This window comes from Thalia democratica, chromosome 3, assembly GCF_965202585.1.
Source record: "Thalia democratica chromosome 3, ktThaDemo2.hap1.1, whole genome shotgun sequence".
Classification (NCBI taxonomy): Eukaryota; Metazoa; Chordata; class Thaliacea; order Salpida; family Salpidae; genus Thalia; species Thalia democratica.
The window spans coordinates 40,852,812-40,913,759 of NC_139167.1; the positions used below are offsets into that span (position 1 = coordinate 40,852,812).

Genomic DNA, 60,948 nt, shown 5'->3' on the forward strand with positions numbered 1-60,948 from the left:
TTTAAAGAAATTTTCAAATTTTTAATATACAGATATGAAATATTTTGTTTTAGTTTTGGTGCAATTGATTTTAAAAGGTAACTACATAATAACTTAATTTAAAAACAATACTTTTTTACAATTATAAATGTTTAAGCTTAGTAAATCTCTGTAATGTTTTAAACTTAATTTAAATATTTATTACAAGTTTTATTTAAGAATATCAGTTAAGTTTATTTTGCATTGTATTTTATTTTACGTTACACAAACATTTATTTATCAATTTTATACGAGTAGTTTCTTGTATAACCTACTCATAAAATGTTTATTTTGTAAATGAGTAATAGTAATGTTTTTTTATCAAACTAAAACAGCTTTTAATAAGTTTTAAGATTTTTTTTGCTGCCAATATTTTTATTTATTTATCTGATATTATAGTTTTTTGTTTTGTTTCAATAATAAACTTATTATTAATATAACAAAATTTGTTACTTTTTCTAATTTTTGTTATAAGATGTTTACTAGTTATTCTGATTCGTTTACAGAAGTTAAACAAGTCATGAATATGTTTTATGTAATGTACTAAACTAATAATGAAATTTACTTTGTGTTAGTTGAAAACTCATAAAATGAGTGTATTTTTTGAATACTATTTAACTATTTTTAATAGAACTACTTGCCCACAATAGCACATAAACAGTTGAAAATTATTTGTTATTAACTAAAAATATAACAGTTTTTAACTGAGAAGTTAAAAAGATTATATAATGCTTAAATAGTTACTGAACACTAAAATATTTGTTTTAAACAAAAGTTTTAAGTAGTGATGTACCGGACCCGGACTTTTTTTTCAAATTAGAATCGGCCGGAACCGGATCCGGACTTTTTTTTCAAACTAGAGTCCGGCCGGAACCGGATCCGGACTTTTTTTTCAAATTAGAATCCGGCCGGATCCGGATATTAGACAAAAATGGCAATATCCGGCCGGACCCGGATAGTGAGTCCGGTACATCACTAGTTTAAGTAACATCTGTTTAAACAATTTAAGGTTAAAAGTTTTAATACTTCAATAGTCAAGTTATAACAAATATATAGCTACATATATTCATTTAAAAATTGTAGCTAAAATATCAACTAGAAAATAACTTCATTTTAACATTGTATTTTTTTTAGAACTTGTAAATAAATACAATATCAGAAACTGTAGGTTTTCATATAAAGAAAAATTATTATCTGTAAATGGCCATTAGCTGTAAAAACAATAACGCAATTACTTTTCAATCTAAATTAACAGGAGCTTTATAATTAGGTAAAACATTTTGTAAGTCAACCATAACTACACTTAAAAATTATAAAAATCAAGTGTGAATTTTTTTGAACTATTTTTGTTTACATAAAATATTTACGATTTGCTACTTGATAGATTTTCAAGTCAAACTGTTTACTCAGCTTTAAATTAATAAATTTCGTTTAAGAGAATATATCTGTTAAGTGAATCATAAAACATACGTATATTTCAGCTTAAAACCTGATATTAACTTTTGATTATATTTCAAATTATATGCTTCTTTAAATAAACAATTTTTCTAAGTTTAAACAACGCTATAACCTTATTTATCAATAAAAAACTGAAATAAATGTTGTCAAATGGAAATTCTTTTACTAAAATTTTACCCGTCAACAATCAGTATGTTGAAAACTCGTAGTAATTTTATTCATAGCGTTAACTTTTCACAGAAAGCTACCGTATAGTTTTTTTACTAACAATTGATATAAACAAAAATGATTAAATTGTGTTTATAATTTTTGTCAAATAACTAATTTGAAGATAGTCAAGTCTTAATATTTTGGAAATTACATTAAATATTAATATACTCTTTTATCGTTTCCTTTCAAATTGTTTTTGTCGCTATTTTGTTTAAGAGAATAGCTAAATAAAGTCATAAAAATGACTTTTTCTATTATCATAATCTAAAAAACTATTTTTAAGGAAATTCATACACCATTAAAAATATTTATATTATCATAAATGTTTAATAATTGAGTTATACGCAAGTTTTTTACATAGATTTTTAAAGCTAGTCGTACTTACGGACAAAAAATTTCTTCTAAAAAATTTATTTCTTTAAGGTTCAATAAAACGATCAATTTTATCAAATATATAAAAACAGGTCTACTTTTTACAATTATTTCAAACCTAAACATTTATGAATAGTACGCTATATTGTGAACATTAAAATATTTTTGTTGATGTTCCAAAAACTTTAAGTACATTATGGGCGTCAATAATGTAACACTATATGAGGTACGCACAAAATCTGGAAAACTAAATTTAATTATAAAACTCCTGATATCTGTAAAAAGTTTTAAATGAACTGAAACATGATCTTATTAGATTATTACAAGTATAGGACACTCCTTAAAAAGGTATGCTTTATAACAAAATAGAAAAGACCATATTTTTACAGATTTTTTTTTCATATGATTAACCAATCTAACAATCATTAGACGTAAACAACTTAAAAAAAAGTTTTATCTAACATATAATAAACTAACCAATAATTTTTTTATTATTATAGTATTATCCAAGAATTTTGTATTAAACCTAAACCAGCGATTCTTAAACTGAGGTATGTTCACCCATGTGGTTAAATACCTTTGTTTTAGTGGGTAAACTTTCTTTATTACCAATTATGTAAATTAATGTTTACTAATTATATATATTTTTTAAGTTAGTATTTAACTTTGACTTTTTTAAAGTTAAATAAAACCTTTAAACATTACTACTTTTTATACTTAACGTAACGTTCAAAAATCTAGTTTTATTCCTCAAAATTAAACACTTTGTAGTATATTGGGGGTAAAACTGGTAACTACTTTCCAGAAAGGTGTAAATTTGGTAACAAAATTCCAAAAAGAGTAGAAAAATAAAATATGTTAAGAACCACTGGCCTAAACGAACAGTTTTGGTTTTGTATGGTATAAACTTACCAGGGACGTAGCCAGCTCGTAAAAGCTACGAAACTGCAAAAAAAAAACATGCATCAGGGATCAATAGTTCATAGCTGGAACAAAGCAATATAAACGTTGAGCCACTATCTTTGCTATTATATTCTAGAATACAAATTAATTTAAAATTACCTCAAATCTATTCCTTCCTGCACAGTATTTTTTGTATTGGATTTCTTTTTCTTATTCGGAATAAACTGTTTTCGAAGTTATATTCAAAAATTACAAAATAAATCTGCAATACTTTTATGTTGCTTATAACTCTACAACTAGTTTCGATTAAAGATAATCATTTTCAAGTAGATATTATAATTATGACTTAATATTCTAGAAATATATTCTAGAAAGATTAAAAATATTATTTAAAATAGTGATGTCCAGTTGTGTCGCGTGGTCTTTTGTTAGGGGGTGCTGCAGATTGACATTGTCAAATTAAAAAAATCCTCTAGTCTTCAAAAATTTGTATTAAATCATAAAGGTAATGTAAAGAAATAGCAACTTTTTTAGAAAAAAATTGAGCATATTTTTTTAATTTATTAATATATAAAACAATTAAAAACAAATATTAAAAAAAAACCTATCTTATACCTTTGTATATCATCACCCTTTCCTAACAACTACGGCTACTTTTATTTTTATTTATGTACATGTAAGTTTCTGTATTTGCACAGTAATAAATTTACTAACTTAGTTTTATGAATTGTCTAGCTAGTAATAAAAAAACAAAAAAAAATTAAAACATGCAAGTAACTTCAAAAAAACGAGGTTGCCCCTGCTCGAGTTGCTCCTGATCAAGTTTACCCTGCTCGAGTTTTCGCTGCTCGAGTTGTCCCTGCTCGAGTTGTTTCTGCTCGAGTTGTTTCTGCTCGAGTTTTTTCTTGCTCGGGTTTCCCTGTTCGAGTTTCCCTTGATTGAGTTGCTCCTGCTCGATTTTTTCCTGTTCGAGTTGTACCTGCTCGAGTTGCTTCTGCTCGAGTTTTCCATGCTCGATTAGTTCCTGCTCGAGTTTTTCCAGCTCGAGTTGCTCTTGCTCTAGTATTTCCTGCTCGAGTTTTTCCTGTCCGAGTTGCCTCTGCATGAGTTCAACTTGTCTAATTGTTCTCGCGTTGTTGTAAATTTTAAAAAACAGTCATCATTTAATTCACAGAATTCAACTTTTCAACATTTTTTGTATTGAAAACTTGTAAACATTTAAGATGTAGCTGACACAGATTGAGCTTGCAGCTCCAATTTGACGAACATTTTGAACATCCAATATCAAAACTTGAAAAAAAATAATTTAGCAGGGAATTAACGACGTTCATACACACATTTGGCTGCATTTTTTGTACAACTTTATGATAACATAACTTTCTTATTTTTTAAGATAATATAAAAAGTTTTATTTCATTTTAAAGCACAACTCCTTAACTTTAAAATTCCTTAACTTTGACGTAGTTTGGGGTTGTACAGCAGAAGCAGGGACTCATTTAAAGCAGCGTGTTTAAAGGCTTTAACTCTAAAATCAAAAAAATAATTAGCATAATTTTTCATTTTTAGGTGTAGCTACAGCTCCAGCGTTCCACCCCACGCGACGCCCCTGGTGGTGTCACAATAGTCTAAGGACCGAGTTGAAAACTTAACTGACGGGTACTGAAGTCGTGCAGAGGACGTATACGAATTTTTATCGCTGTTGAGCTAGTAACTTTACTTATGGACTTTAGAAAGGCTAAAAGTCTTATTTTCAATAGTGACGTCACAATAGTCTAACGACTGAGTTGAAAACTTAACTGAAGGGTATTGAGGTCGTGTAGAGGACGTATAAGAAATTATTGCTGTTTAGCTAGTAACTTCATTTGTAAACTTTTTATTTTTTTACACTTTACACTTCAAGAAGGTGTGGCGGGGCGTGTCATTTAAAAGTCACTAAAATTCAAATTTTACATAAGCCAATTAAAACTACACCATAAAGTTTGATTTTTCTAAATTAGCTCTGAGGTTTAAAACACAGTTGAAGCAATATAAATGCTTCAACTATAAAACTAAAAGCTGTAATTAAAACTTTATCTAAACAAATATAAAATTTTTGAAACAAATTTCAAATCAAAAATAGATTTTATAAGTACTAAACAAAAAACCTACAATTTATTTATCTTTTTTCAAAATAAAGTTTAATCATTGATTTTTTTGTTTTTTCTTTCCTGTTGCAAGCTTTTTGTTTTGTCGTGTAGCTTTTCCTGATATTACATATTCAAGTTTCCTTGATAGAACTTCAAAACATTAAATCATTACTATTTGGAGTATTTTTTTTTTGTTTATGTGTCAATCACTAACCTCCAGTTTTCAACATTCAAATTTATTTGACTTTAATAAAAAGTTTATGTTTTTTGTTAATTTTACTTTGAACCTCATGTATTGTAAACACCAAATTAGTGTGAAATTGTTTCTGTAAGTTTACTTTGTTGAGTTATTACAAAGTTTAAACTGCTTTTGTCTTTGTTTATATTTTTGTGACACAAAAAATGCGATGAAAATTTTCAAAAAACATTCATTTCTAAATGAGTCAATACTTTAGTTTTAAAACAACTTACTTAGTACTTTTTTGTTTTTTCACATATAAAGAATCTATAGATTCTATTCAGGTTTTTTTTACAATGCTTTACTTTTTGATAAGAAAAATCAGATATGAGTTAATGGTATAGAATCTAGATGTATTTACTTAGATTAAATTTAATGACTCTAAAAGTGCTAAAGAGTATGTCAAAGTTATCTCTCAGGAGTGAAAAACTAGGAATAGATAAATACTAAAAGTAAACCAGCAGAGTCTTTATAAGCTAAAGAATTGAAACAAAAGCGCGTTTTTTTTTTGCAAAAACGTTTTTGTTGCTGCAGATTTGCAGAAAAAACCTTTCGGTTATCGAGTAGCACACCACTAAAATTTTTTAACGTCTTGTCCAGGACAAAACTACAACTTATAAATACTACTATACATAATTATAAAGCTTTAGTTTTTTATTTTAAGATTAGTTTGTTATTTTCTGAAGGTACATCTTTTTCAAATGTTTTATGGAAGTTTTTTAAAAATCTGTAAATGTTAACAAGTATTTACGTTTTGTGAACACTCTTTTGTTATCATGTTTAAAATTAAATAGTTAAAAATAAATGTTGAAGCAATTAAAAATTTCTAATATAAATTTAAGTCTTAATCTAGACTGTTTCTCAAGTAAAATCTATTATTTTTATTTATTTATAAAAAAATAGTTTTATTTGTTATTCATTTCTTTGAACGTTTTACAGTCATTTAATTTTAAGTACAAAAATATTGAAAATACATGTTTGATTTCTTTTTACTTAATTTTGTTGTTTATTCGAAAGGTATTTTGTTCTTTGATACTTTACCTCATACAACCTGCTAAACTATTTTTTGTTTTATTATGCTTTCTTGATACTTTTTCTTACCAAAAAATAATGAATTTCTTTTTAACAATAAACTAAAAAACTATCATAATGTCTAAATTGAAAAACTTGTATATAATTTTTTTTTAGTGTTTGTTGAGATAATCTCGCATACACAGCACAGCCTTTTATCAAACATATTTATCGATTGTAATTAGTAAGAGCTTTGCTTATTTTTCTCGAACATTGTTCTTCTGATAAAAAATGATAGTTTTAACTAAAAAAGTAACTAAAAAACAAAAAAAGGCTACATTTATTTTACGGAAATTTTGTTAGGGGAGTAGGATAGTTTCATACAAACTTTGTGATTTTTACTATTAAGTTTAAATTTTCTATTTGGAATCACATGTTTGACAATGATAAATTGTAGAAAAGACGGCCTTTTATGCTTTTGGTTTTTACAAAATTATCATTAAGTACCACAATAAGAACTGCCGATGAAATGAGGTTTAGGTATACTTAAAAAACTAATCTGACTGTATTATTTAACGACAAGGGAGAAACTGTCTAAACAGATTGTTGTTAAAAATATAAATTTACTAAAAGTGGATGATTTGATTTTTTTTTTCAACCTTAAATTTTATATATCTAAAATTATTAAACAAACTAAATGTAAACATAATTAATTGTAGACCATAATAAATTAAACTTTTTTACCAGCTTAAAACTATTTTGCAAATTTATCAGATTTAAAAAAAAACTTAGTTCATTAAGTCAAGTATTTACATTTTTATTACTAACTTGTATTTTATGAAAATAGTTCACAAACAATTTTTCTAAATTTCGTTAAATTTTTTCAGGAATTTCAAAAAAAAAAAAAAACATACACACTCTTCTTAAATGTTTTGTTGATTTAGCAATAACAAGCTTTTAATTTGTTGTTGATAGTATATTATATAAAATTATTACTTTTTATTTTGCATTATAAAATAAGATCACTAAGTTTAGGTTTTAACAGACTATCAAAAAGATTTATAAGGTAAATAAACAGTTTGTGAAACTAACTGATAAATTTTAATTTTTCAAAAGTAACAAGAAAAAAGTTAGTACTACCGATCAAAAATATTTGTCTCTTTTAAGTAAAATCAAAATAAATAGACTTTGAAAGACAAATGTATACATTTTTAACTTTAAAACATGTTTACAATAGAAACACGCTGGGACTTAATTAATCTTTATATACATATATTATAACTTTAAAAACATTTTTTAATTATGTTAAAAAAGTTTAGTCAATCAAATCTTAGTAAAAAGGTTACTTTGATATAAAATTATTAGTTTTTGAAGAGTAAATTGTAGTATTGAGTTTTTAAAAACTAAAAAACTAATTTAGTCTAGAGATAAAATGATTACATTTATAAGTTTAAAAGCAATTTATATTTCAAGCAATAAATCGGAATCTTGCAGGAAAAAATTCTATTTGACCATTTAAATTAAAAAAAAAAAACATTAGTTGTTAGGTTGACTTTATTTTACTGTTTTTTTAAGTGGTTTACTTCTATCCCATTTAAGTTGTAGTTTTAAAATACTATATGTAATCAGTTATTTATTCGGTCTTGGACAAGACGTTAAAAGGCATCCGTGGTGTACGACTCGATAACCAAAAGGTTTTTTAGTGCACCAAGTCCTAGAAACAAATTTTTTGAGCACTTTTTATTGTCTTTCAATAAACAATATTATTCTAATCTGTTCCTCCTCGTATATTAAAGCTAAAATAACAATATAAAAATCTGTGTCGAAAAGTACTTCTGTTTAGTGTCTTTTTTATAATCAATCTTATCTAAACCACTCTTGTAAAACTAATGAAATTGATATATCATTATTTCTATATAATAGTTTTATATAAAATAGTGAGTAAAAACTTATCAACTATTGTCAAAATAAATTTAGGCAATTTTTAAAATTGTCTTTTTTCTAAAGATCAGGTATAATTGTAAAAACGGAGTTTACCAGAATTTAAAGTTTTATAAATTTTTAGGTGTTGCGTTGCAGTTTTTATAATTTTATCTTTTTTAAATTGAAATTTTCAAAACTATACGTATTACAAAAAAAAACCTACAGTTTAATATCACAGCTGTAGAATAGATCGTTATTTTTTAAAACATGTTTTAAAACTATTATTAGTTTAAACTGAGCTCTAAAAAAACTTATGATTAGGCATATGGCATAATGTCAGAAAGTTAAAGATTTTAAATGTGTAGTCTTAATCCTTGTACAACTGTTTATCATAGAGCCCTAGTAAACTATTGATACAGATTCCAAAATCGCCCTTTTTGAGGTTGAAAAACTATCTTTGCCCCTTTGTATGTAATCTGCGTATGCACCTACTATGTATTTAACTGTTTAATACTATTTTGGAAAAATATCTAAATGTGGCTACTTATTTTAAAATTATTTTGTTATAAATTTTAGAAGCAGTATTATATATAAATACTTATTTTCAATACATTGGTCATAGTTTTAACTACGTTAAAAATTTGATTATTTCACTTAAACTACGTAACAGTACTTTAGTAGTTTTCTTAAAACATATTAGAGTTATTGCTACTAAACTAGTTTGTTAAAGCCAAACGACTTTACTTTAAATGTCCTAAAATTACAGAGTTTATCTTAAATGGGAACGGGTCAAAATTGCACGGGAGTAAAAAAAAACGGAAAATAAAAACTAAAAGATAAATAAACAAGAAAAAAAAAGTTACTGACCGAGGGTAAGGGTTAGGGGTAACAATGATAGTAAAAAAAAAAAAGAATAAGTTATAAAAAAAAAAAAAAATTTTTTAAAAGCTACCGACCGAGGGTAAGGGGTAACAGTGACAGTAAAAAAAATTAAAAAAAAAATTTCAACCCGTGCAAAAGTTACCCTTCGTGCAATTTTGTACGCTCATGGAAATTTGACAGCTACCCATCTTAAATAGGCGTTTTAAGACCTAAACTAAATTCATTTAAACAAATAAAAAAACTATGTAATTGTTGCAGATGTGCAACATGGTTGTTTTTTTTTTTCGGTTACAACACGAACATATTTAAAAAATATAATTTAAAACTTGAGATTTTATCCACTCGATTTTGGAAATTTTGATCAGTTTTCTTAAGAAAAATATTAAATACAGTATTCTTATAAAGCTAATGCAAAAAAAAATTTAATTTAAAATTGCATACTCATTTGTCAATTTAATCCCCACTGGACATTTTGAATCGCAAAAAAAAAGGAATATATCGTCCATTTAGGAAATCCTGTTATAAATAAACTCATTTATCGGACTCGAAAGTTTATTGCAAAACAAACCATTACAAAAATGTATATCAGTACATTTATAACACGATAAAAAATTACAAGAAAATACACAATTTTCACAAACAATACATACTCATAGACAGAATGCAAAATATACTAACATTTTCAAAGAGAATTGAAAACAATCCAAAACAAATCTTTAAAAACTTTTACTTTATCTTCAATGAAAAAAAAAACCTTACACATCATAAACTGTAAATATCGACTTTAAAGATAAAAAAGTTATCAAAGGTTTTCAGTACTGCGACAAAATGCTAAGTTTTTAACAAAAGTGTATCTTTTAAAACTTAATATGATAGTATATAAAAATAAACTGGAATACTCGTGAAAAGATGTTTTTTGTACAAACAAGCAGATTTGAAAAATCACACATATGCAAGTTCTAGCTTATGCTTCCACAAATTCAAAAAACTTTGTAAAGTTCCATCACTGAAAAAAAAGTTTTCATCATTAAAAGTTAAATTTAATAATAGTATAGATTAAAAAGTAAACCCAGAAAATTGAACATTTCATAACTTATAAAATGTTTAGTGAGTATTTTGGTAAAATAAATAATAAGAAACTTAAAAGAGTCACTACTGCAAAGTAAAAAATACATCTTTAAAATACTTGGACAAAATTTGAAAATAAACACTTAATGTAAATAATCATTTAAATAGTTTTTAATACTTAGTTATACGTGAAATAAAAAAACAACTTGAGTTCTAAATTTTTATTAAATTGAATTAAATGTTTGTGTTTGCGTATGCTCGATTCTACTAGCAATAATTCGCGACCTAAAAAACATAAAAAGCTTTACGGATCCTGTAAAGATTAAAACTTGCATTAGAAAAAATGCATGCAAAAAATTTGTAAAGACAAATATGTTTTTAAGTAAACCACTTCATAATCTTTACTAACTCCGTAGAACTGTTTACATTTTACTATAATAGAAACAGGTTAGAAGAAAAAAGTAAGTAGATGTTGTTTTAATTTTCGGACGGACTTTGTTTTTCTTACATCTTTAGGGTTTAACGCCTTATTTAATTATCTTTGAATTCATTAAAATAAAAAATTGAAGGTTAAGACGGAAGAAATCAAATTTATATTCTATTAAAATTTAATTTTCATAAGCGAGTATAACTTAACTTAATAAATAGATTTAAATTATTTTTGTAAACTAAAAATTAAGTATATAATGTAATCCTGTTTTATTTTCAATACTTAAGGAGGTAAAAATATCTTCAGTTAAATCAAGCAAAATGAAACAAAACAAGTGTTGACCAATTATTATCAAACAATCTTCTTCTTAAAACGATAAACTTTAATCTTACATAGTATTCATACATAAAACGATTGTAATAACATTTCATCATATATTAAAACAATTAAATTCTTAAGTATCTTATTGAACAAACAATGACTACATATAATACTGTACAAACAGTCTGACACTAACTTTTATTTGCTGGTACGTGGAAACTTCTGAACTTCAGACGGATACTTCAACAGATTGTTTGACATGGTTGTAGCAGCAAAAATTTCAACATAAGGCTTCTCTTGCAGCTAGAATATGAAAAGAAGAAAGAGAGAAAAGTATGACATGACATAGGAAAAATATAATGATTGGAGACAAGAAATGAAAGAAAAATCATAATTGGGCGAAAAATGATGTTAGTTCTGAAAAAAAAAATATTATGAGTTAAAAAATTAAAGCGACAGATTAACATAAACTAAAAAACGTTATAGATTACTAGTCAACTGTTAAAATCAATACTAAATAATATTTTGCTTAAACGATCTACGAAATTTGGACTTGGTAAAACTTCGCCATTTTCCTCTTCGTAATAAAGGCTGTTGATTATGACGTTATATAATTTTTTTAAACAAAATAATGTTGTTACATGTTTGAAGGAGTGAAAGAGAAGAAGAAAGTAATAAAACGACCATTAATATTTGTTTTGTCATTTAAAAACATTATTTATAAACATTGGATTTTTAAAGGCATAAATGTCAAAAAGTATTTTGTTTATTAGTTTTATGATACTAAAATCTTAAAAATATATTCAACTTATAATCAAGTAAACTTATTACGTAATAGTATGAAATAGTTAGCAAAATAATAACAATTAATACTAAAGTTTAGCATACAATTTAGTTTAAGAATACGTAAGTTAAGTTTTAATTCTTGCAAAGGTTATACAGTATATAATAAGTGTAATTTGTAAGTCTGTACTTCTAACTTTTTGTTTTACATTTACAATTAATTTAAAAACATAATAGAATACTTTTATTTAATTACAAAGAAAACTACATAAAATACAAAGCTTAAGTTTAAATATTTATTTTATATCAAAAAAAAACAATAAGCATTTAATAAAAATCAATAGTTTAAATAGTTTAACTAGTTACAAAAAAAAAAGATTTTAAAGTTTGTTGCTGAAAACTACTATACTTTTAAAAATAAATTCTCTAAAAACCGTAACAAACAAATCAACTAAATGAGATCAAGTACAGACTTGCGAATCTTCAATAATATTTGCAGTGGAAGATGTATTGCTGCTGGTAGGGGCTAGTAATGAGCTTGTACTGGAATGTCGGGTGGCAACTGATGCTTCTAATTCGGACAAGTCTAGTTTGCTTCTAAAACTGCAAAACCAAAAAAAAAAGTGATCACTAGATTACACTATGTCAATTATAAAACTGATTGAAGAAAAGAAGACAAAAATAGCAGTCTAACACAGACTGCCGAACATTAATATAATACAATAACATTTATAACAATTTATAAATTTTTGTGAAAATTATAGCTCATTTTGGGTAAGTATAAATTTAAAAATTGTGTAAAAATACTTAATAGGACTCCCAACTTTTAATCAACGCCGCTTAGCTGTGCTAACTTAAGAACAAAGTTCTGTAGAGTTTAAAAATGGTCCTTATATCTTCAAATTAAAAAAATAATTAATATATTTAACCTGTGTTTCTTTGTAAGAACAGCTAAGTGATATTACTTAAAAAATTTAAGTACTTTAAACAGTTTGTTAATATATCCATATCAGGTTGTTTCGTTTGAACCTTTTTATTTCTTTTATATTTGAATAAATAAAAATATATTAAGCTTACTCTTTTGAAACTTTTTCGATGCTTTCTTTATCGTAATTCGTTGATGGAAATTCGTAAGTTTTGTGCTGCAAATTAGTATAAAGTTATTAGAAGTACTAAACTTACATTAATTTAATTAAACTAACAAGAATAAAGTTGCAAGTAACAACTGCATAAAATAAGGGATGATTACTAAAATAACATACAACTAAGTGATACAAAAATAAAATTTAAAAAAAAAACACAAAGTTTTGGTTTGTAATTATGTAAAAATCATCTTTTATTTGTACTACTACTTAAGTTTAAGTAATTATTTAAAAAGAAAACAAGCATGAAGGTATATATTTAAGCCTTCAAAAAACTTTTTTTTAAATATATATATTCTGTATTTATAAACCGTTTAAATAAAAAAGTAACTTATATAGCGGAACTGATAAAACGCGAGATAAAAGAAAATTTAACTATATTGTTAACTTCAATATAATTGAAATAAAGTTTTATTGTATGGGCTTCAACTACCAACTAGAAAATTAGAGAAGAAAGATCTAAATTGTTGAAAATATTTCAAGAGCAAACATGGCAAGAATGATCGTAAATTTTGAGTTTATTTTTGTAGAAAAAGCTTCACTTTTAGAGTCGTTTTCAATTTTACAGCAAACAAGTGTATGTTTTCAAACATGTGTTATTAAGTTACTTTGAAAAGTTCATCAGTTAGTATTCAGCAACTTGTGTGCCGTTGTTGAAGTATAATAACGTTATCGTAAATATTTATTTTTCGTCTGTTTGATGATCAACAACTGTTGTTCAATCCAGGTAGTCTTATGTCGTTTTACGTGAAGTGACTGTTTTCACGAATCTTAACCTTGACTTCAGAACGATTTATTGAGGTTGTTTTCTGTTTTTTTACACATACTAAAACAACCTAGCTTCAGGTGTTGAAAAACTACCGATGAAACTCAGTCTGTTTAGAGTACTAAAAACTCTTTCTCGTGTAATGAACACCTACTATTGTTTAACTAAGGCGGTCTTGAGTCGTATGATACAATTAAAGTGACGATTTCTTGTAACTAAACGCTGACTTCAGTACGAGTTACTGATAAATGAAAGCAGTATATATACATGCAGTTTATAAGTGCCCCTTCGTCCGACCAACAGGTTCTGACTTGTACAAAGTAGGAGTTTCTTTTTTATTGCTAGATATTTCAAAATGTAGGATAATAATAAATAGTACTGATTATCCTTAAGTATTTACTATACACAGGTTTAACTTAGATAAGTACACAATTATTTTCTTAATAGTATTCCATAGATTATTCTATACTAAGATTACTAAAGATTAAGTTTGAATATTTACTATCTAGTTTAAGCACTAGTGATATTTTTAGCTATCAACATAAATTTTGAGCTCTAATAACAAGAAACGTAAGTTTCAATCAGCCAATACCTCATCTAAGTGGGTACTAAGCAAGCTAAGCGTGCGCAAACAGCTGAAAAGACTTCAGGTTCTAGTAAACCTACTCGAATAAGTGCTCCCCAGCCAAACACATTATTTGACCAACACAATGTTTTATCAGAAGATTCAAATGTGTTAGTAGAAGCTTATACTATTCAAATTATGTGCCTACATAGCAATTGATGTTTATTAAGGTATTGTTTGATAAGTGTATAAATAATTGTCAAAAAATATAATTAAGTATTTATGACATTAACAATATCTTAAATTATCTTAATCACATTCAGATGCAGGTAGATTGCAGTTAAGTCACTTTTCCACGATTTAGATTATTGATTATTTAATCAATCATCAGGTTTAGAGGGCTAACGTTTAGGGGTGACTGACTAGAAGATATAAGTTAAAGAAAAGTGGTTGTATAGATATTAGGTAAGAATTAGGTTATAAATACAATTTCAAGTTGAGGCAAAGGCTAAAAGGGATATGAGTTTAAAAATTAGATTTAGATGTACAATTAGGTTAATAAAAAGTGTTATAAATAGGAGTTACGTATTAGCGTTCAAGTTTTAAATATAAAGACTAACATTTTTGCGATTAAGAACTAAGAATAGGGTCATTTATTATGACTGAGGTTTAAGAGCTAAAATAAAATATATGGATCTTTTATAAAAACAAGGGGTTTGAGCTTTAAGTACGATTAATCAGACAAACATTAACAATTTGCAAAAAACATGCTCAGCACGAATTTTAAACCTAGTTTAAACAAATTCACCTCTGGAAATTGTGGAAAGAAACAAATAAATAACATTTTTCACAATCACCAACTTCCGTACTAGTAGTAAGTCCAAGAAATAAATAAGACCAAAGACAAAAGTACGAGTTTATAAAAGCAGCCATATATTATTAATATAGCAATCTACACCTACGGTAATTGATTAAGTACAGTAGACTACCGCTTAAGTACGCACCTCGCCTTAAGTACGCACTTATCCAAAAAGACAAATTTTTTTTATATATTTTTTATAAATTTTTATGATGATCTCCAACCTTTCTAACTCAGTTAATCGTTTTTTAGCAGCTGACATAACTCAATGCTCTTAAAAATATCTGAAAAGTATTTATTATCATTTTAGATTTTTAATTTACTTTTTTCTTACTTAAAATTAAAATTAAAGAACTAGTTTTTAAAAATCTACCTTCTGGATAAATACATACAGCATTTAAAAGATTTAGTGTCACTGTGAGTTGCTTGATGTTGAACTAATGAACATTGTAGAGCAAATTTTAATAAATATGTTATCGAAACTAGAAAAATAAAAGTTTTAAAAATACAATCTAATCTACATTTTTAACTGTGCCGTTATATGTACAATTTATTTATAAAAATAAAGGATGTTATATTAGAATAGTTAAGTCATAATTTAATTTGAATGTACAAACATTGATGATTTGAAAATTTTTGGTAAACACAATGTAGTTTGGTACTTTCTCCCTAACAAAACAAAATACGGAAAATATGGCTTAATATTCTTTTTTATATCATTGACTGACATTGACTTTCTATATGAAATGTATGTATTGTGTAATCATGTAGAAACTTTTTATAAAAAAAATAAATCATTTTAAAATCTATTAAAAAATTTTGCAGATTAGATATATGTATTAAATGTTATTTAAAATAAAAAGACTTGTTTATTTGCCTTAATTATTTGGTAGCTAGTTGTAAGAAAGAATACAAACAACTAAAATTAATATTATATTATGTCGTCAAAAAGTACGCACTACCCGTGCTAAGTACGCACTTTTTGGTCGGGTTCAATTTGCGTACTTAAGCGGTAGTCTACTGTAGTATGTTTAATTTGTTCAGAAATATTATTACATGCTTAAAACAGTTTAAACTACAGTTGTACATTTGAGATTGTTTTTTTTAATAGTGCTTTATTTAAAAATTTATAGATGTTTTAGTAAATAAAAAGAATAAAATAGCTTTAACGTATGAATATTGACTATTTCAATAAATATTGTTATATTTCAATAAAGTCTCAACTACAATATTTTAAGCGAAATTGTTTTGTTTTTAAGCTTTAGGTGCACAATCAGTTCTAGTTTTTTGTTATAAATTTAACTTAAGAGTATTGTTAAACACAAGATTTCTACAATACACAGGGTTCGTGCGCGAAATTATTTTCATTTAGCTTGACTGAGACCATTTTAGCCTGACATATTTCAAAGTAAGGAAAATTCCCTTTAGAAGTCATTTTATTTATTGGGGGGTCTTGATAAGTACTGTTGTAGTCTCCGACTTCAACAAGCTTTATCTCAAAAATATTTTGAGCTTTAAAAATCTGTATAAAGCAACTTATAGCTTAATAACAACTCAATAAAATAAGACTAAATTGTGAAAAAGGTTATTGACCCCCCCCTATGCATAACAAATACAGTGATAAATTTTAAAATAAGTTATCTAATCTATTACTAGTTTAAAAATTTAATATATTAATAGCTAATTAAAAACATTATAACCAGAAGATTTATAACAAAACGACGTGCATTGTTGTGTTTTATTAAAATTTAAAATGAAATGCTTACACACCAGTATTAAAATAAGTAAAAAATGTTTATTATAGTATTTTGACTGATACTTAAAATTGATACATAATTATAAATCCTAAACTCTAAATAAATAAAGTCATTGTTGATGTCATATCAGATTTAAAAAGCTTGCACTTAAATTACTAAAAAAACCTTTAATATTTTGTTCTTGTAAAGAAAAATGAATTGTACCTAAAATTTGTACTCCCACAAAACTTGTACTTATATCTTAAAGCTAAGTTTTAGTGTTGTGAATATCTCCAATAACTTTAAACAAACAGTAAAATATATGAATAAACTGTAAAGAGTTTTAATCTAAAAAGTATTTGGTATAAAGCCTTTAAATTAGAAAACAGTTAAACCAATCAAGCTCTGAAATACATAGCTGATATAAACAAATTTAAACAAACAGCTAAGTTGTTGAACCAAACTGAAATGTTTAAACTGTAATTTTTTTATGATTTTTCATAATTATGACGTATATAATCTACTCAAAGCAAAATAATGAAGATTCTTAAAAAATTTTTAGAGATTCAACAAAAGGTTTTAAGTATTTATTTTTACAAATACTGACTGATTTTGTCTTTAATAATAAATCTTTATTTAGAAATAAATTCACATCCCAATTTGATCTTAAAAAGATTTCTCTATTTTTTTATCAATAATTTTCAAACATTTGAACTGAGAAAAACTGAGATTCTCAAGTTTTTAAATAAAAAAACTGATTTAGCCTGACGTTTTTCAACTTTTTTCAAAAAAACTGATTTAGCCTGACTTAGCCTGATTTAGCCTGACGCGCACGAACCCTGAATACAGTCACCTCTCGCGAATCTACGCACTCGTTTGGTTACGCACTCTCGTTTAGTTGAGCATTTAAAAATTCTAAAAAATTATAAAAGGAAATAAATTGATAACATTTAATATTGTAAATTGATTTTAGTATTAAGTTAACTTTTATATAAAATTTTTGCTAATTAAATGTTAACTCAACTCTTTATTTGTTAGAACTTTGTAAAATTCCTTGACAATTGGATAAACATTTAATTGTGTACCATAAATTGCAATGGCTAACTCTATGGGTTTGCTCTTTATATTTTAGGTGTTTTAGCCCCCTTTTACATCAAGAAAGGTACAATGTTCAACTCCTCACACAATGTTTATGGTATTAAAATTCATTTAAACTAAATAAAACTCTTGTTTTTCGTAAATTTACTTCTTGTCCCCCTAAGATTAAGCTTGTTTTGCATGTTTTTGCACTAAAACTTTTAACCAAGTTCTTACTATTATTTAACTAAGTTCTAACTAAAAACTTAAGCTTGTTTTGGCACTAGAAAAAGATCATTCTCTAATATCATGCAAGACAAGTTTAATATCAGGTGGGCAAGGCACAAAGTAGAAAAAAAAATTTGTAAACACATAAACATTTAAAAACATTTCATATATATGAACAACTTGAATGGAAACTATTTTTGTAAACAAAAAAAGTGGGAAAGTCCTCGAACTGTATTTGATCAAATGCATCATAAGAAAACAGCTAATATAGTAAGTATATTTGCTACCTCTCGTTTAGTTACGTTCTAAAGTTACGCACTTTTACTCTGAACACAATGTGAGTAGATTCGCGAGAGGTGACTGTATAGTTAAAAAAAAAAAACTGTATAGTAAAAACAAAAAACTTAGATACAAGATAGAAAATGTTAGCATACCTTGTATAACATTATTTGAGCAAGCCACTTGTACAAATCATCATTGCTTTCACAGCAGAAATGTTTTTCTGATTCATCTGAGGCACACAAAAGCATAAATCCTACAGATCTGTTTATAAATATTTAGATAATTAATTTTAGCAATCAATATATGTAGAGAGCTTGTAAGTTAAAACTGAAATGTGTTTTTAATTATTACAATAAACTTGTATAGAGTTACAATAACATTAAAATATACTTTATTAATATTAAGAAGTTTTTAGGAAGTATAACAGTTCAAATATAACACAGTACAAAAAACTTAGTAAACCTCTAAAAATCCGTAAAAAAAAAATATTTATTTAGGCTCTAAAGTAAATTATTTACTATAGCTTAGATCCTTTTTCAGTATGTTTTATAGTTTGAAAAAATATTTGTTTGTTAAATTAAACAACTCCTGAAAAATTGTTACCTTTTGTAACAAATCCTAATTCTAACTATAATCTTACATACCCTTCAAACTTAATTTTCTTATCATAGATAATTTGAAAAAAGTTTCACCGGAAGTTAAATCAATATTAACAACTTTGATCTTTAATATTCAACATTTGAAATTTATTCAACTATCTATTGAAGAAAGAAATGTTAAACTCGATATTTATTGATGGTAAAGAAAAACAAATTTACTTATTAGGCGGTTTTGTTTTCTTGTCAACTCCAAGATAGATGTTATACTTGTCTAAGTATATAGAGTTCAAAGGCGCTTTACCCTGTCATTAAATTTTTTTTATGACTATAAAAAAAAATATTGTTGGTTTAATTGTTAAATAAAAATGTATCATTAATAAAAAAAAGATCTCATAAAAATTATTAAACTAATCATGAGCTTGCCAATATTTTTTTATTTTTTAGCAAAGATTAGTTTCTTTTAAGTTAAAATTAAAGCAAAAAATAATTACACTTAAAAAACTTATTAATCATGTTATCATAATTAAAAAAACAAGCAGCTCCAGACTTAAACTTGTTTTTAATGTTTCAGCATATACAAAGTTTGATATATTTCAATCAATTAAGTTTGCACACGTAAATATTTAACAAAGAAGTTAAATATTATAAAAAGCATAATTAAGTTGGTAAAAAATAAAAGCTTAAATAAAAAATATAATAAAATATCTTAATTACTAAATATCTTACTAGACATATTTTTATGTGAAACTATTGAAGAACTAGGTTCACAATTCAATACACGGATATCATTACGCATTCTGATAGTAGTTTTGTTAACGACAATTGTCTAAAATATGTAAAACTTATTAGTCTAATCAGACTTTGCTTTTGAATACAACATAAATACACATTACTTATAGAAAGCTATTCTTACATATAATTTTACAATGAAAGGGTTGCCAAATGTTTTTGGCAAATTTTCTCCAGGTTTTCCATAATTTGCTCCAGGTTTTTAAAAGTACACACTCTTGGGTGTATTTTTAGTTTAAAGTTCAGTTTAAGGTAAAAAACTGTGTTAAAAACTATAAAAGCATTGAAAAGATTCTTTAAAGCTACTTTAAATGTGTTTGTTTGTTAATAAAAAAAAATTTTGATAATGACAAATATTTTTTATTAATATGATAAATTTTTTGTGTTAAATCGAAATTTTAATACTTAACATGTAAAAATTGTTTGAAATTCAAGTTTTTTTAGCGAGTTTTGTTCAAAATTACAAGTTTTTCTAGGTTTTATTTTCAAAACTTTTCAAATTCCAACCCTGAATAAGCTTTATTTTTGACAAATGGGTAAGATATAATTTCAAAAAGAGATAAAATAAATAATAGAAACAAATTTTAAACAGAGACGGATTCTTGCGTCAGTTTATAACCAAAATTTACAAATAATATTGATAAATTTGACTTTACTTCAATTAAATAAAACTTAACTTGACTTTAAAACTTAACCGGTCCAAAATCAAGAAAGTTTTATTGCTTGGTTATGTTAAAATTAGTAGGAAAAGAGAAATAAAACCTCCTGTGTCAAATAGAGATAAATTTTTGCACATAACTGTCTACATTTGTAAAAATTATTAAATTATAATTTATAAGCTACTTGTCAAAAACAAATATTTATTCTAGCTCTTAGTTATATCTTACAAAATCAAACCCTTAAAGTATTTGTATTTAAAGCTTTAACAAAACTTAAGCTGTCTTCTTTTAATTTCAAAGAAATATGTTTAGAATTATTAGAATATTAAAAAACTTTATTGCTTACTAATCTGAAATTTTTAAAAGTTCTAATAGCCTGTAAACGTGCAATTAGATATAGAAAACATGTTTAAAATAACACGTGTCATATCATCTATTAAAACAAATTCAAATCAAAAAACTATTTAAGTTAGTTAAAATATACTTCTGAAAATTAAAAAAGGTGGTTAAGTATCGAATCTATAAAAATATTATGTGGAAGTTCTACTTTATTTAACTCTAAGATATTTCTTATTGGATGTGAAAAAAGAATTGGATACATATGTGACGTTAAATTTTGCTTATAGTTTTTATTTATTTATATACTTTATACTATCTTTTCTGTTGAAACAGTAAAAGTTGATAATAAAATTTATTTCAAATTCAATAATACTTTAAACTTTTAACTAAATAAGATTTATTCAAAAGGTAAAGAACAAAATGACCAAAAACTTTATACTATTTTTTCTACTAAAACAGAATAAAATTTATAATAAAATTTATTTAAAACTTAATTATACTTAAATTAAGTTTAAAGGCATAAAAGAAAAATTTATTAAAAAGGTAAAGAAAAAATAACCAAAAACTGCTGTTTGAGATTTAAAAACTAAACATTGCTCTAATTTTAACTTACTTTGGCCAGTTTATAATTAAAACAACATTGAATAAAACCATAATAAATGTAAGTAGATGTTAGTAAACTGTTTTTACTTATGTTTTAACACTAATTCTCAAAAAAAAAAACAGGTAGAAACAAATAGTTTTTAAAATTGAAATTGTAAAAAACTTACATTTTAAAATAAAGTAAAGCATTTAGAAATAAAAACCCTTGAACCAAAAAAAAAGCTTGTAGATTTTAGTCAAACATTATCCGTATACTTTTTTATAACAAACTATTCATTATACTTATAATTTTAGCTTTCAATAAGTTTAAATGAAAAGCTCTATAGAAACTAAGTTTAGAAAAAACTTTAAAAAATTCTTATTAATGGACAGGTGTAGTAGATAAGTTTATTTTTCATAAACTAACAAATGGCAGTTGATCGTAGAACTCTTAGTGGATCATAATATTAAAATTTTACAGTTTAACAACAACAAAAATTTTTTTTGGCATGTGAAAATAGATCAGTACTTATTTAGCAATAAATGTTATGACAAACTATTTATAACCACACATTTATCATTTAAACTTTCATTACAACTCTAGTTATAGCTTTAGTATCTATTCATATTTTTCTAACCTAGTACTTATTTAGTTTTATTCAACAGAAGTTTTAAAAGTTATAACTTACTAAAAAGTACCAAAACTAGTTTAAAGTTGCACTTTAAAAGAGTTAAACAAATATACATATCACCATTAATTATCAACATCTAAATTAAAAACAACTAAGACATGCAAAGAAAACGTGTAACAAGTCAAAAAAAGTGAGTCATGCAATACAAGGGAAGAGCAGCCTAAATTATTAGAATTAACCACTATAAAGGCTATTTTTCTTTAAATTTGATGGTACAAGTCAGTTTGAAGTTTTAAGCTTGGCTGCTAGTATAACTCTTAATAAAACTCAACTGTGTAGCATGGATATAAAACAACGTTTATCTTAAATTTTTAGTAGCTTTTCTGGAAGTTTATAAATAATGTAAATAACTAACTTATTTCAAAATGTCGTAATATTTCAGAAAAACTGTTTTTAAAACTTCATTTTATACAATAATTACAACCTCATTTATAAAGCTTTTATACTACATTAACTATAAATTTATAATTTTAAAATATAGCTGTCACATCACGCCTTTAGCTATTTATTCAATGCAATTTTATTTAATTGCTACAAAACTTGTCTTACATTAAATAAAAAAAAGAGTAATCTAAAAAAAATTATTGAATTTTGTATGAAACCATATTCAACCAACTATAAAGTCACTTTCAGACTTATATGTAAAACAAGGTCATAATTGGAAAGCATAGAAATAATTATTATACCCTTTAAAATTATATCTTGTATTATATAAGAATCGGTTAATGAACTAATTAAAAAAAAGATATCAAAAGCATTGTGGAAGCTTAGGATTTAAAATTATAAACATTAACCATACCTTTAAGTCCTTAAAATGCAGTTTTCAAAACATACAAATTATTTTGTACTAAAAACTTTATTTAAAAATTAAAATTACTTATACTTATTCTTAACAAACAAATCAACCGTTTTCACTAATTGTTGCGTAAATACGCACACAGTTTTCTTTTAGAGATACCTTTTTATCCTAAAATCAACCAAGGACTTATTGCTAGGAGGAAAATATTAATAAATTTTACCTGCAGACACTTTTATCTTAAAAATATCATAGTGAAGTGATTATAGGGCAACCATGTTAAACCATCTAGCTGTGTTCACAGGTACAATAAAATTAGTTAATAGTTAGTTTACAATGAAAACATTTACCTCAAGCTTAACATTAAATACAAGTAAAACAACAAGCTTAGATCTTTTATCTTTTACTTTACAAGCACTGAAGCAACAACTAGTCCTGAAAAAAACCTTTCTTATATTGGCGTAAGGTAACTTTACATTGGATTTTTCTGGGGTGTTTTGGACGGACTTTGACTTTTTAGAAGGCACTGTGGTGATCATACGGTTGGCAGTGCTCTTCCCAGAAAATAACGATGAAGTAAGCAACCGTGCCGTCATGCCAGTCTGCTTAATTACGTTGTGCTTGAGACTGCTTAACAACGAGTTGGTCCGCGATCTCGGATGCTCGGGCGACATCTCGTGTGCAATTTCTACCACGCTGTGAATTACTCTTTTGCGCCATCTACCGTTGGACGTGTCACTGTTCTGTTGTTTCCAGGCAACGAATACAAAAATTGTGTGGTCAGTTTTCATAACAAAATCATAATCGATGCATTCAAAATGAATAATTAGTCAAATTAAATAGATTTAATTTTTTTTTAATTTACATAGATTATTAGAATAAATTGTGTCAATAGCTTTACTAAAAGACACTTTATAAAAAAATCATACTACAAGTTATCAAATTAAACTATTTTAATTTACAATTGATTTTATACATTAAACTTTTTTTAAGAAAGTTATTTCAATTTTAACAAATAAACCTAACCATTACGGTTATAAAGTGTTATAAAAACTACAAATAAATTAATTAAAAATTATATTATCAGTTTTAAAATAGTTTGTACAAATTTTTAACATTTGTATTTTGACATAAGCTAATACAAAATATATTTTATTACGTAAATAATTCCTCAAAGTAGAATTATTTGCATACTTGGGAAATTTAAACTTTAAGAAATCGAGAATTATTTTTCTCAACTTACTTCTTTAAACTATATCAATTTTTTTAATTGAAACTCATTTTCTTAAAAAATTATCTTACATGAAATTTTAAGAGACCATTATTTAAAATACTATTATTATGCTTAAGTTTTTTTTTAACATCGTTGTTAATGTAAATTAATTTTTAATAACTTAAATTTATCTTTAAAAAAAATGAATTGATAAAATAAAAAAGTTTTAAAATTTTAGTTTAAGATTATTTTGAAAAAAAGTTCTAAGTTGTGTTTTTAAAACCTTAACATAGTATTTCTAAAAATGATAGAATATTCTATCTTTAGTAAATTAAGTTAATAAAAAACTTTTATGAAAAATCAATAAAAATCAACCAATAAAAAATTTTGTTCACACTTTGATAAACTAATTTAGTTTGATTATGATCTACACTAAAAGCAAAATTATGTTTTCAAGTGTTGCATCTACAAAAAATGAGAGTAAGAAAAGTGATTTCAATAACTAATATATAAGAAATTACACCACTAGTCCTACTAAAGCAAATTAACGGAACAAAATTGCTTCTCATAACAAAGACTAACTTTTGTCAGTTCAAGATACAACCTGTCATCTTCATCTAGTTTTAAAAATCCTTGCAGTTTGATCCACTTTTTTTTGGAATCGTACATTTTTAACGCAGTCATCAAAATTTGATCGTTGACAGGGTTGTTAGGCTGGTATAAGTTTGTTGTTAGTGTTTAACATTATACGAGTTTTGATATTTACACAGTGACTTTAAAAAATTGATTCGTTATTAAATGTATATTCCTTTTCCCCGATGCACTTATTTTAAATTTAAACAACTTAGATATTATTTTTACAGAAATCTCTTAAATTTAAGTCTGAGCAATAAACATAACTTTGAACATTTTAGAATGCTTAAAACATACTTTTATAAATATCTAAAAAGAAGCTTTTGTACTTGAATATTGTTTCTAAACTTTAAAATATTTTTTATATTGTCAAGTCATATTTGTATTCAAAATTACTAGACAGCAATAATTTAACAAACTTAAGACATTATACACAAAATTGCTAGTTAAAATTTAGATTATTTGTCTATACTAATAAAATCAGTATATACAATCTTTTTATTCTTATGTTATCTGTATAACCTAAAACCTATATTAATATACAGAATTTGTTTGTATACGTTTTCTTTAAAACCAGTAAAAACTAATACTTATGGTTTTATTTTTACCTGTATAGGTAATTGTTACCATTAAAACAATTAGCCTACTGTTTTAAATTAGACTTTAATGTCCTGACTTTGAAAAAAACTATCTTACCTTACGTAATACTTTTACATTGTCATATTTTACAGTAGTAACTCTACATACCGAACACCAACGGAGCTTTTCGCGCATGTAGTCCTGCTTGAGCATGAGGTAGTTGGAGGAGGGGAGCTTCCACATTTTGATGACGTGCAGCACGTGCTCGTCGTGGTGCACCACTCGCTCACATGAGCCGTCATGCATGACCTCGTACAAGCTGTACTTGCTGGCGGACAAGTGGGGAAAGGAGGAACAGATTTGCCACACCAAGTCGCCAGCTATCATGTTCACCTGTGAGTTTGAATTTTATGTTTGTGTTTGAAAAACAACTTAACTTTGATTTTAAAAAAGACAAAATATGTTAATGTGTATCTAAATAAAATAAATAATTTAAATTTAACGGTTACTTTATTTAAACAAAAGCATAGCAATATTTAAAAAGTATGACTTATAAACAATGTTTAAAAATAAAAAATCTTTAACACTCAATATTTTTAGAGATTAGTATAAATTAACCTTCAAATTTTTTTTTGCTATGCACTTAAAAAGATCATGAGAGTTTTTATTTTAATAACTAACATAAACTAGCTTTTTGACTTAAATACAAGAGTCTTTTTCACCAAAAAAATGTTGTATAATTAATAACAACTTACCTTGTAATTAAAGCACTGAGACTTGTTTTCGATGTAGATTGGAACTAGCATCTCGTAATTGAGGTTGGTCAAGTTATTGAGCTGATCGTTGCTTGCCTGCTGCATTTTCATCTGTGCTTTCTGAAACTCCCTTTCTCGCTGCTTGTCCACCTCTGTTACCTGTCAAACGTATTATTTGTTATAATAAAGTATTTATGTTAGGCTTAAGTTAAACTTTAAAATAATTACAACCTTAGTTTCGTTGAAAAAATATTTTACTACTTATAAATTATATAAAAATCTTATTAACTCAAAAAAAAAAGTAGTACAAATAAATGTAGTGAACTTTAATTACATTATAATATCTTAAAAACTTTAATTAGAATATACAACTTTGTAAAAATAATCTTTTTAAATCTTTTCAAACACATACATAAAAAATCTTTAAGATTTTATTTCAAAAACAGTTTGTTTCGTAATTTTTACATTTACAGAACAATTTTCATACCAGTAGTTCGTATAAATATATCATAAAATTGTAAAACTAATAGACAATATTAACTTACTTCAAATGTATCTTCAAAATTAACAAGCAACTCTCTAATGCAGGCAATTTCCTCTTCAAGCTTCATACTAGACAAATTAACTGTTGACTGGTTGTTATGATCAATTGAAGCCATAAGAGTTGGACCAAAAACAATTGATAAGTTCCTATGAGACATTTCGTTGACACTTCCATGCTTAGCAACACTGAAATTTAATTTCTATTAATCAGGAGAGAAAAATTAACAAGTAATTTTAACATTTAGAAAGTACGAAAAACTAATATGATAGCATACTTGAATTGTATTTATAATTAAATTTCTAACTATCACAATTTCAGTTTTTATATACATTTGTTTATGTTTTTTAATATACATATTTTTATAAACATGAGTAACCAACAAATTCTAAATTTACGTCATATTGTTGTATAAAACAAGAGTTATGTGTACCTTTACAACTACGTAAATTTAATAAATATAAAACACTCTTTTGGAGAGTTTATGAGATTAAGAAAACTTAACTACAATAATGTTGTTGTTACAAACACAAGTAAACTTATACAAACTAGAATAGTAGATTTAAAATGAACTGACGTGTTTAAATGGTTCAGAAGTAGCTTGAGCGTAGTTCGATTTAACTCAGGTAACTGGCTAAGTAGTTGTTTATAAGATAATATTTTTTCAGCTTTATTCTCTTCAGGTAGTGCTGTAAGAAAAAAGTTAATAAAAAAAATTAACCTGCAGGGGTAACGCACAACAAAATTAAATAATAAACATATTGTGTTTCAAGTGTAAGTTCAAATACAGTTGCAAGCATATCATCTCTGAAAAGCAACGTAGATATGCTTACATTTTTACGTGGTAATTATATCGTTATCTCTTTTTAATTTTTTCTTCAAAACGTAGTATGTACTATATAACCATCATTTTGCATTTTAAAAGTTTTTTGGTATAGTATGTTACGATATGTAAAGTAAAGTTCTGCTGTGATGTAGAAGCATTTAATAACGGACTGTATAAATTATACTTTTATGGTATTATCACAATGTATAAAGAATCTCAATACAAAGTTGGATGTTTAAATTCACATGTAAATTTCAATAACTACCAATAGACCACTGTTTGTTAAACAGTTGTGTTATAATCGTGGCATCTCAAAATATAAAATACAAAATGGGATCAGAATGTTAAGGAATCTTGAAAACTTCTAAAACAAAACAAACCATGTAACTAGGGACCTCATATTTTCCTCTAGCTCAAGAGTTTCGATAATATGAAGATGTGCAATAAGAATTAGTAAATAGTTTTGTGTGTTAAATAAGAATGTCTTCCTTTAAACTCGTTTTGTTTTTTGTTTTTATAACAATTTACTAACGTTTAATGGCGTTAAGTGCCTGTTTACATGTATGTTTCTGCGTTTCAAATAAACGTTTTGTATTCACTTAAGTAAATAGAACGTCGTTCATTCACATACGCTAGTGTATTTTATGATCCGTGTTTTTAACATTGGAAAAAAGTTTACTGATTTTGAAGAAACAAGTAACGTATATAATTAGGTTTTGATTCGAGATTTCATTAGAACATCACTAAACCAACTAAAAACATTTTTTACCTCGATACAGCATTCCTGCAAACACAAGACAACTTTTAAATTGTGTTAAACAAAGTTTATGAAAAAGTAGTTATAATGGAACCTGATCATTGTTTTTTGTTATGTAAATGTTAGTCACTTTATGTTTGTTTACAGATCTTAATAATACATAAAACAGTGTTGTAGTTTGTTATAGTTTAGTAAAGTTAACTGTTCAACCAATGTATGCATCCAACACAATTACTTAAGACACTACAAGGTAATCTATAACAACAAAATCCATACCAGCTGTATCAACCCAGCTGCTGTAAAGCTTCGACGTCATCAGGCAACGATGGTGCGACTTGAACCACCTTTTGAGCGCATTAGTGACGTCATGAACGTTGACGTCAGCCACGCTCGTTTCCCTGGCGTTCTTGTTGAACTTTTCCAGCAAGCTCGTCGTCTTGCTGTGCTGGCCGGACAGCCGGTATATTCCTTTGACTTCGAGACCTACCATTTGAACTCGATTTATTAGTCTCATTTATTAAAGTTTTGAACAGTAGTATTAAAAAACCCACCGTATTGTTCGACATACGTGATGCACTTTTCAAGTACACGCGGCACTCCGGACGTGGACAGCTGGTGGTCCTCGATGTTCGGTCCGCATCGCGAGTCGGCCCTCTGCAAAGCCAGGAACCACGACTCGCCGTCGGAAGGCGTTTCCGACCAGAAGTAATATGTCCTGAAATTTATTGGTTTGTTGAATCCAGATAAATTTCTTAATCACCAAATTCATAAGGCTTCCGTTAATGTTGGTCGATATAAGAGACATTTAAAATATTTTTGCAAATTTTTTCTTTAATTAAAGTGAACTTTTTAAAATCATTGATAGTTTAAAGCAGTGGTCTTCAAGCTTATCAAAATATGTGCACCCAAAAATGCAAAATTAAAATTATGTTTACCCCAATGTGCGAATATCTAAGTTTCAAATTTCCCGTAATATCTAGTGCCGGATTTCCCAAACTATGTTTCACCCTCAGACAAGATTTCTCAAAGAAAATGCTTAAGACCTTTTTTTGCTGTTCATTATCAACTACAGAATGTCTAGTGTAAGTTTTCAAATTATAGCCTTGTGGCTTCCCCTTATACGACTTGTGGCCCCCTAAATGTCCTAATTTTCTCCTTAATACCTATTATAAGTTTCAAACCTACCATCAAAAACACCTAAGACCTTTTTTTGTTCTTCATCATCAACTCCAGAAAATCTAGTGTAAATTTTAAAATTTTGGATTATTTTTTAAAATTACGATTCATGCGCCCTAAAATAAATTTCGTACACCAAAAAATAGAATTCGTGTACACTGGTTTAGACCACTGGTTTAAACATTTACTACTATAAGCAGAGCATAAAACTTTATAACAATTTTTTTTTAAACACTTAAGCTTTATTTTTATGGGAATTGTTTATAAACGTATTAGTTAAGATATTTACAGCTGCATCAAACTAAAACGTTGTGCAGAGTTAATTAACGTTTTATAGAATAAGTAAACTATATATATATATAATATAATAAAATATTTATAGAGAATAGTAAACTAAAAGATTTCTTAGGTAAACATTATAAATTAAACATTCAAATGTTGTCTTTCCAAACATACAAAACTTACTTATCCTTGAAGACTATCATGATGGGTTTTGCATCATCTTTTTGACTTTTATACTTTCCAGGTAAATAATGTGAAGTGGCTTGAGACTTATCTAAAAGTAAATTGAAATTTAGGTATTTTTAATTTAAAATTTTAATAACAAACAAAACTGTTAGTTTCATAAATAACTAAACAAAAAACATAAAAATAAGTTCATGCAAATCTACGGATGCACGACTATTTAAACTCTGACAATTCAAATTTTGACATCTCAAGTTATAACGATACTGAGTGATGGTGAATTATCCCTTTTAACTAAAAAGATAACACCATAAATTTACTAAGTGTACTACTTGGTATATTTTTTCAATTTCAATTATTTTTTTTTAAATCTTTCACCTTAAAAATCTCTTAAGAATTTGAATTGTCAAAATTTCGGTTGTCGTAATTTAAATTGTCATTTAACCTAAAAATCATGGTTGCCACTGATCAAGCAGAGAAAAATTTCCTGACTTTTTACCAAAATTTTCCTGACTTTTTTAAATCAAACTCTTAAATTAAACTTATTCTTAAATACATAATCTAACACTTGAATCTATAAAAAGCTGTTCAATATGTTAATAGAAACTTTTGCAGTTTTATAAAGGATATTTTACTAATTTATACCAGATGAAGGCATTGGAAATAAAATTAAATATTTTTGTAAATTTCTAGGAAAATTTTGGAAATTTTTTCTGACTTTAAAGGACTTTTAATTAATTTTTACCATGTAAAGGCTTTGGAAAACAAGGAATTTTGTAAATTTAAACTGACAAAATCTGACTTTTTTTTTAATTTTATTAAAATTCCTGACTTTTCCTGACTTTTTTTCAAAACCCCCCATTTTTTCCTGACTTTTCCTGACCGAGTGGCAACCCTGAAAAATACAATACAAAATAAAGGTTTTAGGCTGTTGTAAAAAAAAATTTAACACTGTAAAATTTATACCATCTTCGAAGGAATTCATGCAAATTTCTATAGACGACAATTTCCTTCGAGCTGAAAACCAAAAAATAAAATTAAAAGTACATGCTTAAAAAAAACTTAAATGTGAAAAAAAAGTAGTGATCTTCGACTTAACTAATTGTTTTTAACTATATCAATGACGATACTTACAATAAATACTTTACAACAGAAAAAAAAAACTAAGTGATAAACTCATTATATCTTTATCACATTAAATGTTTTTAGTACAAGTAGATATCTAAATAAAAAACTTAAACACCTAGACAAAAAATATTCCAAAAATTACCAAGTTGAATTATTTTCCTAAGGTCTAAATGCTCCAACGTATTGTAGTCTTGGTGAAAGTAATAAAGTGTTTTATTTTTGAGAACACACCAAGTTGGTATCCAGTCCTGCCAAATTAAACATCTTATTTTTATTTCAGATTTTTTAATCAATGTATTCATACTTCATTAAAATACATCAAGTGCCAAAGTAGGCAAACTTAATTATTTTTAAACTTTACATTACAGTAAATTAAAAGACAAAGCATTACCTTACTAAATCATTTAGATGACATAACAATTATCATATAATTTTAAAATATTTTCTAATAAACATTTAGTACCGTACTAATAAACTTTTTAACAAATAAGTTTTAGTTAGAAATTTTTTAGTACTTGTTTTTATTGAATTCTATCTATTAATCAATTAAATAAATTTTAAAGAGACTTTTTTAGTTGATATAAAATGAATAATTTGTAAAATTTTATTAGCTATGTGCATTGTACATTACATGGTATAAAATAACTCTAGTTTCCAAAGTTTTTTGTGAATGTTCTACATATCTAAAGAGAGCTTATATTCTAAAAATCTTTAATCATTTACTCAAATCAAGTCTTCAAGTTAAAAAGTTATACATACATTTATTGTTTCAATTTCAATTTTTTTACAAGTTTAAAAATACTTTTGCATAAAGACTTTCATGTTTACATCAAAAAGTTTTTTATGTACATTGTTATATGTACGATTTGCACATATCTAAATTTTAATTCAGAGTTTCCCACACTTATTTTCATAATCGCCCCCTCTATAAAAACTAAAATCTAATCGCCTCTCTTCATTTCAAACCCCAGAATATTTAGTGTAAGTTTCATATCTCCCGTCAATTATGCCTGAGTCTTTTATTACCAACACAGTGCAAAGTTTAAACAACCCAAAAAAATATTTCCTGAATTAAAATTTAGATATGTGCAAACCGTAATAATTCGTTATGTATAATAACTTAGCTATAATGGGTAGGTAAAGAAGCATTTACCAAAATACATAATTTTACCAAAATAATAACAAACTTTACTAAGTGAGCCTTTTTTTGATACATTTTGAGTTCGCATAAGCAGTTTTCCAACTCTTTGAAATCCCTTATGGCTTTCATTGACGCAGTTTAGTACATAAGGTGGAAATATTTCTTCCATAAGTGCGCTCGTCCACTTTAATGCGGTGTCAGATTTGAGACAACTAAACAAATATGTCCGTCCAGTGTTACGAGAAACTTCGAAACAGTTGTTCATGCTGCAAAAAGAAAAAAATTATAGGTAGGTCTTAGATTTAAAAACTTGTCTGAAACTTTAAAATAATTCCCTTTTTTTCTACCGATTTTAGAAATGTTTTTTTATTCAAGGCTAAATTTATTTAATTAAGTATTACAAACATAGACTACAAAAAAATCAATAGCTATCCAATAGAAATAGTTTCAAAAGTTACTTGGATGACTTTTGTTCAAAACTTTTAATAAAAATCCTTGACTTTAAAAAGGCACTTCATTAAAATTATTAAAATATTGTATGTAACTTTAAGATTAAAGTGTTTGAATTTTAAGGGGACTGATCAAAAATTTATCACTTAAGTATTCAAAGACCAAAATAAATTAAATACCCTGCTTTTGTAGCCTGCTCCGGTTGACAAAGCCCAACACCCAAAAGCTCAGAGCCATCAACTTCATCTTTTGGTTTCACAGTTGCAGCTTGTTTTTCAGCATCGAAATACTTGAACTTGTTTTTTTCCAACACACACCATCTACGCTGAAAGTCTGTAGATAATTTTATTTGTTCACCATTTTTTTACAAAAAAATTTTTTTGTTAAAAAAATAATAACTTAAAAACAAAAAAATATATATCTTATTAAAGTAGTAAAAAAAACATTATTATAAACAATAAAAAATAATATTTAAATTGATTAACGTAACTAAAACTTAGAACAAACGATCTGTTTTGTGAAATTTCCTCAACTACAAATGAAAAAAAAAAGTTTTCCTACCTCCTTGTTGTAGAGCCGACTTTATGATGTTGAGTCCGCGCTTTCCACTCGACGTTTCACCGACGTGACGGAAATCACCGCCGTACTTGTACAAGTGGTCCTCCACTTTGTTTGACGGCTTCGGCCGGTGGTTGACGCTGTTGGTTCTTTTGAACCCGTTTGCAATCTGATTGATTGTTACACTGGTTTAATTTTGATCATGAAGTTTACATAACATCCATTTACGTTTGTTTTGATTTTACAATCAACTTTGAGAAAAATTAAAAAAAAAATTTTTTATAGAACTTAAATCATCTGAAATACTATTTAAAAAATACCTTTAAGCACAATTGTATAATTTTTTGAACAAATGACCAATCCAAAATTAAACGAAAATCTAATGCTTTTTTATTTTTTAACTGTTACTTACCCTTTCTGTTATATGACCTTCTGGATTTGCTTGACTAGTCGCCCCATTTTGTTCTAAAAATTCCTGTAAACAAAATGTTAGTTAATAAGGTTTAGTTTCTATAATGAGTACAAAATTTAAATTCAAACTAACGGCAATTTCATCGTACTTCAGGTGTTTCGCCAACATAAAAGCTGTTTAAAAAATTAATTAGTATAATTGATTTTTTTTTTAACTTAATACAAATAAATTTTTTAGCTCACGGGTAGTAGCATGAGCTTTGTTAGTTTGACAGTTGACGTCAGCCCCGCTGAAAACCACCGAATAAACTTTCAAATAGTCTTGATCACAAATACCGTCTATTAGAGCCTGCAAGACATAACAACTATACAATAAGTAAACCAAAATAATTAATAACAATTTTTACATTTTCTAAATTACTGAAATCACGAAAAGTTCATATACTGTTTTTTGTTGAAAACGTTTTTTTAAGTTTCAATAATGCTAGTTTTGTATCAAACTTAAAACTAACGCTATTTAGCTGTTGCTGATTACAGTTGATGTACAAAACTGAAATGTACCTTGATTCTATGTACTTGCTGCTTATGTGCCACGCTCTTTGCTTTCTGTATATTTTTTGAAATCAAAAGCAAAAAAATCAAACAGCTTAATTAATGTAAACGAATAGACAAAAAAGTAAAATAGGCTTCAATCACTTTTTTAAACACAAATTGTTTTGACTATTTATAAACTGAAGTAACTCAATGCAAAAAATTAAAAATAAGCTGAGTATCCGACAGATATTAATTATAAAAAATAAATTTTGTTTAGCTAAAAAACAGTTAGTTGAAAATAATTCTTATTCAATTTAAAAAATTTAAGTGCTTTTTTTAACTTAAAATCAATCTTGAAACAGTTTTTTGGCTTTTAATTACCTACTAAAAAGATAATAATATTCAGCATTTAAATAAATAGTTAATTATTTTTTAAGATACTCGAGTAAACTTTGTAAGTAAAAGTAAGGACTTAAACCATGTTAATTAATAGTTGAGAAATGAATCATAAAACGGAATACTTTATAAATTAGAATTTTCTTTTTTTAAGTTTCATTAATGGATTGTACAATAAATATTTAAGTAAATTTATACTTACAAAAAAAAATCTTTTTAACTTAAGTAGACATGAAGTACAACTTAATTAAAATTTGCTGGAGCTTTCCATATTTATCTATTAAGGGCATAGGGGGGTCCACCTTGATTTTTACAAATTGATCTTATTTTATAGAGTTTTATCTGAGCTATCAGACATTTTTAACCGCTTGAAAAAATTCAAAATATTTTTTGAGATATGAGCAGTCAAAGTCGATGACCTCAATAGGTTCCTAATGAAAAGCGCAAACTAAAAACGCGAAAAAAGACCATTTCACTAAAAATCTATCTCCTCCTTCATTTTTTAAGAAATCTTCTTCAAATTTTCACAGAAAGTGTGTTATTAAATTTAAAAAAACTGAATGCAAAAATTTTTTTTATCTTGAAAAATAAAAATTTTATTAAAAAAAACCACCAATTTTTTTTGTCTAAAATTTTTATTTAAAAATTTTTTTTTAATTTCAACATTCAAAGTCTTTTAAACTATAAAATGAAGGTTTCCTGAAAACTTGAGGTCTCTATCTCCAAAAATGAAAGAGAAGATAGGTTTTTAGTGATTTTTTAAATTTCCGAGAAAATTGACCCCAAAAAACTTGCGGTCGATACGTTTGTATCGGAAACTTTTTATAAAAATTACGATATCTAAAAAGTTAAATAATACTTTTTAATTCTATAAAAACTGGCTTGTAGTTTTTACTTTAAGCTTTTATATAAGATCCAATATTATTTTTAGTAAAAAAAAAATGTCGGACCCCCCTATCCCCTTAACTCCTATTGTAGTATAGATTTTTAATGAGAACACTTTAAGTCAGTTAAAAACTATATATTTAAAACACGTAAAAAACTGTATAGAAAAATCTATGAACTCCTTGAAATATTTTATAAAAACCTGATATAGAAAAAATAAATAAGCAAATACCCTAATTTATATGAAACACATTATAATAGTTAAATGATCAAAAACTGCAAAACTTTATTTAAATTCATAAAACTTAAAAATATTTAGTATTTTTAAGAAACCCAAATAATGCAGACATAAATATAATAAAAAGTAGTTTATTGTTTTTGTGTATAATTAACAGTTATAAAACTTTTGTTTACTACATAAATTTTCAAGATTTATTGATAACTAGTATTTTTTATTTGAACTCAATATATTTAACCGTGTAGAAATAATTTGCTGGTTGTATTACATTCAACAAAATCTTTAAAAATGGATTTAGGTAATTTTTAAAATTTTGTTTTCATTAGATTAAATTTACAATGTTAATTCTTCTAAGTAAAGTCTTAGCAAAATAAAATTTAGATTAATAGATTGTAGTGATAATTTATAGCTGTAAATAAACTAATTAAGCTGGTTTAAAATAAACCAAAATTATTGAAACTTAATTTCTAATTTTGCATCTGTTAGTTATAAAACACTTCCTTCTACTAATTGTTTTAATATCAAATAGTTTTATGACTTTTGTAGTTTTGAACGCTTAAGCTAAAAAAATGATTTATCTACTAGGTTTAAAAAACTTTTATGTATAATAATAATTGAAGTAAAATTCTTTTTTTATTGGCTTTAATTTATAGCTAATTAATGCTGATAAAATCATCATCAAAAAAGACAAGTTTAGATAATTATACACAAATATAATGATAGAAAAAAAAGGTTTAAAAAATTGTAAAAAATAACTGACATACAACTTTAAAACTATCATGTGATAATTTTTATTACAAAATAAACTTAAACAAACTTGTCCGATGCTTCTTTTATTTTGTCATTTTCAGTTATGCTTGAAACCCAGAACTTGTTGGCAACTTCGTTACCCATTGTTTTTAGCATCTAAAAAATAACCCAAAATTGTATTAAGAATCGTTCTATTTTGTAGAATAAAACCGTGAGTAAATTATTTACAATATAAAAAGTGTAACACACACATTCTCTTTATGTGTAAAGTAAATGTAATGAATTTAACTTTTTAAAGTTTATGTTTAAATGGTCATTTAAAAACTAGAGAAATTTAGTAGAGCTTTTAAAACTAAAACTGCTAAACTTTTTTTAGAAACTTTCATAATAGATACCTATAAGTATAAGCATCTACTTTTGAATAAATAAAGTTTTTTAAATGTAGAAAGCATTGTTTAAACAAAAAAATTTTAAACGATTATAAATATCTAAGACCATAGCTATGTTAGAAGTAAGAAATATTTCAGAGTTTGAAAACTTATACAAAACTAATACAGTACACTTTTTTTAGATTACTTTAACTTTAGATGTACTTATTTGTTATGAGCTTCAAAAAGTATTTTTTTAAAATTCATTCAACCAATTAAAAATGTTGTGTTGTACACTTTTGACCGATCTAGTAACTTACAATATATTTATCTTTTTTTTAATCAAATATTTAATTTTAAATATGAATTTTATTTAAAGTTAAATATTTAATACTAATCAAAAATGTATGAAGTTCTTTTTTATTTCTAAGCTTTATACGATATAGACAAGAAAAATAATTTCTTAAAACCTATATTAAAGAAATCCAAAACGACACAATCGCCTTAAAAATAAACTATAATAAGGTTTACTTGAAAAATAATGTCTCTTTATTCGGAAAAATATTTTTTTACACATAAACATAAAATTTATCATACATTATGTTAGTCTAGTAAACAAAAATCTAAACAGTTATATAGTACTAAAAGAAAAAGTTATCTTGAGCTTTAGAAAGTAAGACTATTAAATGAAAAAATATTAAAAATATATAGCTGATTAAGCTTATAAGTACAAAATTTCAATGTTTACGATCTATTGGTTTTAGAAACAATATTTATTTACACACTTTTTATATATAAACCCTGTTTTCATTTTGCAAAAATAAAAAACAAACCTTGACTGTACTGTCTTTGAGCTTGTCCATTTTAATACTGCGAACTTTAGAATTGTGCACGCCGAGGTCTCTGTGCGCTCCGGCACAGTGCTTGCAAATGACGATTGCAAGGTTGATCGAGCACCAATCAGCGTTCGAGGCTCCACAATCCGCACACAGATGATTTCCTCTCAATGGTTTGATTGAATCAAGTGCCTATGTAAATTAGTGTACAAGTATAGCAACAAATTATGTAAATAGATATCTATTTGAATAAGAATCGCAGTTGATAACCCGTTCAGCGGTGAGACTTAGTAACTGCCTGAATTTTGTAATAAATATTTTTCAATACTTGCAAAACTTTCAATTAAAACAAAATCCCGGTCTTAGTATACCAGGATGTTAAGGTCCGATGATCTACATGGTAGGAAAAAAAATAACTATAGTAAATTTCGAGTTTACCTCACGACTTTGGTTTTAAAAACTTTCGCCGTCGCAAGTATTTTTGTTCACTGAATAAAGTTAAAATATTAATAAACATTAAATTCAAAATACTAGTGATATAACAAAGTACACTCAACATCATTAAACTGTTGAAATGGTATTCAAGCCAAACTAAAAGAAAAAAAAATAAGTTAAAAAATATTATAATGCAAAATTTAAAAAATATTAAAGTAACAAACAAGCATAACTTATATATTTTAATTTTCTATTTTTATAAAAAATTACTTATATAAACTTAGTCTATCAAAGTTTTGTTACAAAAACTTGTTATAATTTAAAGTTAACAAATAAACATCTAGTATTTGAATATAAAATTGTTTAATGTTTACAATCTAGAGTACGATATTTTTGAAAAAATCACAAAAAATAGTTATTCAAATTTTTTAAATTAATGTTTTTGTCTATTAATTACATTGTCATTTACTTTTTCATATAAACTTACCTTATATTCAGACAAGCCCTCCGAAATAGCTTCTTTGAATGCTTCTACCCATAAAATTTTGTCGTTTTCAGAATCAGCTGATAGTCTATAAGTTTTACTATACAATATTTTTTAATTTTATTTTTTGAAATACAAATCAAACATTCAAGTAGTCAAAATAATTATTTTCATGAGTAGAGAGATTTAATATCTTAACAGTACTAATTATACTCGATATTATTTTTCACCCGTGATACTTTTTAATGCTAACAGCACAGTTTTCTTATAGATTACTTATTTATTGCAAGTTGTCAGTATAGTATATGCTCACCTATTTTTAGTTTTGTCTATATCATAAATGTAAACAGTAAGTCGAAAATAGATTAGTAATTATATTTTATTCTTTCAAGACTTACCAAGACAACCAAAACTTATATAGAACTGAAACTATTTATGAATACATAAACCACGAGTACTTTTTAAGTGCCTTGCTTACTAAAATCGCACTTACGTAAAAGTTTTGGAACTAAATATGAGTTGAAATTTTTTATTTGGTAAATCTTTCACGTGGCCTATATTCATTTCTAGCCTGCAAAAAAAAAAATTAATTAAAATAATGAGAACAAATGAAATTAAACTAATTTAATCTAAAGTTTTATAAACAAGTATGTTTTACTTTTTATAACCTTAAACATTAATATGCCACGTAAGAGAAAAAATATGATTTTTGTTTCACAACAAACCTAGATACTGCCTTGCCAAAGTTAAAATCATTCTCAGATTTGTAATATGCCATTGTTGCACCCTTTATAGCGACATAATGTTTAGTGCCATCTATCTTCAAAAACCCTTGTTTATAGGGCATGTGCATATAAACACCAGGGAATGTTTTTGAAAATCCTTGACCATATTTCTACAAAAGCAATTTAGAACAATACAGGTTTTTTAATTCGTAAAATAGAAATATTTTAAATAAATTCAATTAATTTTGTCAACAAGTTTACACATTATTTAAAAAAAAAAGTTCCAACTTTTTACAAATATAAAAAGTTTAAAAAACGACACAAACTTTAGCGTATAACTAAGAAACATTATAAGCTTTAAGTAATTTTAGTCTGCCTTATTATTTAAATACAAGGTGGACTATGGTTTTTGAGAAGTTTCTTCCAGGTTACTGAATTTCTTCCAGGTTTTCGAAAGTAAAAATTTTTGGGTCTATTTTTAGTTTGAAGTTAAGTTTAAGTTAAGGTTAAAAACTGTGTTAAGTAGTATAGCAACATTAAAAAGATACTGTAAAGCTACTTTAAATGTATTTTTAAGAAAAAAATTAATGATGACAAAAAATTTTTACTTATACCAGGTTGGCAAACTGCAGCCCGCGAGGTAATTTTTAGCTAAAAACACACTTTTTTAAAACAACTAAAACAAAAGGTTTTGTATTAAAACTTAGAATAAGTCTCCTATTTCAATATATACTGCTTACTAGTGCTTTGTTATTACTTACTTTATCATATTTTTGGCTTAAAACAGTGTTTTTGTACTAAAGAATAACACAATTTAAAAACAACTGTGGCCCTCGAAGACTTTTTTTTAAATAGTGCGGGCCGCGAGCATTTTTTTTAGAAAAATTGGTCCGCGAGCTACAAAACGCTGCCGACCCCTGATCTATACGATATATTTTTTGTGTTATATCAAAATTTTACTATTTAAAATGCAAAAACTGTTTGAAATTCTAGGTATTTTAGTGATTTTTATTCAAAGTTCCAGGTTTAGTTGCCACCCTGTAAATATAAAAATGAAAAATACAAATAGACTTTGCACATCTAGTAACGAACCAGGGAAAACACTCAACAGTATTTTTTATATAAAAACATCTTCACTTAGTTTAAAGATACAAATCTGAGTGTAAACAATTATTGTTCAATTGATAAATGTAAACATGCCTATATTTGTTTTTATTTTGGAATTCATTAGTTTACTTAAATTCATAACTTTTCTATAACTCGAATACACCTACAAAAAGTACGTTATTTCTTACCGTTGAATCAAGACCATTATCAAAAGTCCAACATCTTTTTCTATTACTATTTTCTAAATTCGAATCTTTGGTTTTTTTATTTTTACCTTTAATTTTTGACGCAATTGCCGATTTTAGATCTCTTTCAAAGTCTAAAGTTAAACCTCGCTTTCTCACAGCTGTGTACATTTCTTAACTAATTTGACAACATTATTTACTTTCCTAATGATTTATTACATACTGCGAGATCAAAACATAATTAAAATACTAGAGATAATGTTTAACTTAAACTTAAAGTGCTTAGAGACAATTTTTTATTAATGACATAAAAATTTAAAACCTTTAACAGTTAATCAAACTTATTTTCATACTTGAAACGTTTATTATACAGGTTAATTAAATAATTTAACGACTACTCAACTTCAAAATACTCTTCATGTGAAAATTTACTTTAGTGCTTAACTTATTTAAATAAGTTACTTTAAGTTAATTGATAACTTTTGATAGCTCATTTATTTTATTTCATCATTTATTAACATTTATATCAACATTCATATTTATTATTTATCCTTTAATAACCACAAAATATTTTAATTTACAATAAGTAAAGTGTGTACTAAATTTTATTTTAAAGTTATAAATTTCAATTGTAAACTTTTAAAAAATAAAAATTATTAACACTTTGTCTAATGATACAACTTTTTTAATTGAATTATAAAATTAAAAAAAAGTAAACTTATGGCAACTCATGAACATAAATATACATACATTGGATAGAATGTTCTCTAGACTAAAATCTACAAAATATTTCTAAACTAAATAAATTTGAACTAAAATCATATCTCATAAAGCTATACTTATAATATAAATTTTTATTTTTTTATCTTTTAAGAGTAGTAAACTTGTAAGGGATATTTTGTAAATATTTTATTATTAAACTGAAAAGTAGTAATACAATTCTTTTGTTTTTAACTCTTAACGTAAGAAAATTTTGATTTATAATCTTAATCGATTCGTTTTAAGCATACAAATATGTTTTTTTAACTCATTACAAATAGATATGAAAATGACGTAACACTTTACAAGCAACACTTTTAATTTTATTTCCTGTAGCTGTTTTAAAACTATTATACGTCTGAATATAAATTTTCTTACTAAAACTATATATATAAATATAGGTGTTTAGAAAATAACTTTCTAAAAATTGAAGAACAAATAAGCATATTTTTTAGAACTTAATAAAACTCTTTGAATTTAATTTCTACCCCGCTAATACACAAAAAGTTAATAACTTTGTGATTATTTATTTAGTTTCCTAAACTGTACTTTAAAATATTTAAAACAATAAAAGTAATAAAGTTTATAAACTAATTAATAAACAACTTTTAGAGCAAAAACTATACACTATAAACTTAACAGAATCATTATGTTCCGTGAAATTAAATTTATAGAATTAAAGTATACAAATATTTAGTTACAAAGAGCCTACAAATAAATTTTTGACTTTAATATAAATCTGAAAAAAAAAACATAAATATATCTGAATTACTTTTTATTTAATTCAATAGTCATCTTAATACAAATTGTTTTTTTGTTAAATTTAAAACTCTCCATTAACAATATCTCATATCAACTTAAATAACAATACACTCAATATAACTTACTAAATCAGAAGATTAAACGACAGATTATTTTTTTGTTTGAAATTACTGAATAAGTTTTATAATCTAAAAAACAAGTAAATTAAGGATTAACTTCAACTGATAAATTTCAAAAAATAAACAAAACTTTTTCTTTAGTCTAAAGTTATATAATCTATATTGCTATATGATGCTATATATGATGCTATATAATGACCTAACACTACATTTACTTTATTCAATTTTTTCTAATAAATATCTTATTAAATAAGTTAAGACTTATACAAACATACTTGTTTTATAAATGGTAAAAAAATAAAACTGTAAAAGTTCGATAAACTAATGGAACAAATCTGCTCATTACTAAGCCTAGCGGAAAAAAATATTACAAAGCACGTTAACATCAAAATTAATTTTATTATTAATGACTTTTAAAAAATATTTTGAAGCCACATTAAATAAAACTTTATTCAATCAGAAAAAAATTTAAAAAGCAACAAGTATCTATAAGTCTATAATTCTGTTTCATTTGTACCTTTAAAAAAAAATTTAAAGTAGATACAAATTTAGATAAACAGTATCTGAACTTCGGTAAAAAATTAAACTTAGGAGAGCTAAACTAAAACTACATGGTTCAATATTCCTACGTAACTCATAAGTGTTTTAATAATTGAAATGTTAAACTTCGATGCAGTCACATTTTTGTTCAGTAACTCACTTCCTAATTAAATTAAAAACAAAAAGCAACTAACTTCATTACGTTCTATGGCGTAATTAAGAACCAATATCCATTCATTGCACAAGTTTCTGTTCTCACAAGTAAAAACGATTTGTCTATCATCCTTCAAACCAATGATAAAGCTTTTGCCATCGTCCAATTTGCTTTTCACAGACTTTATTGATTGGGATGGAATAAGACCTTTGCTAATTTCCAGCTTAAAATATTATTTAAAAAACATTAAGCTTTTTAAATTTTTTTGGTAATTTTTTTCTTATACATACTGCCTAAGATAAGGATGTTTTTGGTTTTAAAATTCATAAGATTTTGTTTTAACTAAGGTTTTTATGTATCTTTACTAATTAATTTTATAAAGGACATGTGATTCTACACATTTTTAAATTAAAAGAATAATATTGTAATACTTCATAAATTTATAAATTACGGATTCTACTACAAAGATAAGAATTAAGTTTCACTATCTGAGAAAAAAATCTCAATCAAAAGTTATCTACAAATAATAAACATTCTATGCTATAATATATCAAGTTAAATAATTTAAAGACTGTTTTAAGCTTTAGATTTTTACTATACAAAACTTATTTTCCGTAATTTAATGTGAGCGCATTGACTTATTTACTTAATTTTTTTTTGTGTTTATGAGATGTAAAACAGATGAAAAGAAAACTTCTTGTTTAATTTTTATAGAAATATAAAAATAATCACGCGAACTTTATTATTTTAATTTATTTTTTAGATTCATATAATTTTATACACTTTCGTTATAAACTAAATAAGTTGTTCAAACTGTGGTAAAACTTAAGGTTAGAACTTCTAACCTTTTCCTCATATTTTTTAATTTATATTTTAGCTATAAAAAAGTTTTGATTTTTAAAACAGTAAGTGCACGGTTATTACAATTAAAAATTTTGGAACAAAACAAGTTCATCAAAAAACCTTTGTGCTGTTTTCATAGTATTTTAGTTCTTCTCCATCAAAAATAACCCATCTTTTTTGCATCTGTCTGTTCGTAATAACAAAAAGCTTTACTGGTGAAAACGACAATAAATTAAGTAACATAATTCAAGCAGTAGAATATCAAATCATAATTAAAATCAAACACCTAATTAGGCGTAAATAGACGCAGTTTAAGAAAAATATAACATTTAAGCTATTCTGAGTATTGCAAAATACTTTTAATTAAGGTGGTTTAGGCTTAATTCGACTAAGATTTTATAAAATTACAATTATTTTCGTGATTTAACTTTAAAGTTTTATATTATTACTTATTTATTCTTTATTTAACGTGAATTTATTTGATTGGGCTAAGTTTGCTAACTTATTAAAAGTTTAAGAAGTATTCTTAATCAATACTATTTAATTAAATACCTCTAATAAAATGTGTAGAAAACAAGTGTTTATTCTTTATCTCAGTTTAAAATAAGGACTTTATAACTCGATAATATAGTACTTCGTCAATATAAACAATAAATTAAGATAAACTATAAATAAAACTGTTTAGCAAGCAATAAAAGCATGAACAATCTTGTAAACAATACAAGTAAAAAAATGCAAGTAACTTTTCTTACCCGCCACTTTTATGTAGCCATCCTTGCTTACATTTTTTCTGCAAAATTAAAACTATTATTTATAAAGAATTTTATTTATAAACTATTTTTGCGAGTATAAGTCTAGACATTTTTCCAACTTCAAAAATGTTTAAATTAAAAAAATATATATATATATACGTTTATAAAAGTTTATACAGGTTCAACAATAAACTTATAATATAGTTTGCATTAAATTTTTAATCTTTTGAAGGACCAACATTTTTATAAAGTTTTCTAATTCAAGAAATACTCCTTTAATAAACTTTCTCATGCAATTATAAGTAAGAATTTGCGAAGTTTAAGTTATTTTTAAGATGCAAGTTGTAATTTTAAAATATAACTTAAATTAGTGTATGTAGAATAGAAAAGATACAGTCTCTAATTCCAAAAAACGTTGAAGTAATTATTTTTTCTTATGTAATTAAACATATCAGAATTAAAAATTTTAATAAATATTTACTACTTAGCGTCACTACACGTTCTATGACATCACATCCTTTAAGAAAGTTACAAAATATTAAGGATCAAACTTGAAAGTAACAAAAACTTTAAAAATAGTTTTAGAGGAGTTGTCATTTTAGATTTAAAACTTTTTTGTCATCTCTTAGGTAAAATGCTGAGAAATTGTAATTACCTATTTTAATTTAAAACATCTGAAAAAATTAGTTGTTTCAATCAATCAAAGTAGCAGTTTCTTATATATTTCTTGCACTATACAACTATGTTTAGCAAATATCGGAATAATATGCACTAATTTCTTTTACTACCAATTTTTTAAGAATTATAAATCATGTAATAGTTGTATAAAAACAATTTCTCACATATAGAAAGCTAATGTTAACAGTTAATTTTTGCAAAATAATAAATAATTCAAAATTTAACATATATTTATTTGGTAAATTCCTTCTGAAGTATGCTTAGAATGAAAACAGTTTCAAACATTTTAATTTTAGATTTTCTAAAAGCCTTAGCAAACTTATTCTTTACATCCTTATTTATTATAATAAATTTGTACTTTTAGTTTATTTAAGGAGTAACAAACAAAATTCTAACTAAGGATCTCATCAAATTAATTTTTAATGGAAAGATACATTTTTTTAATAAAAAACTCAGGAATCAAGAAATTTGTAATATAAGAAACTCATAGTTAAAGATATGAATCCTTACACATATATCTACAAAATAATTCAAACAAAAAAGAATCAATTTTATTTGTGATCAAATAAAAAAAACTTGTTCTCCGACTAAATTTTAAATGCATTAAAACAAGTTTTGGACTTAGTTTTGTTTTAAACCAAACAATTTAGAACTTTTACAAACTTTTTGAAAATATAATAAATTTAAGTTAAAATTTTCCTTATACAAGATTTAACTTTGCCTCTTTTGTAAGAAGCCTGAAATTTTGAAACCATTACTTAAACTTTTTATTCATCTGATTTATAAATATAAACCATATATATTAAGATACAATAGAAAAAACAAGCTATATCCAATATTTTTTAGTTCTATAAGAAAAACATATTTTTAGTTTGTCAATTTCTTCTGTAAGACATTTATTAAAAACTAACTACTACAAAACATGTCTAAACCAATCCTTTAAAAACAAAAAATTATAGCACAACACAGAACAAACAAAAATTTATATCTAAAACATCAAGAAACCTAAAAGCCTTAGCCTTACAACGTAGTTTTTGATACACAATTAAAGTTAAAAAAAACTTCGTTATTTTTTTCAAAATAAATGATTGAATAACGAAATAATAGACTATAGCTTTGAAATAACACTTAAATGAAAAACTTAAGCATAATTTTAAGATAGCTTGTTGTTTTTATACATAAACAGTTATATCAAATCCTTTACACAAACTTGTTTTAACTTATCACTCTTAAAATATACATAAGTTAACAGCAACAGATATAAACATTAAAAAATCTAGACACATTTAACCTTGAAAAAATAAGTGTTAGAACACTGAAACAAAAAATTTCTTAAACTGAAACAAAAATGAAATTCCTTAAAGAAATTTTTTTGGTTAATATATAAAAACAAAAATTTTTAGATAATGTATAAAACATTATTCAATCAGAGTTAACTGTTTTGTTTGGCAGATTAAAAAATTAAGTTGTTTTATTAAATTAATTTAGTTACAAAACCTATTGGTGAGTATTAGAAATACAAATTATAATAAATAATTCATATACATGTATAAAATTAATTTAAATTTTGACGCAAATATTTTAATTTAGAAAACCAAGATTGACAATTTTTTATGCAAATTATTTATAAATGAAACGCTTAATTATTTTTTATAACAAAGAAAGTATAAGTAACTAATTATACAGATAAACAAACTGGCTTAATATACAATCAATGAGGCAAAAAATAATATCGTACTAGATTAATGTCAAAATTTAAAATCTTTATCTGCAACGCAAAATAAGTTATGAAATAAAATACAGTTCACATAAGAATTTGTCTAAGATTAAACTTAAAAGGACAGAAGTATAAAACTAAGAATTTTAACTTATTCACCTTCACTAATAATTTGTTTTTATTTCTAGTTATATGAAACAGAATAAATAATTAAATTAATAAACAACCCAACAAGTAAAGAAAAATTTAAATGCTCATTTATTTTTTTAATAATAAGATTGAAAATCACTTGTGTAGATATATCTTTAAAAACTATTTATATTGTCATAATAACAAATAATTTATTTTTTAGCTTAAATTCAATAAAAAAATTAAAAATTACCTCACTGTGTAGATCATAAGTGATATTTTGCTGAGACATAGTATCAAAAGGTTTTTTAATGTTCACTAGTGTTCTTAGAGGGGATTGTCTATTACTCTGTATAACAAGCGGTGATGTTGATGGCGGAATTAATTTATCTGATGCAGAATTATGCCTCTAAAAAGTAACATTTGTATAAAAAATATTGAAATAAGATGCTATTTTATCAGTTAAGTTCAATAAACCACTGTAAATATTTTTGATTAGTCCTCATAGCTTATTTATTGATAAAAATAAAAAGCTGAGCGATTAAATATTTTTGATTTAGTTATAACCAGGACCATAAAATTTTAAATAATTCTAGTAAAACTATTTTGAACCAACAAAAACAGCCTAATTTTACAGATTTAGCTTATAAAATGTATGGTAATCTATTTCAGTAGTAAAAAAAATAAAAAAATAAGATATTTTAGTGACAATATACAAAACCTGAACTAAACTAAATTGCAGAAAGATAAGTAAATAAAATTGTAGAATTATTGTTGTAGTCTTAATAATATATTCAAAAAAACATCTTAAGTTAAAAAAAACTAACTGGCCTCAGCTAGTCTAAGATTAAGAAAAAAATTAAATATCCTGTGATAATTAAATTCAGTCTTGATATTATTAAAATACCTAACCAGGTGACCCTGTAACATGTTAACAATAACGAACATTAACTCTTGCAAGTCAAATTCTTTCAAATTTCATGTCATGCTAAATTTAGATTATTTAGACTTTAAAGTAATTTTATAAGTTTAAGAGTGTAAATTTTACAACAATCTAAACTTTAATTTTCAAGTTCGATTTTTTTGTATTAAAAATATTTCAAATCAATGCAAAATATATATTTTAAACATTTTGATTATTAATAAACATTGTCTTAATCAGGGGTCGGCAGTCTTTTAGAAGTCGCGGACCAACTTTTTTTAGAAAAAGTTGCACGCGGGTCGAAGTTTTTAGAATAATTGTAGTAGTCGAAGTAAAAACACTATTACAAACCAAAATTTTTACAAAATAAGTAATAATAAGGCCTTAGTAAAAACTATTTATTAATCTAAATGTCTAACTGTAAGTTTTTACCACAAAAACTTTTTTTATTGCTTTAATAATGTATATTTTTAGCTAAAAAGTATATCACAGGCCGCAGATTTTTGCTTTGTGCGCCACATTTTCCCAGTTTGCCGACCCATGGCTTAGAAAATTAACAAACAATAAAACAATAATTTTTAACCTTAATTGTTTTAAAGAAATACAGAAATAAAGATAGACTAAAAAAAATAATTTATAATTATGCGTAATTGTTGATTCCAACTACTGCCATCTAACATCAGCAAAATAAATCAAACGTTTTAAAAATATGTTCTTGGTAACTTTAAATCCTGACTAATCAAGAGTACAAGAAAACAATTTCAATACAAAGTAATTGATTTTTTTAATCAATTAATATTTCTATAGAACTTCTTGTTTTTTTAACTTTAAATGTAGAATTTAAAAGAACAAAAAGTAAACATTAGTTATAACTTGTCAATATCAATAAAAAATGTATTATAAAAGAATAAGTTTTGTAAAAAATACTAAATGATTGTTAAATATTTTTACAGCAAGTTACATAAAGACAACTTATGTAAAACTAAAGAAGCAAATTATTAAAATGTAAGTATATTTTACAACTTTTGATTGTTCTAAAAATCATGCTGATGAATAATAAAATTTAATTAGGTTGAGTTGCAACTTTTAATCACTACAATTCTTAATTTATGAATTAAGACATGACAACACTACACATTTCAACCTGATGTGAAATTTGTCTTTGGTCAATTGGTTCCAGTTGTTCCAAATGATATGAGTTCTAACAAACAGTTAAGTTAACATAATATCATTATTGCTACTTTAAAAACATAGTATATAAGTTTTGAAATTAAAAAATAGACTAAATTACTTATCTATTAAATATATTAAACAAGTAAATTAAAGTTATAACTGTTTTATGATACTCAATTGTAAAAAAAATAAAAATAAGATAACAATAAAAAATTAACTTATTTTGCTCTTTAAAATTTAATTTCAAACTTATACTTTAATGATATAATTTAGAACAACAAAAATTCATGAACTAATTGCTCTAAAACTGACTTACATTTCAATAAAGCAAGTATTTCAAAAACTATTTTTATTGATATATTCCTAGGAATTTGATTATTTCGAATCTTTCTGAACAAAAATATAATCAACCTAATACCTTGAAAGTTTATAGATAGTTTATGCTGTATCACAAATAATTTAATGATAAAAATATTCTTTTAACACTTGATTAAACGAAATAAAACAGTTTGAAAAGTTGTTTGATTTACTAACCGTACTACCAGCAACTGATAAAATGGATTCTTTGAAGAACGCTGAAATTGGTCTAGCTTTTTTATGCAGCCCTTTTTTTCTAGCTTTAGGAGAATTTTTAACAGTGACTTCAGTATCATCTGTTTTCAAGTTTTCCATAGATTTACCTTGTTGTAAACGAGAGTTCGAAAGGGAGCAAGATATAGAATTTGAAGTTCGCGGCAAATTTCCTCGATTGTTGTAGAATGACCCGGTAGGATTGTTGAAGCTTTTAGTACTAGAAGCTTTCCAGTTTGTCTTACGATTTTCTAGAAGTCGTGAGTGACCTGAAGTTATTTTTAATTTTTTTGAAGTTGAAATGTTTTTAAAATTCTAATTTAAGGATACTTTTTTTTCTAAACTTGTTTTTTTTCTTACAAAATTAAATATACAACTTATGTTCAAAGACAAATTGTAATACATTTATATTTTTATATCTAACTTTATTAAAAGCTTAGTTGGATTTCAAGTAAATAAACACAATTTAGCTACTTTTGTACTACAAAACCTAATTGTGTATGTTTAACTATTAGACAACTACTAATTTTAACTTTAACTTATAAATGATCGGGAACATGTTTTATGGTCTTCATTAATAAATATACAGCTTAACAGAAGTTTAAAACCTTTTATTTAAAATGTTATAACTATCCTCTTTAAATATAACGAAATTAAAGTACAAAACTTTATATGCATTATATTAAGTTTTATAACAAAATTATATTTAGCATAATAATTTATAACTACTATTGTTTAAATAAATTGTATAGTGTTTTTAAGCTAAAAAAATAACTAAGATTTAAACAAGCACTTTTTTAAATTGTTAGCTAAGTTCTTAAATATACACAACAAAAAGACAATAAAAAATATTTAAATAGTATACAAAATCTATAACTCTGAAAAATTGAAACTAAAAACACATGACCAACAGCTGCTTAGCAGACATATGTAAAGAAAATATGAAATATTAATTGATGACTAACACAAATGTAAAACTTATTTGAATCAATAGCGAAATGCCCTAAATAACAACTGCATATTTTCATAAATGTTCAACTTCATTATACTACTATTTACTTCGAGATATATAATTTCAAACTTAATGAGTTTTATACTTATTAACTTTTGATTCACTTTTATAAGTTTAGTAACTTTGTTTATATATGTCAGAAAAAAAATTTAGTAGGCTAAAACTAATACTTTAATAAAAATAGATAACTTTAGGACTTTTTATTTATATCGATAAACATCTTACAAGTATGCATATTTCAAGTAAATTACTTTACATTTTGTTTGTTCAAAAGCAAAGTACCAAGAGTTTTTCATTGAGTAAATCAGATAAGTACATATTAAAAATGTATAATTTAAAAAGTTATTGTTAATAAATTAACTTTAAATATTATAGGGCTTGTTCAACAAACTACAAAAACTTTATTTTTTGCAATAAACAAAGTTTTTTTTCCACTTTATGAAAGGTATAGGTTATAAAATATAAATCAAGTTACTAATTGTACAAATAAAAATATTTTAAGCTGTTTTATCAATATATACGAATAAAAAATATACTGTAAAAATAATACTTTTGTTTTTTAACCATTTGTATACTTTTAGAAAATATTAAAATATACTTTAAATTATTGAAAAAACTTTACTGATCATATTTTTAGTAAACTTCAATTAAACTTAAGTTATATAGCTGTCAATATTTATACTAAACAATATATAGTTTAAAAAATTGTATTTTAGAAAAGCTACTGGCATAAGAAACTTCAATATCAAATAAAATTAATTTATTTTAGTTAAAAATCATTATAATACAAAGGAACACTTTAACGGTATTATCATTAAACAAAGATAAAGATACACTTTATTATTTACTAATTCAGTAGATTAAGATACTTCAAAAAATAACAACCTAAAATATGTAGTTCTAAAATATGTAAGTATAAAGCATATTTCATTAGTACACTTTTAATTATTTTATTTAAAAACGATCTTTAAACTAATAAACAAAATTTGAAAATCTTACCAGAACTGTTAATATCATTTAAGGGTAATTTGTAGGTGAACTTTTTTGTTTCATTAAGGTTATGTGCACTTTCTACTTCTCTTATGCAACTTTTTTGAAGATGAGAGCAAGATGTTTGAAGAATGTTAGGCTCACTAGGAAACTTTTGAGGAGCATTGTTAGTACAACTTTCATCTAGTGCTTTTAAATCTATGTTCTTCACAGAAGCTTTATTATTTGTACAAATTAAACTTTGATTTAAGTTTTTCTGATTTCGGTCAGCGTTTAATATGTTATCATATGATCCGTTGTCCTGTGAACTCAGTGATTGAGTGTTGGTACCAGTGTCTAAAGATATTGAATCTACTGATAATGCTTCAGGGGCTTCTGATGGAACATTATCATAAATACCTTCATCTGTATCATCTATATCTTTAAACTGTTCAGGAGGGGATAATAACATATCATATGATTCATTTTCACTGTTATTTGACTGTTGAAGTGGACTTGGAAGCTCAAAGTTTTTATTTAGTATAAAAACTGAATCATCCTGCTTACTATCATTGTTTAAATAATCATCTTTATGATACAAGTTTAATATATTCAGTTTATTAAAAGAAACTTCTTCAGGTGGTGGAATGCTTTGAAGTAGATTTGTTGTTTCAATTTTTGAATTTTCTTCATTCATATTTTGTTCAAAATATCTAATAATTCGTCGCCTATGTCCTTAAAAAATTATTAATGTAAGAATGGTAATATATGTAAAACTTATCAAAAGATGAAAAAAGAAGTTTTAAAAACACCACCTTAATAATTTAATAAATAATACAGAATTATTTTGAAAAGCTAAGTTTATATTTTAAAAAATACAACTTATTTTTAAGATTTATTGTATTTTGAAATTTTTTTTATTTTAATTAAGTATTTAAGCTTTAATATTTGAATATAAACAAGTATAAAGAATTTACTACATACTTTCTTGAAAACATAACAAACATAAAAATGATACATTAGGATTAGTGAACAACAAATACCCTGGTTGCAAATTTTGAGACAAAAAAGTCAGTCTAAGTGACCAAAAAAAGATAGAAATATATCAAGCTAGTCTGAGCCATCTTGAGTTTATGAAAAAACTTAAATAAAAAATTAATGAGTACAAATTTGAAAAAAATTAAGCTTGAATACTTAAAAATACAAAAAAAAAAAAAGATTTATCTTTAAGAAAAAAGGCAAGTCATAAAAATCAGTCTAAAATTTATAAAAAGTATTAAAACTATCCTGAAATAGCCTGAGTTTTTTTTTTTAAGTAAAGTAAGTAGCCTGAGTTAGCCTTAGTTTTTCAAAAAAGTTGAAATTAGGCAGAGTTATCCTGAGTAGCTTGATTGTGTAGCAACCCTGGTATAGTATAAATTTAAGTTTTACTTAAAAAAATAAAACAGTAGTTACTTAAGAGTCAAAATATTAAGAAAATTTTTGATAAAAAGATTTTATTTTCTTAGCAACATAATTATATTTCAACAGTTTTCATTAGTGATATATAATTGCAATGCAAAAAAATATTGATGATAATAATAACTGATGAAAACTGTTGAAATATATTTGTGTTGCTGAAAAATAAGGTTATTTATTATTTATATACTTAATAATTTAAATAGCAGATAAATGTTCAGTTATTTTAAAGAAATGGTTATAAAATTCTTAATAACTCTGTTTATATATTTATTATAGTTTTTACTATTTTTTACTAACAAAAGCTATAGAATAATTATTTTATAATATTTATTATTGAATTTTACAATTTTTGTAACACATGTGTTAAAAGTAGTATAAAACATAGAATAAAAGTTCATGTAGCTTCAATCTAATATTTTTTATTAACAGTAAAATTCTTCTGTAACATATACACTAAATATTGCTTAAAATATATTTTATTGCCTGTAAAATTTTTGTATCTAGTCGATACTAATGCTTTAAAAGATTGTTACAAGGTCGACACTCTTTTAGACAAAAAAAACTGTCCTGTGTGACCTTAAACTGCCCTGAGTCATCCTGAGCTTTTTCAAATCCTTAAAAAAGTTTTTTTTTTACTTTTCTAAATGAATAAAATCAGGTTCTTTAACAAAATTGTTTTAAATTGACAAAATATTAAAACTAAATCAACTTAATCTTATTCAAAATCTAGAAACTAAATTGTACTGAGATTATTAAAAAATCTAAATCTATCCTGAGTTTTTCATAAATACAAAACTATCCTGATTGAGCCTGAGTTCAAAAAAATTCAAAATATCCATTGATATCCTGAGTCATCCTGAGATTTACAAAAATTTCAAAATATCTTGAGTGTCTTAAAAGTCAGGCAAAACTGTTGTTATAAAAGGATATTAATCAAAAACTTATTAATAATATTTTCCTATATTTATCAACCTGTAACGTTCTAGTACTAAAAATTTTAACTTTAACTTCAAATATTTATTCTATTTGAAGATTTTTTTTTAAATGCAGATGGTACATTAAATTATTACAGTTAATTTAATGATGAAATTTAATTTTAGTTATCAAATGTTCTTATATCTTAATTACTTTTTTTGTACATTGTTAAACAATGGATTAATAAATTAAAATAAGTAAAAACTTAATTCTTAAAACTAAGCTATTGAAAGTATAGTTAACTAATTAGTTAATTTAAACATTCATTAAAACTAATTAAGACTGCAGTAGAAGGGAGTATATATATAGAACTTCTTTTTACTTAAATATTCAAAAAATTGATAAATATTTTTTAGGATTTAAAACAAAGGTTTTCTTGCAATATATAGTTTGAATTTCAAGGTAAAAAACATTTCAGGACTTTAATAAAATAAACATGGTGAAAATGTTGCTGTGGTATTTCAAAAACTTCCAAAAATTAACTAAGATATTGTTTAATTATAGCCTAGTTATTAATGATCTTTTTTTTGATAATAGAAATTTACTTCAACATGTTCAAAGTAACAAATTATACTCTTTAATTTATATAAATATACAATTTTTAAAAATATCTATGAAAATTTATGCAAACTGTTTCAATAGCATAAATTCAGCTTACATGGTCCTATCTGGTTCTGGTTTGATCTGAATTTAAATTAAATATTCAGGTCATTTAAGTAGAACACTAATCTCCATACATAGGAGAAGAATTATACAAGAAGAATATACCATTTAAATACATTAATTCATCACACAAAACATTAAAGGATGACAACACCAAGCAGTATTTCCAAGTGTTGATATGGACAGCTGCTTTTAGTCAATAAAAAGAGAAATGGCCTGATGGGGTAGGGGTCCTAATGACTGCTTCAAAAATGCTCTAAATTGAAATTTGGGAGATCAAAACCTAGTGATAGACATATATACAAAAAACAAGTTATGAGATAAGTTTAGTTGTTACTACCACTGATGGGAAATATTAAACAAATCATTTTAAAGTTTCTGTTTTTAGCTAGTGATCAAAAATTTCAACTTCTTTTCGATAATAGTTCTGTTTTAAAACCTTATTTTTGGCAAAGTTGCTGCATGCACATAAATTAAGAGAATTTGTACAAGTACTAGAAAAGACCTTCTTAATACCAAGTTTTAATTTAAGATTAGTCCGTTCAATAGTGATGACATTGCAAATAAAAAAAATCTAAGCTAGGAACTGTGTTTTAATTTTGATATTGTGCAATGTACATACAATTATTAAAACTTGTATATACTATTGGAGACCTTTTCATATACACACCCTAATTATTAGTTGGTCCATTCAGGGATCATAAGGTCACAACAAAAGTTTGTTTTTGTTTCTATATATGGTTTGATTAACTACCTAAAATAGTTCAAAAATCTAAAATTATTTAAAAAACTTTAATAGCTTGTTTTGTCTTTTGTAAAAACTTTTTTTCTACAATATAACATTATAAATTTAGTAATAAAGTCCACCATTTCAAGTCTCCAATAGCTAGAGGCCTACCTAAGTGCCAAGATTTGTATTAGTATGTATAAAGTATTTGATTTAAATTTGTCTATAGTTTTTATTATACTAAAACATTAACTGTTTTTATTAGATTTACTGACCTAAGTTTTAAAGAGCCTGAACTTGGCTTGAATGGCTTTTTTTGTAATTTTTTTTTAACCAAACTTTAAAGCCAATTATTTTCAAATTCTTCAATGCTAACTTGGAACTTTTTATTTTATTCTAAAGAACTTCTTTTGGTTTGCTTTACTTTTCACAAGAATTTCCATCGAATTGGGGTTTGACTTTTGTAGTGTGGCCCCTTTAAAAACTTTGAGTTTTTTTTTTCTATTTTTTTAATTTTACAAGTTTTTCTCCTAAAGTATTTTTTTTTATATATTTGTTTAACTAAGTTTAAACTTGTAATGATTTTTTTTTTCAATTTTTTTTTGTATACCATAAGCCTAAACAAATTTTTCAGAAAAATTCTATTTTTGCACGATTTTTGATTTTTAGGTTTACAGACTTTTATTCAAAAAAAATATTAATAACTTTTATATTTTACAGACTTGTAAAGGTTAAGCTTCATGATGTAATTATATTTTTTTCCCAATTAATTATTGTTTTTTAAATATATGACCCATACAAGTTTTACTTAAACTCTTAGCACTTGAGCAAGAAATCCCTCAAAGAGCTTTGCTAGGAATTTAGGTAAAAATTGTATGGGTCGTATAGTTAAAAAAGAATAACTAATTGGGAAAAGTATATAATTACATCATGAAACTTAAATATACAAGTCTGTTAAAAATAAAATTACTATTTTTTTTTTTTTTTGAATAAAAGTCTGTAAACCTAAAAATTTAAAATTGTGCAAAATTGGAATTTTTCTGAAAAACTTATCTAGGATTACGGTATACAAAAAAAAAATTGAAAAAAAAAATTCATTACAAGTTTAAACTTGTTTAAATAAATATGTTTAAAAAAATTGAAAAAAAAAATTATTTTTGGAGAAAAACTTGTAAAATTAAAAAAATAGAAAAAAACTCAAAATTTATAAAGGGGCCACACTATAAAAGTCAAACCCAAATTTGATGGAAATTATTGTGAAAAGCAAAGCAAAAAAAATGTTCTTTAGAATAAAAAAAAGTTCCAAATTAGCATTAAAGTATTTGAAAATAATTGGTTTTAAAGTGTGGTTTAAAAAAATACAAAAAAAGCCAATCAAGCCAAGTTCATGCACAAAAGTATTAAGCATTCACTGTTTCTTTTATCATTAGTTTTTTATTGTCAGGCATAAAATGTGTTTTAGTTTTGTTAATACCCTTAAAAGAAACCTTTTTTTAGTGATTTTAATTTTGAACCATTGTTTTAAGTTAAATTTTTGAACTTTTATCAGAATAATAACTAAAATGAATTAAAACTATATCACGGTGTCATCACCAAACCTCGTTTTAAAAAGCTAAATAAGGTACAAATAAGTTATTTTCATTTACTTTTTTGCAAAATATACACCTCTACGGAGTACGGAAGACCTAACTTTCTGTGTGTACATTTCTAGTTTTAAATATTTATTTTTGTCAACTAGTTTTCTTCTTAAACTTCTTAATAATTTAAACTAAGGATCAGCATCTTTTAATGAGAAACGAAAAAGACTTATTCATAAGGTTTTTTGCAGGACATAGCATTTTTAAATCCTAAGTAAAAAAAAATTGTATAGTTAAGTTCAACAGTTTACAAAATTAGTTTAAAACTATACATTGTTTCATAAAATAAATCAAATAACCGTAGTTTAAGGGGACTGTGACCAGTAAAATGCCTTAAAGCTATAATTTGTAACTTATGATAAATTTTCTAGAATTCAAGATGTATAACAAACAAAAAATATTACAGGTAGTTTTGAAACTTACTTAGATTAGACTTGGTAAAAAAAAAACGGAGTTTATTCTAAAAAAATCCCTGGCTGTGGAATATAAACTAATGTTTTTATTGATTTATATCGTACTGACGGGGATTTTTTAACATTAAACACATCACAGTGCTTTTTACCAAGTCTGCACTACACATTATTAAAAATATTTTACCCACACTCATTTTTAGGAAATTTTTTTAAATGAGAGCCAATGGTTTTTAAATTCTTAATGGAAAAAATTTGTGAAACCAGGCTTTCTGGCTTTCATTGCTACTTTTATTTTTTTTATGAGTTAAAAGGAAGTAGTTATTGCAATACTGATATGTATATTAAAAAGTTTTGGTTGTAAAAATTTTGTTTTAATACTATTTTAACAAAAACTATTAATATTTATAAGTATCAAAAACATTCAGTTTTAAATGGTTTTCTAATTATTTATTATTTTTCATAGTTAACATTATCAAACCTTAAAATCTACTAACTTCTGATCTTATTGTTAATATTTAGATATATTAGTCAAGTTTAAATTCTAACTTGTTTTTCTTATTTTAGATAATTTAGTTACAAATTTTGAATTATGTTTTTTACTGGTAAATAATATACTACTAATTTATACTAATATTTCTTTAAATTAACCGTTAGAAATATTCAAAAAAGAAATTAGCAAACTAAAATTATAATATATAAATTATTATAACATATTAATTATAATATTTAAATTGTTCATAGTTATAGTAGTTTTAAGTATCTAAAACTTATTTTAAGATTTTAGATTTACTTCATCTTACAACTATACAATATTACATGTCAAACGATAATCAAAGTACTGAACGAGCAAATAACTTTTTTGTTTATTTAAAAAGTTTCGTATATAAGCTTAAAAATATTGTATATTTAAACTAAATAAGTTTTATACTTGAACCTTCATAAAATATTACTTTGATTGTTTTAACAAGACATTTTTATTTAGTTTTCAAAATGTTTTTTAGTTGTAGTGCTAAAGATAAATTTAGATTTAAACCACATAAGGTTTTTCAAGTCAATCTTATATTCGAATAAAAAGTTAACTCTAATTTAACTAATCTTTGCTTTCAGATGTAACTACAGCTAGAACAAAAAAGCTAACTTTCCTTAATTTATTTTTTTAGTGATTTAACAGTATAAAAAACTTTTAAAAGCGGTAGGTTAAGTATGCATTTTTATAATTTTAGTTTACCTTTTTCCAATAGAAAACATAAAACACTTAATTTCATATCAAATACTCTTTAGAAAAACGTCAGTTTAAAGTTTAATAAAGATTAAAAAAATAAAGTTATGATGAACAACTTTTAACAGTTCACTAAAGCTTTCATAAACCTTTTGAGCTTTGTTATGTGATAAAAAATTAATAATAAAAAAACCACTATTACTGAGCGTTAACAAATGACAATTAAATTAGTTTTATAAAACTTTTTTTTTCTCAGGACCTTAATTATGCTAGTCAAAGGTATCAAATAGTATCGTTACAGTTTAAATGTCAATATTAATTAATAATTAAGTATTGCTTTTAAAACTTAAGTTTTATTAAAAATTATTTTAATATTTTTGTAAAACTAGCGCTGTTATCAGTATGAAATAAATAAAACTAATAGTAATCTAAAGTTTTTATTATAAGTTTCAGATGTGCTGCTACAAGTGAAATTTAAAACAGAAGTTAGCAAGTTACAAATGTGTACGTGCAAGAAATTTAAAACAAAGAAAAAATTTTAAAAAGCAAAAATTTTATTTTATTGTATCCAAAACAAACGAACCTAATTACTTAACAACTTTCAATAACAAGCTTAAACAATGCTGACATTATTATTTTATAGTCAGCATTGTAACAAAAAAATAGAACATTAACACAATGTTAGTTTATAAAATAATAACAATTGCGAAAACTAAATTAATTAGTTTCTTAAATTAAAAAATTCTTACAGTAAAAATAATTTTTGCTTTAAAATAATTGTTCTTATTACTTTTTATTAAAAACTGATAATGAAAAAAGAAGTTGTATGTTAAATGAAATTTAGTAGCTTTTTATTATATGTTTAAGAAATATAAATTGATAAATAGTACCTGGTTTGTCAACTCCAATATCTTTTAAAATTTGCTCATTTATCCCTATACACTGACTTAGATTGTGAAATCCATTATTTAAAAACTTTTCTGTGTAGAGAGTGTCTATTTGAAGAGCCGATAAAATATCAGAAATTTTCTCACACATAATAGGTATTTTCAACAACTGATTTTCTTAGAACATTATTTTTCTGTAATAAATCAAAATATAAGCTTATGGAACACTAAGTTTTAGATGTGTATTTGTGTAGTCATATGAAGCTTAATTAAGATTTTTTTTACATAATTTTTTGTTCCTATATATGAAAGTGTAATACTAAAGCAAATAAAGTTACTTTAAGATTAGAGTTAAACTAAATAGCTTGTTTAAAATAATTTATAAGCTTGTCCTGGATATGACATTAGACTGTATCCTGGTGTATGACTCGATAACCGAAAGGTTTTTTCGTACACCAGGTCCTTGGACCAAATTTTTGAGCGCTTTTATTTCGTTTATAAACATTGAATAATACAACATTTCTAACATTAGGTACAATAGTAGTTTGTAGTTAAAAAATTCAAACATACTTAATAGGAAAGTTTAAATAAATTTGCACAAAAACCTCTAACTTGTATGCAAAAACTATTGTGTTACAACAAGAATAACATAAAAAAACTTAATATTTACGATTTTGTTTCTGAGCATGTAAGTTTTTATCGTATTGTAGATTTTTACAAAATTAGTTTAACGATATGTTATAAAATTTAAATTTTATTAATCGTTAACATTAACATGAGCCTTAAAAGACAAATGTATAAGTTTAATCAAAGATCTTGTAAGAAGAAAATATAGAAGTAAAAAATACTAAACAAAAAACTCTATAGTAGATATCAAATATTTTCTTTAACTTTTCAGTTTTTAATTTTCAATTGGATTTAATTGAGATTTTTTTGTACATACCTTTGTGTTACTTAAAACTTTGCTTATATTAATTTCATAACTTAGTATTTATTAACTTGGTATGCACATTTTTAATTTTAACAGAAGTAAAAACTTTAATACTTTTTAAATTTACTTTATTTATGAATGTAGTACAGTAATACTAGATAATTCGTACCGTTTTTAACTAATGCTGTCACATTATAAAAGTTTTTAATTTACTTAATACCTGTTTTTTACTAATTTTTTTATTTAGATTTAGTAATCTTAGTTCTTAAAAAAAATTAGTTTGGTTACAACAAGCAAACAATAGAGGTGTATTATATTTTAAATTTAAAAGTAGTTGTCGATTTAAACTGACTAAGTTTATGTTATAAATGTTTTACTAGAAGTCAAGAAGTTTCTTTTTTGATTAATATAAGAAAAACAAAACTAAATGTACGTATATAGTTTTAAATTGTATAAAAAAGATTTCTTTTACAATAAAAGTACTATTTTTCTTGAAAAAATATTCA

At 24.9% G+C, this 60,948-nt stretch overlaps 2 protein-coding genes across 4 annotated transcripts in view; one reads left to right on the top strand and one right to left on the bottom strand.

Moving 5' to 3' along the window:
* Positions 1-372, top strand: part of LOC145832051 (transmembrane 9 superfamily member 1-like) — a 12,642-nt gene extending 12,270 nt beyond the window's left edge. Inside the window, exon 10 of the mRNA XM_082939415.1 lies at positions 1-372. This exon is cut by the window's left edge and continues 471 nt beyond it. The gene's annotated coding sequence lies outside the window, so the exon portion shown is untranslated.
* Positions 373-9,802: 9,430 nt separating this feature from the next.
* On the bottom strand, positions 9,803-59,700 carry LOC145831199 (arf-GAP with Rho-GAP domain, ANK repeat and PH domain-containing protein 1-like). 3 transcript variants are annotated; one of them, XM_082938333.1, is made up of 37 exons: positions 59,515-59,700; positions 51,560-52,264; positions 49,513-49,817; positions 48,950-49,006; positions 47,137-47,292; positions 44,360-44,397; positions 43,728-43,794; positions 42,805-42,987; positions 39,139-39,308; positions 38,907-38,984; positions 38,417-38,501; positions 37,492-37,686; positions 36,358-36,446; positions 34,000-34,093; positions 33,731-33,836; positions 33,621-33,661; positions 33,489-33,551; positions 33,080-33,245; positions 32,698-32,851; positions 32,115-32,334; positions 31,070-31,175; positions 30,766-30,816; positions 29,800-29,890; positions 28,710-28,873; positions 28,435-28,641; positions 27,153-27,264; positions 26,580-26,763; positions 26,035-26,193; positions 25,448-25,672; positions 24,650-24,781; positions 23,301-23,597; positions 19,217-19,299; positions 18,551-18,659; positions 12,821-12,885; positions 12,217-12,346; positions 11,157-11,377; positions 9,803-10,147 (listed from the first exon to the last, which is right to left on the bottom strand). In XM_082938333.1, the coding sequence occupies exons 1-36, from the start codon at positions 59,660-59,662 to the stop codon at positions 11,372-11,374; spliced, it is 5,241 nt and encodes a 1,746-aa protein (XP_082794459.1). In that variant the 5' UTR covers positions 59,663-59,700; the 3' UTR covers positions 9,803-10,147; positions 11,157-11,371. The 3 variants fall into 3 exon arrangements, with proteins under 3 accessions (XP_082794459.1, XP_082794460.1, XP_082794461.1); XM_082938334.1 differs by lacking the exon at positions 30,766-30,816; XM_082938335.1 differs by lacking the exon at positions 23,301-23,597.
* Between the last annotated feature and the right edge of the window lie 1,248 nt (positions 59,701-60,948).

Bases quoted from the DNA above. Each gene is read 5' to 3' on its own strand.
- LOC145831199 (XM_082938333.1), bottom strand. From the start codon at position 59,662: ATGTGTGAGAAAATTTCTGATATTTTATCGGCTCTTCAAATAGACACT. The intron at 34,094-36,357 runs GTTTGTTTAAGT...AAAAATATACAG, and splicing joins ATAAAAGAAGCATCGGACAA to AAAGCAAAGAGCGTGGCACA. The intron at 33,837-33,999 runs GTTAGTTTTAAG...TATGTCTTGCAG, and splicing joins ATCAGCAACAGCTAAATAGC to GCTCTAATAGACGGTATTTG.